The sequence below is a fragment of the Pygocentrus nattereri genome, chromosome 11 (genome assembly GCF_015220715.1).
Source record: "Pygocentrus nattereri isolate fPygNat1 chromosome 11, fPygNat1.pri, whole genome shotgun sequence".
NCBI lineage: Eukaryota > Metazoa > Chordata > Actinopteri > Characiformes > Serrasalmidae > Pygocentrus > Pygocentrus nattereri.
This window is the reverse complement of record NC_051221.1, coordinates 28,932,600-28,993,547: the sequence shown is the minus strand read 5'-3', so window position 1 is coordinate 28,993,547 and position 60,948 is coordinate 28,932,600. Positions and strand designations below refer to the sequence as shown.

The window sequence follows — 60,948 nt, the reverse complement described above, 5'->3', positions numbered from 1 at the left end:
GGAAAGTGTGAAGAGTTCCTGGAGCACTGGGACATGCGTTGTACAATAGAGAGGCTTCCTCACACCCTTATTCACTCTGAAAGGATCCCTGGCGTGGAATTTAGGAAGTCAAGTCGTGAATTTGTGCTGCGGCTTTTCCCTGGCTAACAACACTGGTCGCACAATAAAGAGCCCAGGATTCAGCTGATCTCCGCCAGCGAGCCTGTTAAAAGGGGGGCTGCTTTGTAAGCCGGCAGGAAGGCCAAAACACTGCCAGCAGTGTGCAGCACTTAAAGGAAGAAGTCGAGCAGAAAACCAATATATCACAAGAGCCACTGAGGAAAGAGGGAGAGAAATTGAGGGAAAGACAGATTGCTCAATGAGGGAGTAATTGAGAGAGTGAGAGCATGCTCACTAAATACCTTCAGAATCAGATGGATCCTAAAGGCCTCTGTAGTGCACTTGAAGCTGATAAAACAGTCAACTACAACATGCTATTTAGGCATTGATAAATGTACACTGTAATAACACAATAGCACTTTAACATAGGCAATGAGGCATCTGTTGGCATATGTCATGTTGATTCACATATACAGTCAGTCTGATGTTACTACAAAAACACAAACATGACCCTAAATAAAATGTTCATAGGGAAAAGCATCATACATATGAGTCTCTAGAGCCATTTTTTTAAATCAGCAAACACTTTTTAGCTTGAAAACACTGGCTCCATCTTGTGGTGAGAAAATTCTAACCATTATTTAGTACTACCAACTATCCCTGTATATATTAATGTTAATATGACCAAAAAAAAAAAAAAAGACAAAACACCACATTAACAAAGATATCTCCTACTAAAAGAAGAAACAAATTATTAGTATATTAAAATGTTCAGTGTTTCTCACTGTATATTTTAATGTGCCTGATAGACAAGTGAAAAAGTTAAATAGCTGTTTAATATGTTTACTTCACTTTTTTCTACAAAAAAGGCATCTTACAAAGAAAAAAAAAACACAAACATGGTGTACAGCAGTGGTACTTTCCTCTTAAAGGCATATGAGGTTTAGACAGCTTTAGACACAAAATGATCAGCTATGTATTTAGTGTTAATTGATGAAATACCACTGACTGCTCCTTAAAATGAAGTAATATTTATACAACACCTTGATTTGTTAATGGCCACCAGCTTTCTTTCCCCCTTTTGCTTGGTTGTGATTTTACAGGTTTGGATGACCTTACTGTAATATCAAAGTACTTGGTTTGTATCATCTTAAAGTGAGCAGGTAAATTCTTTGTCAAAGTTTATACAATTTAATATGTGGAGTAATGTCAGCTGAACTGATTGTGGAAAAAGCCCCATATCTGCTGAGCTGCAGCCTGTCCCACAACAGGCTCCAGCTCCTTGACTGAAGCATTGCTGATTTCATAGATGCTGCAGAATTTCTTGAGAAGGGCCATGGCCTTCACTTTACCAACCCCAGGGATCTTCTGCACCAGGTTCAGCACCACTGGGTCCAACAGTCTCGACATACTTTTCTTGCGAAATGGGCTCTCCTTGCTCTCTCCATGTACCTGGAGGAGGCAACATACACAGAGATCAATACATATTTGGATGTTGACAAAGTTATTGTTATTTTCTCAGTCTGCCAAAGTGCATTGAAGTTAAAATTAAATAATGGTTAAGAGTTCAAAGTGCAGACTTACAGCTTTTAGGGTATTCTAAACTGGGTGAACAATGTAGGAATTACAACCATTACATACACAGCAATCCCAGAAGCGAGTACTTAAGTGTGTAGCATGTATAATCGCCTATCTTCTGTTGCATCACTCACTGCGGAGTTCCAAACTACCTCTGGAAGCAAAATTAGCACAAGAACTGTGCCTTGGGAGTTTATGAAATGGGCTTCCATAGCCAAGAAGCTGCACACAAGCCTAAGATCACTGTGAGCTAAGCAAGGAATCAATTGGAGTGGTGTAAAGTACCCTTCCACTGCCAGAGGGCCCTCTATATCAATTCCCATGGTTTTGGAATGATATTTCCAAAAAGCTCATATAGGTGTGATGGTCAGGTGTCCACAAACTTTTGGAAATATAGTGTATCATTAAAACAGTCATGAAGCCACATCATATGATCATCTTATGGTTAATCACAAAATTGAAAGCAGCTGGAAAAAGACACTGGTATTTTCTGAAAACAAGCAGTTATATGACATATGGGTTACTTCACTGTCATGTCATGCCCCAACACCTCAGTAAAGGCCAGTAAAAGTGTACAGCTAGGCTTTCATGCTGACATCAAGGCCCAGTTTCTTAAAAGCATCTCAGTGTTAAGATCATCTTAACAGGTAGAGTGTCTTACTTGTAAATACTCCAAACTATACACATCACTTATAATATAAAACAAAGATATGGAGCACTTTATAAAATCTGAGATCCTTCTGGTCAAAGAATGTTTATATACATAAAATATGTTCACCCAGGAGTCTACTTTATTGGTGTGTGGATGAACTGAGTGGTGTACCACTCTTCTATGAATTAATTAATAGCACTGTCAGTTTTACAGAAAAGGATTAAGCCTAATATAGAACTAGGTTAGAACTAGATCTAGTCCCTGTCTAGGAAAGCGACTCTGAGAATACTCTAGACTGGTGACTTACCATTTGTTCAATGAGCTGAGCAGCTTCAGCAGGACTGGCAACAGGAAGCAAGGTCAAGCCCAGCTCCAACACCACAAACTTCTGCAACCCGCTGAAGTACTGCTCACTGAGACAAGTCTTCTCCACTATAACAATTCCACTGAGTTTGCTGTTGGACTGCAAAAATAGCATATAAAATCAACATATAAATATCAAAATAAACAACATTAATAACATTATTTTTTAGATTATGAAGATTGAAGTGATTAAAATAAAGTGTAAATCAATAACCTTAATAATGTTTAGAAAATAAGAAATCATCAGAACTACATATTCACTGAACACCAGCTTCAGTTTAGTGCAGATACATGGCCAAAACAAGAAGCTTACATTTCGGAATCGGACAATTTTCCTCTTATAGTCATTCCCTGCAACCAAGTCACTCTCTGACACATACAGGACGCAACTTCTGTTACTGAGGTGAAGGTCCACAACACCAAGCTCGTCCTCAAAGATGGTTTTAACTCTCCCTGGAAATAAAAGAAATAGTGAGCAGGAACCAAAATAGGCATCTTATCTAATGCAGAATAGTAGAAAGGCTACAGAGAAAGACTGAAACATAAGCATTAAAGTTATCTCTCCACTAGACTTAGTAAATGTTACCTTTAAAATTCTGCACTAGCGTTGAGCCCCTCCACTTGGCGTTGATGATGACATGTCCATATGGAGGCACAGCATTCATACTGACTGCAGTAGCGGAGGGCTTCAAATCCATCGCAGCTTGAATAGATAACTACCTTTCTCGTCTACCTAATCAGCCAATTCTCATATTTGCACACCTCTGTTACTTTAGTTAGCTAGTATACTCACTTGTTAAGTGCAGGCTATACGGCTAGGCTAAGTTAGCTAACCTAGCTATAACTTCTCATTAACGGTGGATAGTTAGCCAAGAAAAAAACTTAAGAAGCTGATATGCTTTTCCAACTAATGATAAAGGCTTTACAGTAACCTTCAGTTGTTTATTTTTAAATTATAAGCAACACACATAAGGTCGCTGAACTCAGGACGCAGACTTATGATAAACAGCTTACTGACCTGCACGTCCAGCATGGCAACAACAAACCATGTTAAATCTCGCGCCCGCCAACCGAAGTATCGCGAGATTTCCCCTGCTAGTGGTTCATTGGCTGTTGTCTGGCCTTTTAAATAGTTGAACAGTAACAGGGATGTCGCACTGAACGGCGGTTTATTCTAAGGGATTTTATCAAGTTAAAATCACACGGGGTGGCAATTTCAAAGTGAAATTCTGAGTCAGAGTCAACAGCGAGCTTTGCAGCGAAGGACACGTCCGTTTGTAGGACTGCTTTGGTGAGTGCAGTATCTAATTTTGCCTGCTGTGCGTTGCTTTAACGTCTTTAAAACCGATTAAAACGTAAATGTGCTAGACGGAATGTCTCCGTGCGTGTATAAGTGTATAATTGTTTGGATGGTTTCTTAAACGCATTTCAGAGTTTTGAGTTCGCAGACATCTTCACTGATTCCCCTCAGCTGTGAAGCAGTGAGGAGGAGGAGGTCCATGCCCGGACTTGTTGTGGGCAGCAAGACTTCATTGTTACAGTCTAGTTGGCAAGTGTATCAACAAGGATCTCAAGGTGAATTGATTAAATGAAACCCCCAGATTAATCCACAGCATAAATCTAGTCATGTACAGCCAGACCTGTTTATATTTAGAGGATAGTTGTTTTAACTGGCCTTCGGAATGTGAGAGTGAGGCTCGAGTGCGTATTCTCTGTGTGTGTGTGTGCGTCACAGTCTGTGGTCATTTTTCCTAAAATTCTGAAATAATCATTGTCTCTTTATTTCCTTTAGGGCCAAATGTTTCTGAGGCATTTGGTGAGTTTGGTGCCATGGGTGCTGCTGGTGTACGTGTTGGGAAGTCAGTGTGGTATAACTGATGGCTTCTTTGACTGGATGAAAAAAGCAGCCCCTGCCCCAACCCCAGTCCCCCCAGCTGCCCCTCCTGCCTCATTACTTATGCAGGGCGATGCTCCACCTTTTGAAATGAATGTTGCTGATGAGAAGTTTTTGGCTGAGGCGAAACAGATGGATCTCTCCCCTCTTGACAGCTGCAATTTCAGGGTAACCACATGACAAGACCTGTCCTGTGTTTTTACCTGGAACACCAACACAGACACAAACATTCAGCATTACATTAATACTGGGTACATTGTATGGAGTAGGCCATACTTTGCCTGCAGAAAAGCTTTGGTCTTCTTGGAATGCTGCCATACAAGTCATGAGCACTGAAGTGGGGCATTGGATCAGTTTAAGATGAAAACACTTCAGTTCAGTTTTTGTGTTTCTTACTCCAGGTTGTTTGTGACCTTTAGCTGGGTATACCAGTTTGTGTTTGAATGGCTCATCATTCAGTTCAGGTGCTTTTGTGACTAGTGTTGTGGCATTTGTCAGTTTTGTCAGCCCTTTTAAAATCTCAATAATTAGTCGCTGTCTGCTCTCTTCACAGGTTGTCACTCAGCTGAAAGCTACCTGCAATGGCTTATCAGAAGAACAGCTGGCCAAACTGGGTGTAGCTTTGTTTAACTGCCAGGCGGAAGTCGAGGGTCGCAGGACTTACCTTTGCACTGAGGAGATGGTAAAGAGTATTAAGTTTGCTGGAGAGCACTCAAGTAGGATAAGATATGCATTAAAATATGAGTGCTGCTCTTTGATCACTACTGTTGTTACATAGTCATTTACATGAAAAAGTGCTAAACTTTACTCTGGATTTTTTTTTGTCAGTCCATTAGAGAGTGCACAGCAGACATGGATTCAGACACATGGAATGCATATCACATCGTCAGCAACCGAGCCCGTTCAGTGTGTTATGCCACACGCCAGCAGCACTTCCGTCGAAAAGCAGAGCTTACTGTGAATGCCCTGATCTCTACTGCAACAAACCAGCTTGAAGCCATGAAAGACTTGAAGGTCTGCTATCACATGTCATGTTTTGTGTCCTTTTTTTTATTTTTTTATTAATCTTTTGGGCTTGTCTAATCATTGTAAATCATATTTATAGAAAAGAAACTTCTAAATGTAGTAATGTATAAGAAAAATCTCTGCCTTATTCTGAATTTAGTGTAGACATGCCATTATCTGAAACACTGGTTTATTTTGCCTGCCAAAACTGCCTATGCTTACAGGAGGGGCAGCGTGAGCTTCGGGACATGACTGCTGCATCACTAGATAAACTGTTGGAGGGCCACAGTGCCCTACAGCTCCAGCAGGGTGTGCTAAAAGAGGGTCAGGAGCAGTTGGATGCCTCCATCACTGCTAATCTGCAGAGGCTGGCTCAAGAGAAGGCTCTCATCAGTACAGGACAACAGCTGGTGGCACAGCTCATACAGGGAATTACACAGAGAATGGGTTTGTCGTGTTCTATTTGATGATCAGTGGTGATTGGTATCCCAAGAGTCTCTTTGACAAGAAAATATTTTTTTTTCTAAAGTGAATTATTGCAAATGAGTTAATTCATGGTTACATTGCTTATACATTTTTTTTGGGAATGGGCATATGAGGTTCTTTGACAGTATTCATTTGATGCTGTGCCTGTTTTAAATCCATTGCTTGTTTTTCAATTCAAAGCTTGATTGTGATTTCAATAGCCGGTCCTTTTACCTGTTCAGAAAATGTTAGTGAACAGTTGAAGGGTCAAGGTACAGAGGTGCAAGAAGGTCATCAGGCCATTCTCGATGACCTGGCTGAAGTCAGAGGACGTGCACAAGAGATCTACAGTAAAATGGGTAAATCTTCCATGGTGTATGTAACTACACTGTGACTGCTTTCTCTTTAAATTGTTTCTCATTCAGCATTGGTATGATGGACGTATGTTTCTTTTGAAATGGTTCTTTTTTTTAATGAATCCATTGGAATGATTCTGAAGTCCAGTGGAATCAAACTTTTCTGTAGTGTCTTTGGAACGTCTGACGGTGTTGTAGACTGCAGAATTCTAATATAATTCACATAAAGATCTTTTAGTTTTATCGAAAGTAAAGATTATCTACTTCAGATTTCAACTTTAAACCCTGCTGTGTTTTCATGTTACCTTTTAATCTACTGATATTCCGCCACTCTTCTAAATCTTTTTTTAGAGCTTAATTTGAATGGAGTACTGCAGCAGCAGAACACGACTGCTCGTTTCTATGCTGAACTCATGGGGAAGCTGGAGCGCATGAATGGCACTCTGGGATATATGCTGACATACTTGGACAGCATGCAGAACCGACTAGAAGATAGATTGCACATGATCCAAGGCTACTTGGGATGGGCTGGTATACCTCAAATATTTGTGTGCTATAGTCTGAAACATTCACACATGATTTTACATTGTGCACATGGGGCAAAACTGAAGTCAAATTAAATACTACTTTTTAAAATGTTTTTTCCTACCTGTTAGCTACCTTAGTTAGGGTGAAGAGTAGTTTTCTAATATTCCCTGAAGGCAATTGGCAGAGGTTTTTGTTTAATGTTCAAGCAAATTGTGCTTGCAGATTAAAAATTGTGGTTGTTTATTCTTCCTTGCTTCCCCAGGTCTGAGCCTGCGTGCGCTGTGGACGTGTGTGTTGCATGCTGGGTATTTCCTTTTCAGTGCAGTGCTGCTGTCCTTCTTGCAGTGTCCCACTTTCTCCCGTGTCACTCTGCTCATCACTGTGCCAATCAATGCTATTGCTGAGGTCAATCAGCAGTCAGCCCTCGACCTGGTCACACTCTCGCTGCTCCTCTTCACACTCTCACTGAGTTAGTCTTACTGCAAAATGTAATGCTTTTTAAATAACCAAAGTCTTTGTACAAAAGCTGAGGTGCACTGAGCTCTCTTACTGTTTTCCAGGTCGCTGGTTTCTGCTGCAGTTGCTGTGGATGCTGTCCAAACTGAAGGGCCAAAAGAGCACTGCTGCTCCTCTTCTGGCTCTTCCAGTTGAAAGAACTCCTGAAAAAGTCTCCAGACCTGTATGCCACCCAGCAACATCCTCAACTCCTCAAGAGTGAGTCTTCGCATGAGAACGAGTCCCCACCTACTCACCCAAATGTAATTCCTCAGCCAAGACGTGTTTGGTGTCCAAAGTTTAATACTAAAGTTTTGCACTGGAGCTATGAGGTAAATGCAGCTAAAAATATATAATGGTACGTTCCATCAGACCAAAATCATAGAAGTGGTGGAAGTGTGGTGTCTGAATGTGAAACCCACCTTATTGCCTGTGTGCGTGTGTGCGTGCGTGCGTGCGTGCGTGTGTGGTTAGATTTATGCATGATACTAATTATTATTCCTTTACTTTGCTTCAATTACTTACTACTGGCTTTGTGGCTCCAAAGCAGAACTAAAGAAGCAGACAACATGCATATCTTGGCTAGACATTTGGAATAAGGGGAGAATGAATGTGATTATTGGCCTCGCTTTAAGCCCCAGTTAGGTTTGAATCCATCATCACACATCTTTAACTAAAATTGTTTGTCTTTAGAAATGATCTGGACTGTGACTTGGAGTCAGAGGTGCCATGTCTTGGTCAAGACAGCTTTATGACCGGTGTGTTCTCAAACTGACTGACAAACGTGCACATCTCAATGTATGACTATGCTGGTCATTTATTGATCTTATTCTACATGTTGTAGGAGACCCCTGCATGGTGGCTTTGTCTCCGTCTCAAACTTATGGCTGCCCCAGAGCTGGGAATCTCTCCCTAGGCACCCCCAGCCATTCTACGCCCAGGCTCAAGAGTCGCCTTATCAATGGAGGGGTAAGTAAGAAGAAAAGATTCCTTGACATTTATGATTTATTTATTTTAGTTGCCATTTAATTTGGTATTATTGGCATCACTGGTAAAGATGTTCAACAGAGTAACATACAGTACAGAAGTAGTATACTAGTAATATAGTGTTGTGTTTGTGGTGTTGGTGTTTTGTTTTTTTTTTTTTTTGTTTTTTTGTGTGTATGTGTGAAGTAATGTACAAGTAATTATGCATGAGCTTATGCAGCTCTTCTAATGCATGTATGCTAAAACATTGTGGTTAAGTACTTTTTTTTTTTTTTTTTTTTTTAAACTGAAAATATATATATCTTGTATACTAAAATACACAATCATTTACATGCATTACTGTCATCTTACTTAAAAATAAGGTTTTTGAGAGCATCTCTCAGAGGAACTTGGGAGGTGTTTTGGACATGGTGAACCATTCACGGAACTCCAGTTCCAATCGATCAATCGCAAGTAACAGGTAGATCTATTAAATACCTGTACAAGTGGGTTGTGTGGGTGGATGGGGGTGGGGGGGGTGTGGTATGTAAAGGCCTAATTTACTATATTTGCTCAATGCTTTGAGAACTGAGGGGTGTAATGATGCACATTAGGTTGAATCAGATTTTTTGATTCTGAGATGGAGATTGAATTTTCAATATTTAAACACTTCTGTCCAAAATTGTTTCTATTGAATATGGCAACAGTTTTAAATACAAAACCCTGCTTCTTATTAAGCCTAGTATAGTGTGACTAAATTATTAATTTTTTTCCCTTTGATACTGTACATGGGTGACCACTGGAAGTGGGTTGAGGGCCTTATTGATGTTTTTATTTTATTTTATTTATTTATTTTTTTATACTAATGAGAAATTGTCACACCATTTGTGTTTAGGCTGTGTTCATTGTCTGCTTCCTCTCAGTTCATTCTCAGGTCGTCCTCTGTGTAGCGGCACTACTAGGCTGGGACAGCCCTGTAAGAAAAGAGCACTAGCAGGTCAGGACTTCTGTAGGGTCCATGAGGGAGGACACAGCTCCTACAGTCGCTCCTGAAACTGATCAGTCTTCCACTGTGTGTGTGTGTGTGTGTGTGTGTGTGTGTGTGTGTGTGTGTGTGTGTGTGTGTGTGTGTGTGTGTGTGTGTGTGTGTGTGTGTGTGTGTGTGTGTGTGTGTGTGTGTGTGTGTGTGTGTGTGTGTTTTAATCCATGTAATCATGTTGTGTGGTGTTTTTTTTTTTTTTTTTTTTTTTTTGTCTGTTTTCATTTGTCATTATGATCTGTTTTTATTCAACCCGTGTGTCACTGTAAAATTGTATAAAATAATTTTGTTTTTAATAATAAATTACTAAGTGCACTGTCTTGTATTTGTGCTGATTGTCTCTGTTCAGTAGAGATGTGGAAAGGCTTGCTAATTTATTTATTCATTCATTTTCTTTCTTTCCCTTTTTTTTTTTTTTTAACTAATTTCATGTTTTTCTTGGTTAAGTTAACCAAAAACATAAGACTTATGTACTTTAGTTATTAGTTTATCACTGTCTTTGCCAGGCAGTTTCTCAGACATTTTACTCCTTGCAGAGAACAGTTGGCCACTTCTTGATAGATGAAGGAAAAGCAGATTTGGGTGGTTTTCCATAATGCACATCATTCATTTATGCTACATAATGGGATATACACTGTATATTCCAAGAGTGTCCAGTCACTGCTTCTAATTAGTGAATTCAGCTGCTTTAAGGTGCACCTATTGCTGATGCACATGTACCCTTGTGCACACACAGCTTGTATAATCTCTATAGAATAGACATTACAGCATTGACAATAAAATGAGATGTTCTGGAGCAGCAGCACATGATGTAGGAAGGTTTTTAAGTTTGGAGTGCTAATTTTTTACATTCTGAGCAGGAAATTTTACAGTTAAATAATGTATTCGAAGTGAGGGACATCATTCTTTTAAAATTTCTTTTTATAGCAATCTATACAATAAGATACAACTGCAATCTGCATTGTATATCATAAGAGGAAAAGATGACAAAAAGGAAAAATATCAATACAGTGTATATATATATATATATATATATATATATATATATATGAAATGATAAAGGGGGAGCAGGAACATGGATGACTTGAGGACTATGCAAAGTATTGTATACATACTGTATCTCCTTTTACAAGTATCCTGTATTATTTTCTGAATACACATGTGTTTAAAGTTCAAAAGCCAGTATTGTTTGTGCCAGATTTTATAGTGCTCAAACTGGCCATTCTGTATAAGCTTAAACCTTTCTAGCAATATCAGGTCTGTTATTAGTGATTCCCACAGAGCAATTGAAAGGGACTCATCACCAACCCATCTAACAATTATTGTCTTCCAGGCCAACAGCAGAATTGGCTGAACCAGTCCATGTGTTTGTGTAGTGGTACAGGGATAACTCCTAAGATACACATAGGGGGATAGAGTTCTATTGACTCCTTGCAAATCTTTGAAAATGTTTCTCCTTCATCTTCAACTAAATCTCCCATACATATGCACATTTCCATAAGCAATTAGTTGTGTTTCTGTGCTGGTACCAGTACTTACAAAACATTGCTTGGAATAAAAGCTCTTTACATTAACTTATCTGGGAGCACAATTGCAGGAGCTCATTCCTGGAACATGAATTACAATTGGACATCTGAAATATGCATAAAGATGGAAAAAGCAAATTTAAAAACACAAACTGGGGTTTTCCACTTATATCTTACCCTTGATGCCACAGGACAGGCAAGGTCAAATCAACTTTTTAAATTGGGTGATTGACATTTTATATTTGTCTTTCGAAATAGCCTTTTTCTATTCTGTCAAGTTGTAGGTCTTCCAGATCCCTCAGGCACGTCTTTTGAATACCTTGGAGCTTCATATTCAAAGTACATTCACAGGGACACTAACATTAGCTCAATGCTAAACACCTGTAAGCTTGAATGATAGAAGGAAGGATAGACTAATGGTTACTTAAAAGTGATTAGAGGAGAAAAATAAACTGATGTTTAAGAAAGACGGGAAGAGTGTCAGGATTATGATGACTGATTTACACTGTGTCCTAACAGCAAGTGGCTGACATGATGAGCAGCTCAACAGAGTTTAACACATTTGCTTCAAGCCTTCAGTTCATTATTAACCACCAGTTTTTAAATTTAAAGCTCCAGGAACTGGACATGTTTAAAAGTTCAGTGTCTCACAAAAGTGAGTACACCCCTTACATTTCTGCAAATATTTTATTACAGAAATGTGAGGGGTGTACTCACTGTTGTGAGATACTGTATACCTGCCTTTAAAGTAGATTGTTTCCTACCTGTTTAAAGAGGAAAGCAAATGTAAAAACTTCATTGTGCGTGGCTTCCTTCAAATGTGGTACTCTCATTTTTATTTTGCTAAATTAAAAAAAGCCTAAAGTGGGCTTTGTGAAAATGTTAAAACAAATAGATAATGTTACTTTAGTGCATCAAGTCATTACAGGTAAGACATGGACCATAAACATGTTTCGTGCCTGCTTTGGCACGATGCTTTTGCCTGTGATGATTTGCTTTAGGTTTTAAGTTTGCTGTGTTGTTTTTGCTGGCCTTTGTTGGTCTCACCTGTCTGATTTTAACTTAGTTTTGTCATTTCCTCTGGGCAGAAGTTGTGTCTGTGCTGAGCAGGTGCTTACTTTACAGTGAATGCGCTACAGTGTTGGCTGTGTTTGTGTAAATTCAGCTTTCTACGTGATTGTTTTGTATCAGGGTGGGAGTGTTGAAATGTGTAGAGTGATGACTGCACTGCTGTCAGGAGTAGGCGACATACAGCCTGATGTAATGACACTGGCGTGATCTGAAATTGTATATATGAAGTGACAAAATGCCACAGGGTGTAAATACGCTAACGGTACAATATCAAATACGTGATTATGCACAAAGTTTTGGCTTTGGTTTATTGTAGAAAGTCTAATGTGGGCAGGACAGTTCCGTTTCGTCTGCGCGCTGCTCAGAGCTTGTAGGAGGACGGCGAGGAAAGCAGAGCCCGGGGCCGGCGAGCGAGTGAGAGAGAAAGTGAACCCATCGAAAGTTTCAGCGGAGCGGTTGGAGGGTGAACACTGCGACAGGGTTTCAGCGCGAGGCTGGACGGGCGGTTTGACAGATGCTGGGCGAGGCGGTTCAGCGGCGACTTGGGCTCAGCCTGGTTCCTCCCATTTGCACAGAGGCAACTGATGTGACTCCTTCATACCACTGCGCCTTCTCGTTAGTTTGTGAGGTCTCTGTGCTAACTTTGCCTGAATGCCAGGCTGGGTCTTTGTTTTGCTCCTTTGGTTTGAGCCCCTGCTTGTCTTCTGTTTTTTTAAGCATGAATCTGCTCTTGCTTGTCTGTGTAGTGACCTCTGCCTGTTTTATGGACCACGAGTATTGGAATGCGCTTAATAACCGAGATATTTAATTTTGCCTATAATTTTCATAAACATGACCACAAACGTATAACTGACTATATCAATAAACAATAATATTTATGTCAACATCTTTCTCTCTCTCTATAAACACGTACACAAATCACGGGGGCGGACCTCCAGCCAATTAGAGTCCATAGAAAAACGAATCTAGTGCAATAAATGGTGCAGAACACACAGCCTAAAACTAACACACATTTATTGAACATGCTATAGTAAGATCATAGAGATCCAGTTAATTCCAAAGACTAACATTTTTCACAACTCTTTATGTCAACCTGAGCTATGTGCTGCAAAGTTGAGCCGAGTGCTGACCTGAACTATGATTATGTCTCTGTTAAGAGCTGCATAGGTGCCTATTATATTACACGTCTGAAGATTTTTAAGAATGAAAAACTAAGCTTAGCGCCCTCTGTCCTGTTTGTTGGTTTGACTACGAGGGGAATGCACCCTCCAGCTCATGGGTTCTGTTCAGTTCCAGTTCTGGCCCCCAACTGTGGCAGGGTGAGTGAGAGAAGTCCATCTCGCCCCATCATATCATCCTGTCTGGATACAGCGGAGAGAGCTCAACAGCCACCAGTGGTGGAAAGCAACAGTAACTTAAGTACTTAAGCAGCTTATTGAAGGAGCTACACGTTGAGTTCATTACGATTACACTCTAAAATATGAAGCATTGGGTCGACAAAAATAAATTAATGCAACGTTTTGCATTAGTCTTTTTGAATTATGGCAACTGCTGGTAGAATTACATTGATCCAGCACAATATTTTAAGTTTTTCTTTTTTTTCTCATGACACTCCGTTTGGAGTGAGCCTCTGAAAAACCTCCGTTTGGAGATTTGTTAGCCCTAACACTTCACCCTAGCCCTCAGTCTCAACAAAAATTGGGACACGCTTACCCTAGACGTGAACGAGCAGAACGGAGGGCTAAGGGTTAAGTGGTAGGGGCGACTGTGGTGGGCAATTCCAGCTTGTCCATGTGGGCAAGGCGAATTCAAACGATTGAGAACATTAAGTTGTACAATGTATACAGATCATTTAGTAGAAAATGATTTTTTTTCTTTATTATTCAATCAAATATATTAAGTTCGGGTGAGTCATGATAGTGTGCTGAAACAACACTTTTATTTTGTGCGTCACCAGAACTCAATAAAATAACAGCTGCAAATAAAAACTTTGTAATATAATTGTAATATAACTTGATTTATTATCTTGCAACAGTGCATATATTTAAGTACTGGCTAAAGACCATCTGAATTACTTTTTAGAGTGTAGAACGAAATTTAAATCAAGTACATATGCAGACAAATAGATCTTAAGATATGGGCATATTAATGAATCCAAATGTGACTGAGGGCCATATGAGAGAAATAAAAATAGCTATAGACTCAACTACGCCACCTGGTGACTGACACCCTGAGATTTTCATTCACCCTTTGTCCGAAAATCACTTTTAAACCCACACAGGGACATTTGTGAAGGAGTAATAGATGTGGCCTCACTTTAATAAGTTAATTAGTTAATTACACAGTAAAAAAAAACACTAGTAAGTGAGGTTCATCTTACTCACTCATTTATACAGATGAAGAGGAAAAAGGCCAGCTGGTAGGACGTTTCGGATTGTTGACCTCTCTACTAAAATATATATTCTGTAATACAATGGCGTTCTAGTTTTTGTGAAATCCAGAGAAATGTGCAATGTGGTTCTCAGGGGACAGCTTTAATACAGTGTTATGATGGTACTTTACAAAGTTAAAACAAAGATAGCACTTCTAGGTGTGGAAAGAATTAAGTTAATTGCTACATTAATTGACTGTGATGGACTGGCGACCTGTCCAGCGTGTATCCTGCCTTCTGCCCTATGACCGTTGGGATAGGCTCCAGGTGCAGGAAATGCTCTGATGCTTTCCATCTACAGTTCTTGTGCGGTAGTGCGAGAAATAAAAACAAATGCTACATAATGTCATACAATGATTGTCTACCTTATTTTTCACCGAGTTTTCAAAGTTTCTGCATAATTAAGTGGTTGACATGTCAGCAAAATTATTCAGAGTCGTTCCAAGTTTGGCATGGACTGCTTTGTTCTAGAGAAACTTACAGAGTCAGAATTGTTCACAGTGGTGGTGATAGGAACCAGATGTCTGAAGACTTAATGACTCCAAAACCTCCCTCACAGAAGATTACTTCATAAATTGGTATGAATACACCGACATGAGTTTTACATGAGTTTTCTGATGAAGCTTTGGTCTAAAATACATTTTAGTTGATTTATTTGAATACATTTATGGTGGACGTATGCAGGAAGTATGTTGTGAGACAAAACAGTTCTCAAAAAAAAAATGTCAGATTTTCTACTGTTTTATCATCATTGACAACATTACATATATAAATTCGGAATACACATGTAGGGTCACTGGTGGCTTTGGATAGTAGGGCCATATTTGGTTCCTGTCACCTCCACTGTAAAGAAACCTGAATCGGCAAGATTCTTTACAAATAGGCCACTTGACATTTAAAACGCTCTGATTTTGTTTACATCTCAACCACTGAACAATGAGGAACTTTGAAAAATTCCCCTGAAACAAGCCCACAGTCCCTAGATTTAGATTTCCCTATTGTGGGAGGCGGGACTTGTGCGCTCAGCTGGGAGGGATCTGGATTCTGATTGGTCCGTGAGCAGCCAATCCAGCCCGGCAGCAGTTGGGGAAGTGCAGCACTGCCAGACAGAGGGTCGCTGATGTTTTTTCAGGCTGAGTTATTGTCTGCTCGAATAAATGTTCAGTTTACCAGGCAAACCTGATCAGCATAAACCAGGTAAGCTTGCTCAGATATCTTTAGTAACGCGTGTTGTACACTTTGTATTCTCTTTCGCCGGTCCTGTCGTAGCTCTGCACGGAAACTCGCCTGAAAAACAGACAGCTAAGCCAGCTCAGCTAGTCAGCTAGCGAGTTAAGCTAGCCAGCTCGCCTAGCACGAAAACATAAACAAATAAACTCGATATCTGGCGCGTTCACACTGTATTATATTTTGATTTATGGTAGCCTGTAAGATAGACGTCTGCTTTCACATTCAAGCCCTGGCTGGTCATCCACGTCGGATTGTCCGAGAGGCTGGGCGCCTCTTGCGCAGTGTCCGGTGCTAGTGAGATCTCAGCCTGTACCAGCTTGCTTAACTCTGCAGGTGTGTAGCCCAACATCATCAGCTCCCCAGCTCGCCGTGAAGCTGCGAGACTGGACACACTTTCAGCGGAGAGGAATTTCATTAAAGGAGGCTGCTTTTTAAAAGCACCTGCAAATCTGTCTGTGTACGGTTTTTTAGGTAAAGTGACTTGAGATGATGGCACAAACTCTCTCACATAGACTTGTTTCCTGCCACACAACGGATGCGTTCTGTTAACCTGTGCTTGCAAAGTACACTGTGTCAGTAAAGCAGAATTGAAGTAGCTAAAAAGTCTTAATCTGGTGTGCTGCGTAAACGAACCATCATGTAATGCCCTATGGGCGACTCCTGAAGACCCCTGCATTCTAGTGGGCCAAACTATACTCAAAAAAAAGAAGGCATACGACATCTAACTAGACATCTATCATATCAGATGTTTAGAAGCGAAGACACATGACCATATATATCCCTGCACCTGCTGTAAGTGGAATGAAGTGCCTGTTTTCTGAGTAGAGATTAAATCTAACTTACCTTGAAATAATTTAAACTGTACAGGGTAATTACCACTGAAAGGCTTTTCAAACCTAGTAGTAGGACTTGGAGTGAACTAGGCCTGAAGATGATGGGTTTTTTTATAAGCCTTACACCAAGTGACCTAGTTAACATGTAGTCTAATTTCCTAACATTTCATGGCACTGATTAATCACCTGCATCATTTTCTGAGTTGTCTTATCAGACAGAAAAGTTTTTTTTTCTACCTTGTGCTCTGTCTCTTGAGATACTTTAATTATTTCATTTAATAGCAGTTGATAGTTGGTAACTAATATTAAGGATGTCACTTTGATAAATTTGATGTTGAGTATAACGAGACACAGCCAAGTGGAAATGCTGCTGTTTTAAGCTGTGTTGTGTATTCAAGATTACCACATTATCATTTTCTGTTGCTTCTTTTTTGCTGTAATAACTTCATTCATGATGGTTTTTATTTCACTGTGCATACTACCTACCTACAAATAAACATATCTTATTATTATTATTATTATTATTATTTTTATGAAATTAGTTTAAATTAATGGAATCAGTCTATAAGGATTAAGCCTATCAGTGCCCACTGAAGAAGAGCTTTCCTCGCTTGTTGGAACGCTTGTCTTCCAGCATCATAAGTGTGTGATTTTCCCCCAACCCAATCGGTTCTGGCTTAGTGGAACAGATCACATGGTGTAGTTCACATTCCTCAGACTCTCAGCATCCCTCTGATGCACTTTGGGGATGAGGGGAGGCCCCTGTCTTGTGCTAAGGCTTGGGCATTTACCACCCTTGAGGGTTTGTGTGAGTTGCCTTTCGCTATGACCTAGACTGGAATGTCAAGCGCTTTCCCCGATGGCTCTCTCTTTTTTGATCCGTCACATTAGGGGCCTGAAGATGAGATTGTTCTCTGTATCGCAAGCTCTCTTTAATCGCCATAAACCAGTAAGTATGCTAATGAGTACAGTCTCTATTGATGAGGTTTATATGTCCTTAAGAACAGGGGATGTCTCCCGCGTCTCATGCTTTATCCAAAAAGCTGCTGTTGAGACTTCACTGTTACTGCCTGCTTTTGGTTGAAATATTTCTTCTGGGTGGCTGAAGTTTGATTTTCACAGATGTAACTCAAGCCTTGATTTGGACTAAAATGGTGATTATCCATTATAAACCTTTTTAGCTCAGAGCGAGGATTAATCTCTGTTTCATTAAAGCAGCCCTGTGTACAGTAGGAAATATTATTGGCTAAAAAACCGCCTGCTTTCAGCTTACTGTGGTGCAGTGCAAGTTGATCAATCCTGTTGTGCAAAGATTCAGTCTGTCTTTGTCAAGTAATGTGGCAACAAGATGTTACACCAGGTAAGAGTACGTGTATAGTTGTAAAACTTACCTACTGTTTACTGGTGGCCAATATAGTGATATTTATATAACTATTTATTTGTTTCATAACTAAGGGAGCATCAGATGTACTGCTTAATTGGATTTAGTGCAGCGCAGTATGTGAAATATTCACAGATATTTGTTGTGCTTATAGTTTTTCATAATATTATTTACATGTGGCACTACTGGTTTTTTATTGCCTGTTCCACTTCATTATACCTCAAATAACTAGATGTCATAATACATATTCTGTATTGAGAAAATGTCTAAGTATTGAGTTATTTTTGCCCAACTATAATGCTCTAGGAGCTGTTTGTTGTGGTGGTGTTTACCAGACTTCCTAATTAGCCGTTAGCAGAACTTCCATCAGTAGCGGAGTTTTGAAAGTTAATTTCATTTCCCTGGGAGCTCAGCTGAGGAGCAGCTGGCTGGAGAGAGAAGGAGGAACAGAAGACTGATCTCTGTTGTCTGGTGTAGCATGTTGTTAAGATACAGAGAGGCAGAGCGTGTCCTGTCTCTTTAGGGCTTGTTTACCTAGACTGCATTAGCACCCATTAGCCCATTAACCCTGGCTGAAGGCCCAGAGTTCTGAGCGTCAAGGTGGCACCTCAGAAGAGAAACGTTTGTTTAGAGTTAACTTTGAACATGACTTGGTTTATATTGTCATCAAGCCATGTAAGCTATAATTATAATCGTCTGTGATTTCTAATATGAGTCTGACCGCACTACATAACATGTCCAAAAGCATACCTCAGTTGTATCTCTGATCAGCCATCCAGAACTTATTATTGTGAGCTAATTGGACTAATCTGATTTGCCACAAGCTTCTCTCTACAGTTTTTTTCTCTCTTCTTGTCACTGGCCCATTTTTAATTCTTTTAACTTTTTTTGACTGCACTGTTACTCTCTCATGTTCTCCCTCCCTCACTTTTCTTACCTCCCTTTCTCTCTCCTTTGTAGGAGTTAGAGTGTCGGGTCCATATGGCTATGTATGATGAGAACATTCTGAAGAATCCCTTTTACCTGGCATTGGAGAAACAGAGGCCAGATCTGTGCAGCAGAGTGGCAGAACTGCATGGCATTGTAAGCCATTCACATTCTTCTTTCACAGAAATGAAAGGGATCTGGGTTTTAAGATGGCACCCTGCAATGTGTATATGCTGATTTTGGTTGGTGGGATTATTGTCAAACTTGATCAAGTGTCAGAAGTTTGTATTATATATTTGAATTGAACGTTTTGAAAATTGGTGTAGGATTCAAGAAGCTCAGTTTACTCACTCACTGTGTAAAGAACTGATTTTATGACTGACTTTTTTTTTTTTGCCATATGACTCTTGTAGTTGACATACAAAAAAGAAATGTGTAATTTTGGCCCTTAGGCCAAATGGACTAAGAGATGATGATGATGATAACTGGTTCAGTTTTTGCCATGTGACTGCTGCAGTGCCAAACAAAATCAATGGGAGGGTCTGTGTGGAAGGACAGATCCTTCTTTCATACGTCAGAGGATAAAAATCTGTTTTCTAATAATGATTTGTCATTCTTTCAGAGAAGGCTATATACTTTAATATGGAAACATTCATATTAGTGCTGCTGAAAGTCTCTCTGCAATATCTTTGTACATGAAAAATGTTTTTTTTTTGTCTGAGTGTAGAAGTCTGAACATGTAAAGTAGAATGTACTATTAACCATGCTCACGCTTCTCTCTTTGTAAGGAAGCTGATGTGAGACTTTTGTACAGACAGGAAATGGTGTGGGTCACTGGTGCGTTAGGTTGTGACACAGGTGTTGCTGTAAAATTTTGACAACCCATGTTTCTTGTCTGAGTAATTCTCATAAAACTAAAGATGTTTTGTCATTTTTTTTTTTTTTTTTTTTAATTTCAACCTTGAAAAACTAATTGAATTTGACCCTTGTTATTCTGTATGTGTGCTGTAGATCTTGGTTCCATGTCGTGGGAGTTTATCAGCTGGTTCATACACAGGAGCAAAACTTGAGAGCTATATTCTCCTCCCTGCAGAACAGGGCTACCAGACAGCTGATGGGAAGGTTTGTACATACATGCACATCTAATCTAAACAGTCAACGGCAGTGTGTGTCAACGTTCTCTGAAGCAGTGTTCTCTCATGTCTTTCAGGAGGTGTCCATAGAGAATAACCAAGTGCACTTGGGCTCAGGTTTTTTGAACTGTGGCTTTGTGTCAATTTTGTTTGAGGAAACCTTCTACAATGAGAAGGAGCAAGCCTACAGTATCCTGTGCATCTCTCGGCCCGTTGACTGCGAGCCGAGCCCAGGTGAAACTCCCATGTTATACTGTGCATGTCAAGAGTGTTACAAAATCATGCACATTCAAGGCACTATCATTTTTGATATAAATGTATAAAAACAGAACAAAAAGAAAAACAAAGGTGGAAGTGTGCAGTTTAGAGTGAATATCACTCTACAGTAGCATTTTTTTTCTCTTTTTTTCCCCCCCTCTTAATTTAGTGACATCTGGTTCCCTCCACTAGATAGGTCTTCCTTAATCACACAATACTACTAGTGCTTGGAGGTTGACGGGTAGCACATATTCTTTAACAATATAACATTTTAAAGTCACTGGTCAGTCAAATAGGATCATAATCAATATTAAACGCACTATAAAATGGTTGTTTTGATGAGGTAGGCCAGAACAACAACACATCAGTCTAGAATCTCACCTTATACACATAGTACAATGAATCAAGATAAAGTAGGCCGGCATGCAGTACTGTAAGGTAAGATTTTACTGCACTATTACATTTCATCCTAAGTTATTGTAACTCAATTATGTGATTGTTCAATCTATAAACACAAAAAACAGTAAGATCAGGTCAGACTTGATATTAGCTCAGATTGGATCTGGGGCAAAAAAGTAGTCCATACTAATTATATTATACCTGAGGACCTTGCTGAAGTGAGTCATTGTATATATTAAAGCAATTCCAAATAGTTTCTCAACCAAAAATATTCAGCCAACAGCAGTTCTGTGGTCATAAACTGACTGCTGATGGGCTAGAAAATGGCAGAACTGATTAAGTCAAACATGCTTTACTACTTGTCATATGTGCATTTACTTGCATTGTCATGTGGTGACAGTATTATTTTTGCTGTGTAAGGGTCTTAAAAAGCTATTAGAAAGCACTGAATTTTATTTTGAAACTCTGTCCGGCCACCCTGCTAAAACTGTACTCAGAAGGCCTCACAGTAGCGTCGCCAGGCTAAGCGTAAGATTGTTCTAGACAAAGGAGTAGCTCATGGCTTCTGAAGTTCATTCAGGCCTGTTCTTTGTGAAACGCTTGTTTATCAGTGGAGCTGAGCCCTGTCCCTGCTCTCTACTGCCTGAAGAATGTGGAGGAGGCGAAGGAATTTCTGGGCCGCCATGCTGAGAAACTGGATAAGTTCATTGCTGCATTTTGTAACTCTTTCAAAGAGCAGGAAAGGAAGGGTCTCCGCTATCACATAGTGAGAAAACTCTCTTCACCTTGCTACTCTTTCTGCTTTTTTGTATGCTTAGTGTGTAGTTGGAGCAAACATGTGCTGTTGTCTTCTCCAGGATACTGTACATGGACTGTACACAAAGTGTCTTCAGTGTTTGCTTAGAGATTCCCGTCTGGTAAGTAGAGCTCAGTCTGTGCCAAGTGTAAGATTATTCAGTGCAATAAAAGACCTCCTGCTGCTGAGTCTGTGATGGTGTCTAGTGCTGTGAGCTGATTAGGTGAATGTACTGAATTTCAGAAGATGCTGACTAAGCAGGAGCTTCAGATGACTCTTCTCAAACAAGCAGTGGAGGTGAGCTGTGTGCCAGCAGCTTTAAAAAGCTGCATACATTAGGACTGCATGCAGAGAGCAAGATGTAGAGATGATGCCTTGTGTTTTGGTGTATGTTTGAGAATTGAGTGCCAGTTCCTCACACTGTTATTTTCTTTTGGCAGATGTACATACATCATGGTATCCATGATTTTCTCTTTAGTTACGTGGGAACTCTTGAAGCAAGCCAGGTACTGATTTTAGTTTTTTCCCCTTTTTGATGGGAGAGCATTTGCACTCATTTCTTCATTGTGTTATATCTAATGTTGCTGTATTGTTGATGATGTACATGTATTTTTAATGTATTTTTAGGATGCTGCATTCAATAAAACCGCAAGAGGACTGCAGGATCTGCAGCAGAAAGATCTTGGTGTTAAGTCAGAATTCAGGTGACCTTCTTTTTAAGAGTAGCTTTCACTTTTTTTATTTTTTTATTTTACACTGTGAAGTACAGTCCAAAATGACGTTAGGATATTTCACTCTTGCGCTGTCTCACATTTTCTTTTCTTCTCTTGTGCTTTCACATGCTCTCTGTATGTAGTATAAATATTCCTCGTGCAAAGAGGGAATTAAATCAGCTCAACCGCTGCACATCCCCTCAGCAGAAACTGCTGTGCCTCAGGAAGGTCACCCTCACCATTATGCAGTCGCCCAGCCGCACAGGTGTGTTGCTTTCTGTATATAACCAGAAACTGAAGCTTACGTCCTAATTTTCCATATATGGTCACACACTCCTGAAGCCATGATTCATTTGGAATACTCTCAGGCTAAGGGTCCATTTGTCAGCAGATATTTCCCATAGACATTTTAGTCCATTTTATTTCTGACTGGAACTTTTGCCTCTTTTAGGTTGTTTAAACACTGTGTGGATATATTTGAAAACATGCCCTTAGTATAACGGTTATTTAGTTTTACTAAATAGTTTTTTAGAATGTTAGGTATTAGAATGTACTGCACTCAGTTGTACCAACACCCCTTTGAAAACAAGATAAATATATCTTGATGATTCTAAAGATATGTTACTGCATGGTAACGCAAACTGCAGTCATGATTGTTAACACAACAAACAAGCAGAAAAAAACAGTTGTGTTTGCATGCCACTGACACAAGAAAATATCTGCTTCACGCTCTATATTTGGTCAAATTTGAATGCTTTTGTTTTTTTTGAGGCATTTGACATAAAATATTTTTTGGTTGATACACTCATGTAATCGTTCTTGAGTTGTTTGGTGGTGTTCGTGTGGATGACAGTTTTTTAATTTGGAGATAAAAACCATATACATATGTATAGATGAGTTGTAAAATTTCACTTAATGTGATGTTTAAGACATGCTAACGTCACAAAATTTGCTTGTCAATACTAACTAAAAAGGTGTAATTTAGTACTATCTGCACTGGCCTCACACTGGGCCCAATAAACATGGTGCATTTTATTTTCTATTTTACTGCATCTAAGCCCAGAGAAATTCTGCTAGCTGTAAGGTACAAAAAAATTGGGCAGACTCTCACTTGCAAAATGAGGTATTCTGGGTTCCTGTTGCAAGTTTATCATGGCTCTTGGTGGACAGATGTATGCTTGTGAAACTTGTTCACGTTAATTGTACAGGCTTTGTCTGATCTTTCAGGAGCTCTTAAGGAGGTAATTAGGATGGATGCATTATAACTTTGTTCAAAAGCAAAGTCGTTATTGTTTATTCTTTAAGAAGGATGTGTTGCTGCCCTGCACATTTCAGTTTGCGCTGCATGTCAAGGGTCATCTGCAGTATGTGTTCTCATAGACAAAGCTCTCTTCAGCTCTCCGTTCCACCATTTCCCCATGTACAACTCTTGTAACCAGATTAGCTGGCATGCCTACCCACAGAACACTTTGCACACTGTTTAACCTCAAATGGTCCTTATTGAAATACACACTCTGCTGGCAGGGCAACAACACTCCCCTGTATGTGTAAAGTAGAGCAATCCTGTCTTAATGACTGTTTGCCAAACTGCAAATGAACCAATTTAAGACTTATGAAGCACACAGAGACAGACAGTGTGTAGAAAGACAGACAAACTGGACCCTAGTAGGCAGTGTAATGGAGCACATTTGCACAAATTGAGGCCTGAGTATATTTAAGCAGTACAATAGTTTATTATTTTTAGTGTCACAATCAGTTATGTTTGTATAATAATACAATAATACACAGATGATTTTGAAAGTAATTGGATTAAGAGTTTTTAAATAAGACTGATAAAAACGTATAATAACAAAAAACATAACTTCACAATTTAATAAAATACTATAAAACAAATTTTAATTGAAAGTGTGTGCATTTATGTATACATATCTAACTGACAGGTATAACAGTCAGTAAAGCAATGTTTAACTAAAATAAATCTAAAATATAAATAAAAATGTGGAAATGATTGGTAGAAAAAATTCAGCATGTATTGATAACGATATATTTTTTTTATATTTGTTAGGCCATAATAACCACTGACAGTATCAAGAACACAGATTTTAGTCAGTGTCTTTTTTTCTTTTCCCACAATCACAACAGTCCTCATTAGAGTTTTTCTGTTTTATGTAATGTCTCTCTCTCTTGCTCTCTCTCAGTTACCTTGGAGGCAGTATGTGCAGATGATCTTCTTTCAGTTATTCTCTATCTGCTGGTGAAAACAGAGATTCCGAATTGGTGAGTATAGCAGTTAACCAGGCAGTCATTGTTTTTTTTTTTTAGCTGGGCATAAGCAGCAAAGGTTTTTTGTTGCAGAAGCCCGTCAAATGTTCATAATTAATTGATCAATTAATTAATTAATGCAGTGAGACCATGATGGAACTCATTTTGTAAATGTATCTTCACTTTTCTCAGGATGGCAAATCTTAGTTACATAAAACACTTCCATTTCTGCAACTCTGCCAAGGATGACCTGAGTTACTGCCTGACCTCATTTGAAGCTGCTGTGGAGTACATCAGCCAAGGCAACCTCAGTCAAGATCCCACAGTGAGTGAGAGAAGAAAGCACAAGCATTTGGCCCTGACATTAGTTCACTAAAAATAAATCGTAGGCTTCTCATCTAGCTATCAGTGCAGCTGGGCTCTTTCAATACAACTGCTTTCATCCTTGGCTGGGTGAAAAGGTATAGAATACACTATATTGCCAAAAGTATTCACTCACCCATCCAAATCACTGAATTCATGTGTTCCAATCACTTCCATGACCACATGTGTATAAAACCAAGCACCTAGGCATGTAGACTGCTCCTACAAATATTTGTGAAAGAATGGGTCACAATTGTGGAAGTGATTGGGAATGATAGCAACTCAGCCACAAAGTGGTAGGCCATGTAAAATGACAGAGCAGGATCAGTGGATGCTTAGGTGCATAGTGGTCGCCAACTTTCTGCAGAGTCAATCACTACAGACCTCCAAACTTCATGTGGCCTTCAGATTAGCTCAAGAACAGTGTGGGGAGCTTTATGGAATGGATTTCCATGGCCAAGCATCAAATGCAGTGGTCAAATGCAGTGGTGTAAAGCACTGCCACTGGACTCTAGAATAGTGGAGACGTGCTCTCTGGAGTGGCGAATCACGCTTCTCCATCTGGAAATCTGATGGACAAGTCTGGGTTTGGCTGTTGCCAGGAGAACGGTACTTGTCTGACTGCATTGTGCCAAGTGTAAAGTTTGGTGGAGGGGGGATTATGGTGTGGTGTTTTTCAGGAGTTGGGCTCGGCCCTTTAGTTCCAGTGAAAGGAACTCTTAATGCTTCAGCAGACCAAGAGATTTTGGATAATTTCATGCTCTCAACTTTGTGGGAACAGTTTGGGGATGGTCCCCCCTGTTCTAACATGACTGCGCACCAGTGTAAAAAAGCAAGGTCTATAGAGACATGGATGAGCGAGTTTGGTGTGGAAGAACTTGACTGGCCTGCACAGAGTCCTGACCTCCACCCGACAGAACACCTTTGGGGTGAATTAGAGCGAAGACTGCGAACCAGGCCTTCTCGACCAACATCAGTGTCTTACCTCATAAATGCGCTTCTGGAAGAATGGTCAAAAATTCCCATAAACACACTCCTAAACCTTGTGGAAAGCCTTCCCAGAAGAGTTGAAGCTGTTATAGCTGCAAAGGGTGGGCCAACATCATATTAAACCCAGTGGATTAAGAATGGGACATCACTCAAGTTCATATTTTCAATGTAGTGTATGTTGCCCATAGAATTCCAGAACGTTGAGTTGTTCATGATGGCGTCTACACTGAGAGAGTCAATTAGTGTGTTCCACTCTGAAGGCAGCTACTTAACTAGTCACTGCCTTTGAAGGCAGCTCTCTCATTGGGCAGCATTTTAACCGGAAAGGAACCTTAGTAGGCATCGCATTATGGACAGCACTTTAGAGCCATTATACGTCATAATGTTCACTGCCCTGTTCATGTTTTATCTGTTCACTCGCAGTCACTCGTTAATTTACACTCATCTCCGACTAGAGGTGGATCATCTCAATGTAAAACGACGGCTCTGAATCTGCAGCAGCTGTTTTTCTGCACTGGCACTGCTGTGGAAATTTGTATATGAAGAACAGGCTGATTTAAGGAGTCATATCTATTGTTATATACTTGACTCAGCAGCCCAGATAAATACAGATAATCGTGACTATAAGTTTATAAATCATTTCAGTTCATTCCGTCCTCATCCACCTTAGTGAAGCTGCTTTATTTCTAACACACAAAGGATAAACAGTAATGTTACATTTAATTTTGTACAAATTGCACTCAGATAAAGGGATTCCACGTGTGGTGTGAAAGTGTTTGGCCCTTTCCTGATTTCTTCGTCTTTTGCATGTTTGTCACCAGACAATTTTAAATATTTGACAAAGATAACACAAGTAAACACAAAATATAGTTTATAAATGAAGGTCTTTATTATTAAGGGAAAAACAAATCCAAACCTACAGGGACCTGTGTAAAAAAAGTGACTGACTACTCCCGCTTAAAACATAAATTAACTCTGGTTTATCACATCTTGGGAAAGCTGAGTTCAATTTCCCTAGCCACACCCAGGCCTGATTGCTAACACACCTGTTCTCAATCACAAAATCACGTAAATAGGACCTGCCTGACAAAGTGAACTAGACCAAAAGATCCTCAAAAGCTAGACATCATTCTGCGATCCAAAGAAATTCAGGAAAAAACGAGAAACAAAGTAATTGAGATCTATCAGTCTAGAAAAGGTTATAAAGCCATTTCTAAAGCTTTGGGACTCCAGCGAACCACAGTGAGAGCCATTATTCACAAATGGCGAAAACATGGAACAGTGGTGAACCTTCCCAAGAGTGGCCAGCCGACCAAAATTACCCCAAGAGCGCAGTGACCACTCATCCAAGAGGTCACAAAAAACACCAACAACATCCAAAGAACTGCAGGCCTCACTTGCCTCAGTTAAGGTCAGCGTTCAAGACTCCACCATAAGAAAGAGACTGGGCAAAAATGGCTTGCATGGCAGAGTTCCAAGACAAAAACCACTGCTGAGCAAAAATAACAAGGGCTCGTCTCAGTTTTGCCAGAAATCATCTTGATGATCCCCAAGACTTTTGGGAGAATACTCTGGGGACTGAGGAGACAAAAGTTGAGCTTTTTGGAAGATGTATGTCCCATTTACATCTGGCGTAGAAGAAACACAGCATTTCAGAAAAGGAAAATCATACTAATAGTAAAATATGGTGGTGGTAGTATGATGGTCTGGGGCTGTTTTGCTGCTTCAGGACCTGGAAGATTTGCTGTGGTAAACCATGAATTCTGCTGTCTACCAAAAAAAATCCTGAAGGAGAATATCCGGCCATCTGTTTGTGACCTCAAGCTGAAGCGCACTTGGGTTCTGCAGCAGGACAATGATCCAAAGCATACCAGCAAGTCCACCTCTGAATGGCTTAAGAAAAACAAAATTAAGACTTTGGAGTGGCCTAGTCAAAGTCCTGACCTGAATCCGATTGAGATGCTGTGGCATGACCTTAAAAAGGCGGTACTTGCTTGGAAACCAAGCAATGGAAGCGAAGGAACTCTTGGCAGGTGAACAGTATTGTGGACTTGCCTTCACTGACAAGGATACATGCAATTCTTCCTTCAGATTTGGTCAAAGTAAAGCACCTTAGAAAGCAGCTGCCTTCCGAATGGGATGGCACGTGTTTTGGGAGCGTGCAAATGCTTTGCAACGCACTAAATATTTGTTATGGTTTAATTTTGTTGTTATTATGATATAATATTTGACACAATATGTGAAACACGTGCTAACTTCATAGTCATGAGAGAATGTAGTCATTGTATTTTCACACAATTCTGTATTAGATGGCATCTTGCTGTTTTTTTCTTTTTGCTAGGAATGAGAGGCCATCATATTTCCCACTTAACCTGAAGTCATGATTATCTTGTAGATTTATGTATTTTTTTCTCTCTCTTTTGCCTGTTGTGCCTTTTGTTCATGTCTTAAGTGTTGATGTGTAATATGAAATGTATTCTGCTGTGTAGGGATCAGGGGAGCTAAAAGACAAGCTGTTCTTCAGGCAGAAAATGAACCTTCTTTCTCAGAATTCTTCTACGCCCATAGACTGTTTATTTGAGGTGAGAATCACTGCAGTTCCTTGTTCTCTTTGAAATAGAACAGAAAGAAATGAATTATATAGTTGGTAAAAATGATGGTATTATGCTATAAAAACTTGATTAAACACATGGCCCAATAAGAATTTGGACAAATCAATTTTTTTTCTTATCAGGAAGGCGTAGTCACACAGAGCCAGAAGTACCCAGTCATTCTAGTCATAAATAGAATGTTGTACGACAGCCATGAGATTTAGGGCTAAATGTGGGTGGGAGTGTAGACTTATTTGGGTGGGGACAGACTTAGCATTAGAAGGTTCTAAACAAATCAATGCTATAGAAGTGGGCATGAAACCTCTCTCGAGAACTATTTAATGCTTTACAGCACCACGTCACCCAACAGCTACAGCTTTAGCTGGCTATAAGAAGTAGCTCAGTATTCTCGGCATGGGCGTGGCAGAGGCCGAAGGAAGCAAGGAAGAGTAAAGGGCAGAGTGGCCCAGGAAGAGATGGAACGGAAGTAAATCTTGGCTGGCTTTTCTTGTTGGTAAGAGCTAAAAGAGATAAAAGGATGCAAGATAGTCTCATGGCTAGCAAGAAAGCAACTAAAATCTGACAGCACTGATCGTCCCTGCCCGTGTTATTTATGAAAGACATTAGGCTTGAGGTTGAATAATGGAGAATAGTGCATTTTGGAAAAAGAGGAAGTGTCTGTGTTGGTCAGTTGGTCTGCATGCCATGTCATACCACTTCATCTCTGAAACATTGAGGGGTGGAATCTGGGAGTAGAGCATGCATTCTTACCACTGGAACTATTTCACTTGGGTGATTTATGTGGCTGCACATAGTTGGAACTTAATGAGTCTTGTATTAACAAATTCCTTCAAACTCTGTAGACATGTCTAAAGCAAAGAGTGTACGTCACATCGTGAAATGAAACTGAAGATCCATGGTACTGAAGTGCATGTTTAAGTTGAGCAAAGGACAGGCAAACAATTATACCTGACTTACTTACTAATATTCCTTACTGTTAGCACTGTAAGAATGATTGATTGGTTTATTTAAATCCAGTCAGTGCCTTAGAAAGGTGTGGCTGTTTATAAAACAGGCTACAATCATTTAAATTGTTTATCTAAAGTGACTTTAACCCCAGAAGCCAATGTGCAGTTTTGAATCCGAAGGACTGGAACACAGATGTGTGCATATTCCTTTACAGTATCATTTTATTTTGTGTATTTGTGTGTGTATGGCATGTGAATGCAGCACATAGCGAATGGCAATGAGGCAGAGGTGCAGCGCTTGCTGAGTGAAGGTGAGAGTGAAGAAGACAGAAAGAAAATGTGCCACCCACTCTGCTCCTGTGATGCATGTGACCTTCGTGTGTCTGGGTCAGTTGCTCTGTCTCTCACACGTGCACACACACACAAACTTATGCAGTAAGCACATAATCATAGTTAAAAACTTTCACATTTTGCACTAATTACAAGTATTTTCTCTTTCAATGTTACTTGTAAACCTGCAAGAAGTATTTTTATTGCAACTTTTGACTATTAACTACTAACTAAAGGTACTGCATAATATGAAGATATATGAAGATGTACAATATATATGCAGGGCATTTACATGTTAAAGGTTTCATTCCAAAATTAATTCTAGACAACTTTAAAAAAAAAATTCTGTAAGGTGTTGGGAATGGGCTTAACACTTGCAAGAAATATTAATGCTGTTTTACGATTAATATCACCTTTAATTAAGAAATAACAATGTCATACAAATTGTTTTATGTGCAAGATTATTACAAATGGATATTTTGGAATGAAAGTCTGTGTACAGATGGGTAACAAAGTAGGAACCAATGTAAAGCGTTTTAGAAAGTGATGGTCCACCACAAGCTGTCAAAATTGCTTCAGTATGCTTTAGGTTGAATACTACATGTCAGTGGAGCTGTACTGGAGAGATTGAACACCAATTTTATTGTATTTGTATTGTATATTCTCTACTTGGTGTATTAATGATGGTGGTAGAGAGTGCTGTCTAACATGTTGGCCTAAAATATAACAGATGTTCAGTTGGACTAAGATCTGGTTAAGGCCGTAGTATAATACTTGGATCAGGGGTCATCAAACTGATTTGATCTCAGGCCAATTTCTTGCAGAGAACTTTAGCTCATTGGCAGGCCCCAATCTTATCCCCCCGACACATTACCTCATACATATTTTTAACTCAAATAACGGTTTGCAGGATGGGTTTTGTGCCAGAAAACACTTTCTCTTTGGCAGAATCGGACCCATGGGCCACTATTTGATTATGCTGGATTTCCATAATTTTCATATTTTTAAAAAATGATGTATCTTAACTGTACTGTTCTCTTGACATACACCCCGCAAGCACTCACGCACATGGTAAAGGATGACTTATCTGATTAACTTTTCTCCACATTTCTGTAGACCATCTGTATAGACTGTACCATTTTTTTTTTCCTGTTTTATTCAAAATTGAGGACAGCTGGGCTTGCATTTGTATACATATTACAGAGCATGGTAGGTTAATTTAATTGCTTAATTGTATCATGCAGTATAGCTGTAGTATTTGCACTTATTTTTCTCAATTTGTATTAGTATGCGATGAATCTTGATTGCAGGATGCTTATTCTAGGGTAGGGATGTGTTTGTTCTTTAACCCATGCATTTATTTATTATTTTCTTCATTCTGCTGCTCATCCAGGAGACTCAATGACCCTTCCATAGTCACTCCGTATTCCCGGGATGACCGTGGCTACACTCCTCTTCATGTTGCTGCTATATGTGGTTAGCTAAAACTCGATATTCTTCATTCCTACTTATACACTGTTTGTAGTGACATTCTTTATATTTCATTCTGTCTTGTCTCTTCCTATAGAAAATAGATAAAAGTGAATGATTGATTCAGTTGATCCCTTGTTTCAGTCAGTCCTTAATGTTTTAAGCATCATAGCTGTTTACTCCCAGCATCAGGGACTAGGATGATTAATATGTAAATTATGTGTTTGTCATCTTAGGTCAGTCTATGTTGATTGACCTCTTGGTGTCAAAGGGAGCTCCAGTGAATGCCACAGACTACCACGGCCTCACACCCCTGCATCTCTCCTGCCAGAAGGGCTACCAGGGAGTCACAGTGGGTATTCTGTTTTAGTATACCTTTGATGCACCTCCATGCCATTTTTAGAAATTCTGTCATTGCTACCTAAAATGGCTGTAGAAAGCGGTCTCTTTCATTATCCATCCCCTCTCTTGTCCCTGTAGCTGCTGCTGTTGCACTATAAGGCGAACACAGAAGCTCAGGACAACAATGGAAACACTCCTTTGCACCTGGCCTGCATGTATGGCCACGAGGATGTGAGTGACTTGGATAGTAAATCACAAGAGGCCTACATCTTATAGCTCAGTTCTAGTGCTCATCTTTAAAGCTGCGATTAGGAATTGTGGCAACTGATAAACCAAATTTGCGCCTACATTTCAGTGGAAGTGATGCTCTCAGCAATTCCTGATTGGGGTTTTAAAACCAGATCATCATTACCATAAGACATCAACCATTCAAAGCCATACAGAAAAGCTTTGAGGGACCCTTTTGTTAACATGCATGTATGTATTTTTGTTTCTCAGTGTGTGAAGGCGCTCGTTTACTATGACTTGCACATGTGCCGACTGAACGTGCAGAATGATAAGGGTGACACAGCCCTGCACATTGCAGCACGCTGGGGTTACGAGGGTATCATAGAATCTCTGCTGGAGAACGGTGCCTCCACTCTCATACACAACAAGGCCAATCAGACACCTCTGCACTGCGCACTCAACTCTAAGGTCAGGCTTCACACAGTTAAGCCTCATAGTGAGAACCTTTGCAGCTGTTTATAATTGCCATGGACACAAATCTGATTAAAAGAAAAGAATTTAAAGAAAAATTTTACTTCCAACTTCAACGTCCTTCAAATTTATTTGAACAGGCTGTTTTTGATGGTATCACATCCAGTTAGAGAGAACACATTTTTAAAACACTTATTTATAGACCTGATGATCATAATTAAGAATAATTAAGATTACTTGTCTGTCTTCGTTTATTTAATGAAACTAGGACGTTTGTGCCTAAAGTGGCCAGATTGACTGATTAGCTGTCTTACAAGGCAAGGTTATTCATCAGTAGCTCCTAAGTGAAAACAGACACAGCTCAAGCTCAAATAAACCAACTTTACACTGCCCCCAAAAAATGTTAACATGTCAATTAAACAATAATTACTCACCACTGCCCTCTAAAGGTGTTGTAGCACTAGTCAGAACTTTCATTGCTGTGACTTAATAAGTATTTTCTGTCTAATGTTTTCTGTTTTAATTTACATTTGCCTCATGGCGACTTAAAAATGCACCCAATTCACATTCTTCAATGTAAAAATATAATTGGGAAAGTTAACAGCTGTAGAGAATAATTGTACTCAACTTAAATGATTGCAATCAAGCGATCATGCAATAATTGTGATAGGCCAGTTCTTTGAAATATTTTCTGTGAGTACTATGTGTTGTAGCCAACTCTTGTTTAGCTGTTTCTTTTTCCATAATGTAGTGTGCATCGTTGATCAGGTAGTGTGGTAGTAATCTTTTTCTTTTTCTTGATGTAGATTCTGTCCTTACTGGAGCGCACACACAATGGGTATAGTAAAAAGGAGAACAGTTTTGAGGTAAAGCAAGGTGTAAAACTGAAATAATATAGTACAGTTTTAGTTTTGATGCAACACCAAGTTTATCAGATTACATAATTTTGCTTAAAAGTATTTTACTTTATTTAAGTTGTTCTCTTTTTCTTTAGTCTCCCAGCCATTCCCCACAGCCCTCTGATTGCAGCAGTCGACGATCCTCTGTATCCAGTACTTGCTCTTTTCTCTCTGTGGAGACCCGTCCAGAAAGTGACAATGCCCGCCACAAGGAGGTAAGAGCAACACCCCTCTTGGACCGTAGGATGAATTTACGTTGTGATCTGCGTGTCTCTCTTTACTCTAATATCCTGTTCTTCTAATGGCAGGTGGAGAAGCTACTGCGGGCAGTGGCAGACAGAGATGTTGAAATGGTGAGCTGTTATTTCACATGCATTACTTGCATACATATAATTCTGGGACGTCAAACAAATGTAATGTCTAACACATTGTCTTTTTTGATGTAAGGATCTTTTAGCCTTACCCACATTCTTAAAAAAACAACCCCAATTCCAATGAGGTTGGGACGTTGTTTAAAACATAGATAAAAACAACACGATGATTTGCAAATCCTTTTCAACCTATATTCAATTGAATACACTACAAAGACAAGATATTTAATGTTCAACAGATAAACTTTATTGTTTTATGCAAATATTCACTCATTTTGAATTTGATGCCTGCAACATGCTCCAAAGAAGTTGGGACAGGGCCATGTTTACCACTGTGTTGCATCACCTTTCCTTTTAACAACACTCAATAAGCGTTTGGGAACTGAGGACACTAATTGTTGCAGCTTTGTTGGTGGAATTCTTTCCCATTCTTACTTGATGTACAACTTCAGTTGCTCAGTAGTCCGGGGTCTCCATTTACACTTCATAATGCGCCACACATTTTCAATGGCAGACAGGTCTGGACTGCAGGCAGGCCAGTCTAGTACCCGCGCTCTTTTACTACGAAGCCATGCTGTTGTAACACGTGCAGAATGTGGCTTGGCGTTGTCTTGCTGAAATAAGCAGGGACGTCCCTGAAAAAGACATTGCTTGGATGGCAGCATATGTTACTCCAAAACCTGTATGTACCTTTCAGCATTAATGGTGCCTTCACAGATGTGCCACTTACCCATGCAATGGGCACTAACATACCCCCATACCATCAGAGATGCTGGCTTTTCAACTTTGCGCTGATAACAATCTGAACAGTCCTTTTCCTCTTTGGCCCTGAGGACACGGCATCCATGATTTCCAAAAACAGTTGTGGACTCACTCACTCAGACCACAGGACACTTTTCCACTTTGTCAGTCCATCTCAGATGAGCTCGGGCCCAGAGAAGCCGGTGGCGTTTCTGGGTGTTGTTGATCTATGGCTTTCGCTTTGCATGGCAGAGCTTTAACTTGCACTTGTAGATGGAGCGATGAACTGTGTTCACTGACAGTGGTTTTCTGAAGTGTTCCTGAGCCCATGTGGCAAAATCCGTTACAGAATGATGTTGGTTTTAATGCAGTGCCACCTGAGGGATCGAAGGTCACAGGCATTCAGTGTTGGTTTTCTGCCTTGCTGCTTACTTGCAGAGATTTCTCCAGATTCTCTGAATTTTTTGATGATATTATGGACTGTAGATGATGAAATCCCTAAATTCCTTGCAGTTGAATGTTGAGAAATGTTCTTAAACTGTTGGACTATTTGTTCACGCAGTTGTTCACAAAGTGGTGAACCTCACCCCATCCTTGCTTGTGAACGACTGAGCCTTTCAGGGATGCGCCCTTTATACCCAATCATGACACTCACCTGTTTCCAATTAACCTGTTCACCTGTGGAATGTTCCAAACAGGTGTTTTTTGAGTATTCCTCAACTTTCCCAGTCTTTTGTTGCCCCGTCCCAACTTCTTTGGAACGTGTTGCAGGCATCAAGTTCAAAATAAAGTTTATCCATTTGAACATTAAATATCTTGTCTTTGTAGTGTACTCAATTGAATATAGGTTCAAAAGGATTTGCAAATCATCGTATTCTGTATTTATTTATGTTTTATACAACGTCCCAACTTAATTGGAATAGGGGTTGTGTTCTCATTGATGTTTGTGTGGACATACTGCCTGTGTTGCTCTTTCAGGTGCGCTACCTGTTGGAGTGGGCAGATGAGGAGCCAGAGGAAGATGAGAAAGCTGAGATACCTGATAAGACAGAATTGTGCCACCCTTTGTGCCAGTGTCCAAACTGCGAACCTACGCAAAAGGTGTGAACATGAGCAGATATTCATATCATTAGTTTTTATTACTTGCTATTCATGTAACTGTATCTAGATTTAATATCCAGTCTTATAACACAGTTTGTATGCATGTCTCCAGAAATTATCTGCTCTCCAACCGGATGGGCTGGGTGTGAACAGTAGCAGCGTGGATGGTTTTACTCCACTGCATGTGGCAGCACTGCACGGACACACAGCGTTAGTCTCTTTGCTTATTCGCCATGGAGCAAACATTAATGCCCGTAACGGCCAGAGTGCCACCCCCCTCCACCTGGCCTGCCAGAACAGCCACATACAGGTAACTATGTACAGCCCAGGGCGTTTTCTAACCACAAACTCTGCTTTATGCAATCAGGCTATTCATTTGGACAGTTAGTTACATCTTTTTCAGTAATTTTTTAGTCCACATTTAAATACTTAAAAAAAAAAAAAAATCAGCAACCTAAAGCTCTGGTTCTATGTTGACCGGTGGCTAAAATGCAGAAAAAGTCATCTGAGCTGTAACTGATGTAGGACATGAATTTGTGAAGAACTCTGGGGCTTAGGGTTGATTTACAGCATTAGTACTAATACCAGTACCTTTTAAATCCTCTGTGTAGGTGGTGACCTCTCTTGTGGAATGCAATGCCAAGCTTAATAAAAGAGATCAGTTTGGGAACACTCCTCTGATCCAAGCCTGTCTAAAGGGACATGTGCAGACAGTGGCAGTCCTCATTGAGGTATTCTCATAGTTTCACTACATGCACAAACTTTATTCTGTAGTATGTCAGGAGGTTGATTCAAATCTTTTTCTCCTATTGTTCATTGTTTTGGCTTTCTTCTAGAGTGGTGCTTCAGTAAACCTGGCTAATAACCAGGGCAACACAGCCATTCATGAAGCTGTGAGGGGGGGGCACCAGGCTCTGGTGGAGCTCTTGCTGCAGGCCGGGGCCTTTACGCACCTCAGAAACAAGAGGCAAAGGACCCCCCTCGACTGTGCTCAGGAGATTGCCAGCAAGGTACCTTTTGAAATCCCCTCACCTGGCTCACTTTTCCAGTAGAGATGCACTGAAATGAAAATCCTTGGTGGAAATTCAGGACATGCTCCACTAAAATCTGAAACCAAAAGCTGAAATAAAGTTTAAAATAATTGTAGTAGTTTACATAAAATTAAGAAAATAATAACAGTATTTAGGTTATAGTATGTGCTACAAAATCTAGTGTTCTTGTCAGCAGAAAATGGTCAGTGATCCAAGGCAGTGAATTCCATTACTTTTAGTTGTACTTTGCACTTTGGCACTGTTGTTTTAGAATGTTTTCATTTCTAAAACAGTGGTGTTGATGTGCTAGCCAGGACTTGTTTTTGCCTCTGTTGTTTTGGTGTATTCCATGTATTAAGGGAAATCTCATGCTGTAAGTGGTATCAAGCCTATAATGGAGATGTTCTTTGGCATTTGATACTCAGCATAAAGAGTGATTACAAATTGCCTGTCTAATGTCCCTCACAGAAATAATAAATTAGTCCCACTTAAACAGTTTGAACAGTGCAGGAGAGCAAAGGAACCAGAAACAGTTATAATCACTATTTCTCATAATCATTGCCATTTAAAATTATTTGACAGGCTTATTTTCCTACTTTATTTTTAAATCTGTCAAAATCACTTTTGGCTGAACAATATAATTTTTTGAAAATTTGGAATATCCCTAATTTAGAGTTGTATTCTTTTGTTGACGCAGCAATAGAAATACTAGTTGCTGCATGCTTTGTTTTCTAATTGGCTGTATGATCAGCTAATGTCATTAATGCTAGTTTGATTGAAATGTAATTAAAGAAGCAGTGTTGTAGTAACAGTGCCTGAAAATAAATGATACTTCAGGGTAACAATTCTAAATGTGAAAAATAATGCTTTGTTTTCAGAACACTGGGATTTTGAAGATTCTACAGAAAGCTTGTGTCCCCACTCCTGAAGCTGATCTAGTTAAACAGCTCTGCATGCCAGGCAAAAGTAAGAACTCAACACCTGTTTACACCCACTTGTGTATAGAGATGGCAAAATACTCTACATGCATTGTTAATGTGTTTATGCACATTTGTCTTTATGTAGCACCCTTACTTGTCCAGAGGATGAAGCCACACAAGGCCCCTGACAGGCGACGGCGCGAGAGAGACCCGTTTTCACACAGGTAGGTTTTGAGCTGTTTGTGGCACAGCATAAGGATGTATGGGTTTTAAATTTTAAAAATTACTGTCCTAACTTGTCTGATGAGTTGGATTGTGCAGAATGGCAAAATATCCTTGTGAAAGCAGGTTTATTGCAGAGTGACAAAATATGCAAACAGTGGAAGGCAAACTATAAGAAAGCATGCAGAAAATCTGCAAGGATTTCTGATCTAATAGTCAAGAACCCTACTATGCAATATTATTTGATGGTCAAATCAGTTAAAACCTGCTGCAGAAGATTAACTTGTGCTTTTCAGTTGTTTTGAATTCTGACATGTTATGTATTTTATACAGGAAACAACAGATGAAGAAATCATTTCCACAAGATGAAACATTTGCCTCCACAGACTTTCCAAGCAAGGTACTTGTTTTTCCATTAAGTTAGCAATTAACCACTCATGTTATCCAGTTATTTATCACACTGTGGCCATACGTTTGTATCTGAGGTAGTTTGTTTTCTCTTGTGTGTGGATCACAGGCTTCAGATGGTCAGAGTGATAGGAGGCGTCTACAGAGAGGAGAGACAGTCGACGGTTGTGGCCCATTCACCCATTCTCCTGAACAGGCCTACACATCCTGCCAGCAGGGCCCACAAAACCAGGCCAAAAGCCTTACCCGCTGCCACACCATCCATCAGGATCTGGCCCACAGCACGCCGCATGTGCTGGAGCACACAGACTGCACCTCCTCTACAGGCAAGATTGTTGATGGTGGTGTTAATGGTCCTGGAGACCCCTCTGGCTTTAGTGTGCCCTCTCCTATCTCCTCACCTGAACTTGAGCAGGTTAATGGGGAGTCTGTGGAGATCGGGCTGGCGTGCACAGAGGAAGAAGAGGAGCTGCAGCACATCAGGAAGAACTCGGATACTGCTTTCACAGAGATGGATAGTGTTGTGCTCTGAGGACCCTCTGAGACTTCTCTTCAGAATGGACACACCTGATGTTACATCAAGATCACATGAGACCTTTGCATTCAGCTGTGCTTTTGGAACACCTAACTTCAGCATGGGTTTGCTTTAGTCAGTGTTATTTAAACTCATCCCAACAGCCTTCTGCTGACTGCAACAGCTGTTTTAGCTCAGACTTTATAAAAGCTGAACTGTCTTCTAAAAGCTCGCGATTTAAGGTCATTCAGTTCAGGTGAATGTGAAATGGAGCCAACAACAGACTGTTGGAGGTTTAGGGGAATGGATGTAGGAACTCTTGATTCTGCTGGCTTAGTATTTTTGTCACATAAAGGGAGATTGGAAGCCTAGCTATTGTGACTTGTATAGCTAATTTGGATTGAATGTGGACTCAAAATCAAAAGTGTAGCATGAAATAAAACATACTGAAGGAAGACTGTACGTTGCAATGATACTGAAATAGCTTTTTAGAATTTATTTAACCTGCAATTTCATTTTACCAGCACTTTTATCTTTTGGAAAATCATATCAGAGCATCATAAAAAAGGGATGGTTAGGCATAACCTCTACTGTTTTTTTTTGTCATTTAATTTTAGTCAAAGCTCACATGTTCTAGTTTATTATTCCATTGTTTGATAGTAAATTATCAAACCACTTGTATTTAAGTTTAAACAGCTTAGGTAAAACTTGTAGAAGCTTGAAACTGACCTTGTGTGGTTGTGAGTCACTGAAAATGACTTTGTTACTCGTTTCCCACAGATCTAGTAACTTAATTTCTTTTAGCCATTCCTTAGATTTCAGCTTTTTCCCAACTCTGACTTCTAATTGGATTTTCCTTACAACATAGTTATTTTGAATGACTGTGGAATGTAGAATTAAAAAAAATTATTGAAGGTGTAGATTCCATGAGCTTTCTTTATTCTTCATGGTCTTGATTGAGTTAAATGTTGAAATGATGACCCTCATTTATGCATCTAGACACAATACATACAAAATGTACAGGAAACTGTTCTGGACCACTGTTGTATTTTAGACATGCACTTTAACTATGACAAAGCTTACTATGTTCACCTAGTCTTAAAAGGTAATTATAAAATAGTTCACCCATAAGATTTTGGTGTAGTTTTATGCTTCCTTCTGATGCACAGTAATCCTGACCCTGGACGTAAGAATGGTTACAAGTGTTTCTCAGATTAAGGTCTGATGTGGATTACAGAAACAGGCTCTTGTGGTTTAAAGCAGTAGATGTCAAGAATTCATTTGCCACAGAATGTAACTCAAATTTGGTTTCTTGGGTTGTTTCTAATTAAATTGCTGCATAACCAGTCCGAAAAAATAGTAATTATTTTTGTATGTCAGTTAAAATTTTATTTTATGTAAAAATGCAGTGAATGTGCCTTATTTGTGTCAAAATAACCTATAATAAACCCATAAATCAAATGGATGTGAACAATGACTGATGCCCAGAGTGTCATTGTCTTTGTTTTCCAAAAAATGCCTTATGATTAAGACTATATTTCAGGTAATTTTTTTTCAGCTACCCTGTTCACAATGCTCTTGATTGGAAATGCATATATAAGCCTGCAGCAAGGATTTCATACGATTTTCACAATATGTCATTTCTAAAACGTGCCGTTATTTACATATAACATGACAAATTCAACAAGAGACAAGGAGAAATGGTAACTGCTAATACTACACTGTTAACTAAAACTTAAGAGTACAAAGTCTAAACCATAAGTGCTTTCAACTCTTCTATGTGACAAAATCAATGTTTAGGATCGTGGGAAATATTAACTTTTTTTGAGGTTTGCCAACTTTCACAGTGAAATGTGCTGCTAGTCAAGCACTAGCGATTGATGGATGTGTTGAGCAGGCGAGGAATCTTATGGCCCTTCTGATTTAATGAAGGAGATGTAGGGAAATGTAGTCATTACCATTATTAAGCGCCAGGGCAGTTTCACAGCCAACCATGCATCACACCGATAGAAAAAGATTAAACCACTTAGTCTAAACGGGCAAAAAAGGAGCACTTTCATAAAAGTGCATTAAATGATTGAAACAGCATTTTTGAAATATGCCTCGCCTTGAGACTAGAGCCCGGTCTGGGCGAGCACTCTTGCTTGAGATAGTGCTAAAGTGCAAATCTCCTGTGGATTAATTTGAATATGGAGAGGTCATCAATTAACACATTAAGCAAATATCAGAATGAAATGTAGCATTCACAGTCTCTCAGAACAGGAAGAGGAAAGTCCCTGTGTCAGCTCTTCTGCAGCATGATCTAAAGACCAGAGAGCATCATCGATCTGATCCCTTTCAACCTGTGAAATACAAGAAATCAGTTTTCTCTTCTGTTAGCTCACAGTCTCAATTTGTGATGATTGCTTTGGGAGACCATTTCTACTGAGGGATGTGGACCATCTGTAATTTTCCACAATGGGCCTAGTGCCCTGTTACTGTGAAAATATCTTTATTGAGGTGTGCTACAGACGGCAGTCTTCAACTGAACCAAATGTATCTTACTGCTATTTCGAAATGTTTTGGGTTTGTTCTGTAGGCCTTTTCCATTCCTCGTAGACTGCTTTCAGCACTGTTCAGATGCTTAATATTCAAAACATCTTTTCTACAGTCCAGGCCAAGCGTGATCCTCTGTGCACTGAATTAACACAGGTGTTATTTCAGTCTTCACTCTTTGGCACCCAGACTTAAGCAGCAATACACCTTTCAATATGTGGTAATGGGGAATATGACCTGATTATCTATCAGGGTGCTTTAGCTGCTCTGCGTGTGTCAAAGCTTTCTACAGTCAGATTCCTGCATTTCATTACACTACCTAATTAAACATTTCAGCCGTCTCCAAACGACTACAAGGCCAGCGGCCACCAGACCCCTGAACTCTCCCTCTGTAGAACAAAAGACCTAATTAGATGACGGCCAATAATGGGAAAACCTTTTATCTTTGCATATAATTAAAGCTCAAACAAAAGAACGTCTCAATCAATTATTTGGAATGACAAGTTCGTAAATAAATTAGTCTTGCCAATAAATGGTGAGAGAAGATCAATAAGCAATGTTAACCAAATATCAGGGGATTGTTCTTTAAGCAACATACTGTCAATATATGTCACCTGCATTTCTCTTTTCTCTGGGTGGTAGTGGGTAGGTTCATTCACAATCTGACAAGACCGATCTCACTTCTACACATAGATCAGCTATGAGTCGTTGTGACCTTTTATGTTATTTACATATATATGCGCACACACACACACACACATCTTCTAAGCCGCTTCTCTTTCTGGGTCACAGGGAGTGCTGGAGCCTATCCCAGCGGTCACTGGGCAGAAGGCAGGATACACCTTGGACAGGTCAAAAAAAAAATATATATATATAAATATAAAATGGAGGTTTCATCATGATAAAATGTTCCTCTAAAAGAACAAGGAATGAATGCAGAGCATATTCTTGTCCATGCTGCAGTTGTTTTGCCTCAGTGTTATACTGGAGGGAATGTCCCACAAGACACAAAAGCAGATTAAATAAGAGAAGACAGCTATTTGAATAGTGGTTCTGATAGTAAAGATGGTGTCAAAGATTGGCTTTTGAGAAACTGAGCTGAAAAGCAGTGAGTGTGAAAAAACATTAGAGGGCAGTGTTGTCCTAGAATTTCTCTGCTGAGCTTGCTAACATGTCTGTTCCCTCACTTTAATACCAGCGCAAAAATAGGCCTTTAATTACACTGTATAGAAAGTAGATGTTGCTTCATTCTCAGGCTAGTAGCTCCACTGGTGATTTGAAGTAGGCCGGCACCATCTCACATGTCTACAGTGTCAGTAAACACACAGGCTTGACAAGATCTCACCACTTTCTGTGTTTTTGGCCGTTATGGATTTTAGAGTGGAATTTTAATAGTAATGGATTCAGGAGACTCACCAAGAAAGAGGAAACAATTACTTGACAATGATCTGCTTCATGTAGGAGAATGAGGAGAGCATGTCAACATGTGCGCATATTGACAAAATCTCAGAGCAGAGACAGGACTCACCATCACATGACCACGATATTGACAACTTGTCCATTGTCGAGGTATGTCTCTCCCATGTTTACTTCTGCAAACAGGAGAGGCGTGTAGACACACTGATCACAGCTATGTGGGAAACTCTTGCATGGTGATTTTGCATGGTGTGGTTGAAAGTGTGCTTGCAAAGAGTGCTTCTTTATTGTAGGAGAAGAGTTGATCACCTTTCACTTACTGAAAGATAAGGTCAAATGATGTGTTTTTCTAGCAAATCACCATTTTTTATTTATTAATTTAATGTTTTTTTTATCCAAGTGTCTAGGTAAAAAATGATAAACACTAATTTCTATTTTGTGTAAGTCAGTAGGCCATGGTATAGATTTTTATTACTTCAACTTAAAGTGACTGTAAACCCCTGAACAGACTGCCATCTGAAGGAGTGTCCAAGGCCGGAGTCTGTCATGTTGTAGGGCTAGCCTGGTTTATCTAGGCGGCTACGTGAGGTTAGGCTTATCAGCCCTATTCTTCCTGACTGACAAAGGGCTCTCCAGTTAGCTCTCCATCACAGGACACTCTCTGTTCTGTTGGGTGAGCTTAGACATTCACCACATCTCAGTGAGCAAACTGCTGCTCAAGGTCATGCTCAAATAAGACCCTCGGAAACATACAGTACGCATATTAAATTAAGCTTGTTTTGGGAATGTTAAAAATGACAAGTTACAATTTATTTAGCTCTTTCAAATGAGCTCGTTGTACTCTGAAGGGAACTTTTAGCCCAAGAAGGCTAAAGCATCTGGGCTAAGTCCTCCAGACACATCTGTTCAGTCTGACTGCTGAACAGATCTGCTTGATGGACTTCTTAACTTTCAGACACTGGACTCACACATGGTCACTTTTACCCAAAAGAGAGAGAGACATTACGTTACTATTCAATTTACATCCACAGAACTAATTATGAACACCTGTACTTTGAACATTGCTGCCTGCTGCTAGGACTACTGTATTACTGTATTAGTATGTGTCTAGTATAATACATACATATATAAATTCATTGCTACTGAGGATAGCCCTCCCTACTGAAAATGATTTTGAAAGCCACTTTATCTTCTTCCACCCTATGGCCCACTGTTTACTGTTTAGTCTCTAGTGTCCTGTACTCAGGATATATTTAGTCCATTTTACAGCACTGGTATGGTTTATCGTATGTATTTACTGTCTGTTTGTACTGTCAGCTGCTCTATTCTCTGTTCACCCTACTATTATATTTGGGGTCGATTTGACGCTGTTCAATGTTGAATGTCTCCAAATAAATGATTGTCATCTTTTTGCTTCATATTTAATGACTTCCCCAATTTAATGGGGACACCTGTATAAATATAAAATTAACATAGTGATATGTTTTCAGTGTCATGTACACATTTTGTACACATCCTCAGGGTCAGTTTGACCCCAGACTGTTTCAGCTATATGAACCACAAGATTTTCAACATTTTACACATTTGCTTTGGTTGTTTTGGATGATATTGAGGTCACTCCAGTGAGCAATTTTAATATCTTTAGAAAATGTGCCTCTGCTTTAGAGCCCTAACCTAACATAACCAATACCTGTAGCAGTGCGAGAACCACTGATAGTTCACACCTTATTGGGGCGATAAAACTTAATTTCCACAAGTTTGATATTTCCCATGACAGCTGACTTTGGCTGTGTGCAAAACTGCACACTACCACACTAACAGTACACCACCAACAGCAGGCCATTCATTAGTATAGTATGTTTCGGTCGCAGCTTTCGACTTTAAAAGCAAGTTTAAATTTTTGGGGTTAAATCTCTTTGAATGTCGTGATCAGTGACTAAGCAGTTGAGCATTATTTCTGTCGTAGCTTTAAGCAAAATAGCTTTTAGCTTTTTAGTAATCAAACAACGATCCAGAAAACCTAAGTCGTCTTCTCGAACCTTCCACAGTTCAGAGTTCTCCCGCTACCTGATTGGCCCGCTCTCAAAGCCGTTGCCACGGGGCGGGGCTTTGCGTCACCGCCGCCGTTACTACGGCAACGCGAACAGCTTCGACAACAACGAAGACGACGAAGTGACGGACTGACGAAAGTTTGGCGGACAAAGGAGAAACTTGGTGTGACAGCAAAGTGACAGCTGTGAACGCGGCTGTCCGGCGTGTGGGCCGCGTCTCCGGAGAGAGGGAGCGGAGGAGAGGGTCCCTAATCACTAATTTAGTGGCAGCCATGGCACTCTGCCCGGGGGGCACATACACACACGAATGCGAGGGTTGTGTCCACACTGATAGGGACGGACAGGCCAGGACAGGGCGGTGCTCCGCTCCTGCAGTGGAGCCTGGCTGAGCCATACAGCGTGTGGGCAGAAACGCAGTTTACAACTGCAGCTGGACCGCTCCTCACCCCACAGATGAGAGATTCAGCTACTGCTGAAGGACCCATCTACCTCTGCTGATTAACTGGCTGTGTTAGGAAATCATATTAGCAAAAATAGAAATGTTATCCTACAAACTGTGAATGGAACCAAAAATATTACTCTGCGCATTTTGCACTAGTAACCACCACTAGTGCACAGTGTGCAGGGTAATGATGCTCAAGAGTAGCTATGGCATGTATGAGAGTTGTCGACAAGAGTGTTTGGGAATTTATAGACACATTATATTTCACATGAATTAAAGAATCTGGAATGATCCCAGCGATCAGATTTATAGCTAAATGGCTACTTAAAGATCTTTGACAGGGCAAACACACACACACACACACACACACACACACACACACACACACACACACACACACACACACACACACACACACACACTCCATTGTACCACATAACAAAAGCCACTATGCTCAGGTTCTACTACAGCACAGTAGCTGGGTTTTAATTAACATGTTCATTTTTCTATTCTCTTAATGCTTGAACAGCCATACATTGTTTTGTGTTATTTAATGCGTCTCAAGCTCTTTTTGGACTCTCCATCTCTTCAGTGGGATTGCTGTGTATATCACCAGCTCAGCTTATCTAATTTCATTAATGTGATCTCCTGTCCATTGGCTGACAGCTTAATGGCCATTATTTGTGGTTCCCTTCAAATAAAGCTCAGACAGTAAATTGCAGTCTGTGGCAATTGGGATCTAAGCGCCACCCTGCATTACTATATAATATCTATTCCTTTAATTAACTGAAAGCAATGCTGACATTTATTGGATTGCAAGTTACTTGTTAATGGCAATAAATTGCGGAGAGGGAAAAATATCATTGCTTATTTTACATCAATAATTTGTGGACCTTTTGCTAATGATTATTCATTATTCCCTCCCCATGGCTATTCTGTTTGTTAAAGTATACAGAGATATATCCCAAAAAGTAAGCTTTAAAGAAGACATTGAGCTGGAAAAAGCTAGAAAATGCGTTTATATATGCGTGTTATATCAGACCCTTATGCAGTGGGTTGGCCTGCACACTGCACGCTTGGTGTACATGTTTGTACAAAATATATGCCTTACCAGTGAGGAGTCCTGACAGAGCACAAGGTTAAATTAAGCTACCTTATGAGCCAATATATTATATATATCAAATATTTTATAAGTCCTAAAAAAGACTAGCAGATATTTTAGCTGCTTGTTATGTTACATTATGTCATGGTTATAATATATGCAAGAATGTGAAGTGGCATCTTACAGTAATGGGTAGGAAATACAATTTAGACATGAACTTGTTATACATGCATCATTTATCACTATGCCTTTTATTTTTTGCTCTCTTACAGTACTGTGTAAAAGTCAGAGACCAACCTTCATTTATGTAATTTCCATTCAAAATTAATTTTATGCAAAAGTAACTGATTTTTCTAGGAGATATTGTTAAGATGATTAGATACATGATAAACCACTAGCGTAAGGAAGGAGAAAGTTTTCAAAACTGGAGTAAAAAAAAATTGGTTAAAAGTTACAGAGAATATAGGACTCCTAACAACCGTGCAAGAGCTGGTAGACCACCCATACTGTCTCCATCAGATAAAGAGCAATTAAAGCTTTCATCTTTAAGAGAGAGGAGAAAATCAAGCTTCACATCTAAAAAACAATATCCAAACAACAAAAGTAGAAAATATACTGTACATATAACAGAAATTATACAGAAACCTGAACAACTGAACATGCAAATTATTACAGTGTCCACTCTTGAGGGGACTTGCTTTAAAAATTTCAAAGAAATTTGATTATTATTCAAGTTCAGTCTTTGAAGTTGGTTGCATTTTCTGCATCTCATGATCCGACTATTCCCAAACTCTTTCAATCATGTTGAGGTCTGGACTCTGGGGTGAACAGTCCACTGTTCTGTGAATACCAGCAGCTTTATTGCTTAGTTTGCAATTTTTCTGTGTCTACTGCCTTTGACTTCAGTAAGGCTTCTTAACAACTACACATCCTTTCAGACTTACAGTGTTAACTTCTCACAGTGGAAGGGTGGACAGAATCAGCTGTGCATGTTTTTTTAATCTAAAGCAAGAGTGAAGATATTTTTTTCCCTCTCTCTCAAACATGAAAGCTTTGTGTCCTATTTTATCTGATGACGACGGTGTTGGTGGTCTACCAGGTCTTGCATGGTTGTTAGGAGTCCCATCTTCTTTCTAATTATTAATAATTTTTTGAAATCCACGTTTGGAAACTACTTTTCATCACTTACTTTAATTTTATGTTAGCCTTCCCTGTGCAAGTGTGTCCAAAGAAAGATCTCCTGAAAAATAAACAATTTGTGCTTGTGGCTGCTGTGAATAAATGAAGGGTGGTCTCAGACGTTTGTACAGAACTACATAGGTAAAAGTATTTCTATTATTCCATATATCATAAAATGATCATACAGTGTAGAGGACAGCTGACCTTTTCAAATGTTGTAAAGAGAATAAATCGTTACATGGGGAGTCTTATTACAGTCACAATATATTCCTGACGGTTGGTTTTGCAGGCACTCAGTTCATGGCACAATTCAATAGATGCAGCAGACTGAGATGGTGGCTGCACAATCGCAAACCCATCGCTTGTACTGTGGCTGTGATGAGCAGCTGTATTTTCATGTTTTGGTCCACCGTCATGCCCCTTTGCCCCGTGCCTGACCGATTGCCTGACTGCCTTGCTGATTTCTTTACATGCTGCCACTTGAAGTCACTCAGTTGCCACCAGCTTGCCAATTGTGCGAACATATTCCCTGTCAGTGTGGGTCAGGCCTCAGCTGCTGTCTCTTTGGCTGCTGCGGCGCTGATCACACTGCTGGGCCCTCCGTGATCTGACAGGCCTGCCACTCTGATGACTGGCTCAGCTCAGAGGCCAGCCGCCGTTGTGAAAGGCCCGCTCGGGCCGCACCAAAGTCAAAAAGAACAGTCAGGCCATCTCACCCGCTGTCCCGTTCAATCGCAGAGGCTGAAGGGTTTGAGGGAGAGAACATCAGGCAGACGGAAGAGCAGCACCAGAATCAGGCATGATGGGAAATGAGCGGCGGGACCTGCCGGGGTCCTGGCCCTGATAAGCCTCAGCAGTGGGCCCCCACCCCCTCCAGGGCAGAGAGCCCGCTGAAGTGCGTCAACCTCGCTCCTGTCATCTCCACTCACAGAAATTTCTCTCTCCGTCTACCGCCGTCGTAGAGAGAGGAGTTTGAGAGAATGCTCAGTGACAGAAGACTCTGTCCTGAAGTGAGCAGTCTCCCTCTCCCTCCCTCTGCCCATCAAAACGCTCTCAAGTCACATTCCCTCATGGCCTTCACAGACCTGCAAGTGAGCAGCCATGACAGGAAAATATCCAAAAAAGTCGCCATTATTTTGCAAGACAATCAAAAAAGGCAAAAAGAGGCAGAAAGCTGAAATGACACATTTAAGAATTGACCCCTTTGTTTCCAACAAAAACCCAACAATGAAATACAAATACAGTACTTGATGAGTTTAAATAGAACATACACAATGATTCTGGTAAATAAAGATGATAAGTAATAATGTAAATTTATAATAATAAAAAACTAAAAATTATTATTTTTTATTTCACAGAAAGGCACAGTTGGCAGTGACATTAAAAATGAGGTCAGTGGTCAGCCTTGAATGTTGATGATCATGTACAGTGTTTCAGATTGCTGGGTGCAATTCTAATATTGTTTTTACATAAATACAAAAACTGAGATTTTAAAGCGCCAAAAGTGGCCACAAAAAGTCTGGTTTCTTTATGCAACTGTAACTGTCCACATGAAGCAGACTAATCTACACAAAATCTGTCTAGTTAAATCCAGCTCACTAAACTCAATTGACTGTGTTTCTCCATTTGCTGAGATGGAATGTGAGGTCAAAGGTCAGCCTCATGTGTAAGTGAATGCTTATTTTGTAGAGTTTCTGATTGCTGGGTGCCACAGCGATCTCAGTTTCCTGTAGGGATTGGCATGTCGTCGTCAGGCAGAGCCGGCCCATGTCGCAGTGGCCCTAATGGGGCCACATATTGTGCTAATTGTCAGCTGCAGTTGGAATGAGAACAGTGTGAGGCTTAATTAGAACTAGCAGTCCTCCAGTGTGAAGTCTGTCAGGAGCAGTGCTTCCCACAGTGCATATTTTAAAACCAGACTGACTTCATACTTCACCTAATGAAGTGGTATTTTTCAGTGCAGAGATACAAAATAGAAGAAAAAAATGAAACAAACAGTAATTTTGCTGTTTTATTGCAGGGCTAAAGGGTATATTATTATTAATGTGTTTTCAAAGCAGTTAAATTGTTCCAGTCTTTTTTAAAGTTATACAACAACATAAGAATGTCAAGATGATTCAGTCAGTCACTCAGTCACTTCAGTTCACCCAGTTTTCATAATTTCTGTTTCTAAAGTCAAATCAGATCAATCTGGCTGAAGATCAGTGGAAAAAAAGGTCCAGTGAAACTGTACTTTGGTGAAAGTGTGGGTACTGCGTCAAACTCTTATTCAATTAAGAGTGCAAATGTGCAGCCAAAACATTAGTGAAAGTCAAAAAGCCACATCCAGAGATAGATAGATAGTTTATATTTATATTAAATTATATTTATATATTTATGGGCTTGGCCCCCTAGCCAGGTGACCACGGTCCATTCTGTGTGGTGTTCTCCCTGTGCCTGCGTGGGTTTCCTCCCACAGTCCGAAGACATGCAGTCAGGCCAATTGGACATGCTAAAGTGTCCCGAGGTGTTTATGTATATTTCTGCGTCTGCCCTGCAATACGACCTGTCCAGGATGTTTCCTGCCTTCTGCCCAGTGAACGCTGGGATAGACTCCAGCACCCCCGGGAACTCAGAAAATATATATGTATATATGTATGTATTTAAGTAATGCTGGTTGTGAGCTGATCTATCCCAGCCTACCAAGCCTGATTTGTCTTAACCCTTCTGAACAAAATCAGTGTGTGGTGCAGCAACTGGGGCTGTTGGTTAGTTATGGGCAGTTTCAGTTATCAGACATACGACACTGAAGTATATCAATTTAATTTAAGAGAAAAAAAAATCTCCTAGCTTTTGACACTAAAGGTCTAAATATAACTGTTAGTAGTGTAATGTATGCTTTGTCTCTTGAAAATGTTATTGAGCCAGAGTACAAATTCAGTTGTGTTGCAATGTAAATCTATATCAAAGCATAAAGTGTAAATCTTTTTAAAAAATGGTTGTGTATAATAATGTAGTAGAATCACTCAAGTATTTTCCATCCCTGCTCCACAGCAAACGGACATGTGAGAGTACTCATTAGAGAAGAGGAGCTGCTTGTTCCACATGGGGAAAAGGAATGGACTATATGAAGTTTAGATAATAAACAGATTTACCTTCGGGTAAAGATCAGTCTTGTGTGAAAATCAGCTTTTGTGGGAGCTGAGTGTGATGCTAGATAATCCTGACTTATCCCTTACTTTAAGACAATATTTGCCTTGAATGTTTCGTCACAGCAGAGGTAGATCTTATTAGCCGATAAATCTTATTACAGGATCAGTTTTTACACCACAGTCAGTTCTGAGAGGATATTAGATGAGAGCTTTATGTATTTGACAAATAGATAATTGGCCTTACTTAACCCCGACCTTAAAACGGCACTTTGTGAGAGTATAATCTTCTTAGAATTATTGAAGCATTCAATTAAACAGATTAAATGACACAGCCTAGAAACATGTAACAAATGAAGAATGGCATTTCTCTCTCTCTCTCTCTCTCGCTCTCTCTCTCTCTGTCTCTCTCTCTCTCTCTCTCTCTGTCTCTCACTAATTATCAGATGGCATTTGTTGTGAAGGTGTTTAATGAGCAACTGTTGTATTGTGTGAACAAACCTGTGTGTACTGCACCACAGTCTGGCAGAACAGTCTATGAGTGTACGCATATGTGCTGTGAGTTTACGAGCTGAAGATGAGCCTCTCAGAGAGCGGGTATTAAGCAGGCTGTCGGAGCCTAATGAAGTGTCCTGGTGAGCCATATCAAAAGGGCTTTCCCCATCACACTCCACTCCCACACACACACACACACACGCAAGTAGGTATCATGCTGACAAGTGGTGATGTGGCTGGGATAAGTCAGAGGATGATGTGATTTGACAGATGGGCTGTTGGGGTAGGGGTGGGGGGGTGGGGGTGCATGGAGAGCCCCCCACTAATCGATTAGTTTTAGTTAAGTGCACTCTGAGCTGATTGTGTTGTGCCTTTATCATTCCCCTCTATAACACTGACAACCTTTCATGCCTCTCATCCAACAAGAGCCTCCTCCGGTCTGCCTGGCAAATCTATTATGTGTTTTGATCAAATCTCACTGCTGCTTCTTTCTCGCCTCTACAGTGTATGACTTTCACTTAAATCACGCCACACACACTCCGCTAGATTGTGTGGTTTTGAGCACAGCACTTTTTTTTAAGACTGTAAAAAATGCCGTTTGTCAGAGAAAGAGAAAAGAGACTGGGTTATGACTTACATTCTATCTCTCTCTCTCTTTCTCTCTCTTTCTCTGCCTCTCTCTCTCACTCCAGGTTCCCTGGGGCAGTTATTATGGCCAGCACCTGTGGGCATGGTTCATGGCTCAGACGGGCTCTCTCTCCAGGGCTCATTATTACCGTATTACTGTACACCCAGCAGCCCCTGGAGGAGCGCTGACCTCTCCAACTGTCTATCCTTTCTCTCTCTCTCTCTCTCTCTCTCTGGCTCCCTATGGCATCAGCTATTGTGCACTCAAACTCCAAGACTGCAGAGACACATGCAGTAATTGCATGGTCATTCACGCCAATCCTGAGGTTTTTCAATACTGACCAAAAACAAAACATGTTGTTTACAGGAGAGTCTGCTGCTGGTGACAGCCTCTACTCCATATGTTTGAATTATTTGGCTGACAGAAAAGTTTTATCACAACAAAACTGAGCCGCAACCCACCCTGACTCATTAGCCCTAAATAACACTGTGTTAGCTGCTAAACGCGTTTTTGACAGTGCGAGGGAAGATGGCAGATATATATATATATATATCTGCCATCTTCCCCAACAGTGTATTGATCCCATGTTGTCTTATATATATATATATTATATATATATATATATATATATATATATATATATATATATAAAACAACATGGGATCAATACACTGTTGGGTCAGGCCTCACTGTGAATGCTCTCAACATCTGATTTAGAAAAGCTGGATTCACCAGATAAAACATTGCTGAATAGGCCACATTTTACATTTGCCATGTAGTTTATCTTGTGTGTGTGATCTGTGTGAGTTTATGTACCAAATACAGTCATAATTCGTATTTTCCAAACTCTCTTTGTTCTTTAGAATTAAACAGACTGTGCCTTGTATGTATGTTCAAAAGTATTCTTTATGTTAAGATTGCTGTAAGATTATTATAAGATTATTTACCTTTTTTCTAGACATTTTAATGTGTTTTGACTAATTTTATTGAGTAAACATGTATCACTACTATGGCAGATACTGTTGCTAATTTTAAGAAATGTGCCTGAAACAAGCAAAATTATCTGCCAGTATAGTGAGATGACGAGTTAAAAACATCTAGATATAAGTAGAATAATCTTAGAATATTCATACAACCACTTCAAAATGAGAAAAATTAGATATTTAGACTACATTTAAGATGATTTCTTTTGTTAAGATACCATTTTTACAGTTCAGTCCAGGCTGAAACACTCCTTAAAACTTTAGTGTGAATGGGCAGGATGAAACTGCTCCAGGTTGAATATTTGGATGTATATAAAAAAACATTTGTGACAACACAAAAACAATGATTTTAAAATGGGACACTTTTCCAGCATAACTCCCATAAATAGCCTGCATTAAATAGAGAGAGTAAATGGTTTCGAAACTCACAGTGATTATGTTCTACATCAAACTCTTTCAAAAAACCATTTTCCAAGATAAAAGCCCTTTAGCACTGATTGTGTCTGAGAATAACACATTAAGCACTGACAGAGCCTATTACTTCACGTTTCCTGTTTTCACCTCCATACTTGAGTGAGAGATGTATCCCAGAGAGATATCAGCTTGCATACTTACCTTGCACTGTGTATTTTCTTTTCAACCTAGTTCTGTTTTTAATTTTGGTCTAAGTGTTTTGAGACCTGCTGGCCAGTTGTGTGATGGTAGCAGGAGATAATGAGTCAAGTTGCTGTTTATTTTAGGATGGCCCATTAATGGAATCACTGAGGGCTTTCCTCTTGGGGGAAATCCATTAGAAATGAGCAAAACCAGGTGCTAAACTTCTCCAGCTTTAATTATTATCCCTTAATTCCAGTGCTTGAACTGCAGGCTGTAATTCACAGGCTTGGTTTGGAGAGTGGGTGTGAGGGGGGGAGGCGTCTGGAAGCTTCTCTCTCTCATTCTGAGCTACGCCCCTCCCACTGACGTGCACTAATTTTGATATATATGACCGGATGAATCTCTAATTATGTTTTGGCAGGGACTCCACAGTTACTTAACGCTGCACTTAATTATTTTTATACTGCAGGGTTTAATGGTAAAGGCATGCAGTGCAATTTAGGGGAGTCTACTGTTGTCTTTTTCTTGAATCAGGTTCTGAGTATGTTCATTGATAAAAAAAAAAAAAAAAAATTAAACACTGTCTGTGAATGTATTCATGTTTTATTCTTTTGAGTTGTTTTTCAGATCAAGTAGAGAGAGATAATGTCTGAGTGGCAGATCCTACATATCCTATTTTGTGTTTTCTCTGAGGTCCACATATAACATTTGTATAATTTTGTGCATTAAAAACAGATGTATTTCATTTTATCATGACCCTTTTCAGGTCTATTGGGGGGGGGGGGGGTCCATTAGAATTAAACAAGCTGCATTGGTTACTGTGCCTTTATGACTTGTGTGTGTAAATGATATCTTGTCAGATTGGCTGCCCTTTATTGTGCCTCAGTGAGTGCTAAAACACTCCTGACAACTTCAGTGTGAATGAGCAGGGCTAAACTGCTGTAGACTGAATAGGTGTCTATATTCAATGACATGACATCACAAAAATAGTGCATCCAAAACCAGCTTTTATTACAGATCAGTTTTCATATATGCAACTGTATGGCTAGGAGTCAAAAGCACATTTTGAAATGTTAACAGGCTTGCATACTACATCAAGCTCAATATTTGCAAAAATTGGGACAAAATTAATTCAGTATTCTGTGAAATTGGCCCTTTAAACATTATAAAACTATTTGTAATTTAGTATTGCATTTTACATGTGATTATAAAGTGCTTACAAGAAAGTACAATCTATTACTAACAAACCTTCCTAATTTAAACCACATGGAGCCAACTTTCTGCTAGAAAGATACACAATACAGAAGTTATGGGGTAGTTTATTGTGTTACAGGAGACTGATATAGCTTTTATGGCTGTTAAAGGGCCCATAATGAAGCCTAGAGAGCAGAGCTGATTGGTTCCTCATGTAACGAATGTCCCCTGATAGGTCAGCGGGGCGCAGATGTCTTTCTGATTCCTCTCTGATTGACCTCATAGGGTGCTGAGCCCCTCTCGTCTCATATTAGCACACGCACATGCACACGCAGTTACATGTGCGCAGGGTATTCAGTTCATAGCTCATCTGAGATGCAATTTTGGTAGTTTCTAATTAAAGTTGTACATTAATTGTCTTTAATTAAACATGTGCACTGTTCATTAGGGTTCCCCACAACAAAAGTGCTTCATTTAGTGCATAATTGTCATGCAAATAAACGCATGTTGCTGAAAAGAGTGCCCCCTTCTTCCCACAGTGATGCAGTTAGTGAAATGTACACATGTGGTAGATGTTGTTTTCTTTTTCTTTTATTTCACCTCCACCTCAGACCTGCTTTGTGAATTCCCAATTGCTGAATAATGGTATGCATATGATAAAATATTATTATAAATATTAAACAAGTTAATCAGTCTACATTCATCCTGATAATAAAGGGTCAATAAAGCATCTTTTCCTTTAAATCAGGAAATTAATTCCCTAATCGTATTAAGTAGTTTTGCTGTGGATGATAGATATAATAAACTTACTGAGATATTCCGTAATGATGTAGGACTCCCACATATTCTTAGGTATAAGTGGAAACCAGTTATTTGACTTCACAGCAAAAGTCAGTTTATGTATATGAAATGAATGAATTGCACAAATGAGATCTTTAAATATACAGTGATCTCACAACTGAACTTAAAATCCTAGGAAACTAGCACAAGCCCAAGACAAAACAGTGGGACAATCAAAAGAAATTGGTGAAATCATAAATATAGTTTAAATATTTTTAAGCCAGCACAGCACCAGTGAAAAATAATATAATTTTGTTGGACGTCTTACAGCGAAAGCTGTAAAGAGCAGCAACACAATGGAAATTCCTTACTGCTGTCGTATGGAAAATCACACACAAAGAAAGAGTAGATTCTCTGAAGAATTAACACTTAATTACAGCTTAATTAGCATAATTATGCATGTTAATTGCATCTCAAATGGATTGCAGTTGTCAGGAGGATTGAACCATCTGTAATGGTAGAGAATTAATACATTATTTTACATTTCCAAAATCTCCCTGTTCTTGAAGAGCCTCTCACTAATCAATTCCACTTCTGTTGCATTAAAAAGATTTTACTTTTCTCCCCTGCATTTTTTTATTACAGATGATTAAGAGGGTCCCCAGGCAGCGTGTGAGTTGAGTGCTGGTTTCAGTGGTTATGTTCAAACTGATGAGAGGTGAGAGAGTCGTTGCCCGAGCTGGAGTGAGGGATGAGTGAGGCAGGGTCTGAAGCACGGTGTGAGGCAGGGTGTACAAGAGGCTGAATGTAGAGTTCCACGGTGATGAAGCTAGTGATGGCAGAGCGGCAGCAACACATGAAAGAGCTGCAGTGATGGTAACCAGGGAAAATACATGAGCTGAAGACATGCATTATCTGTGTTCTTCCCGTGTTTGCTAGATGAGGAAAACAGCTTTTTTCTTAACAAGTGCAAAATAACGATATTTACAGAATGAATGAAACCAAGGAATAAACAATTAATTGTCACTGAAGGCCTGTTATTGTAGTCAAAGGGGAATTTCACAAATGTTTCTGAATTTCAGCATAAAGTCAATCAGGGTGGTTTAATGTTTAAAGTGCTAGTCAGAAATTGTTATTACAGCTGTGTTAGGAACCAGGTGACTGAAGCAGTTAATGCTACTTCACAGAAAGCTTTCATGCAAAATAGTTAGAAATATTTACCTGGTGCCTGAGACATTGTTTTACAGTACTTTAACTGTAAGAGTTGTAAGAATTTGGATTTTTTAGATTTGCTACCATTTTACTATCATCAACATTATACATAACATCAGAATAGATATTTAGAGTCACTGGTGGTTTTGGGCAGTAAATAAAATGGTGATTTATGCTGTTGACATTGCGATCTCTGGTTCCTCTCAGCACTTTAGAGAAATCTGAGTTGATGAGTTTCTCTACCATTAACCATTTCCCATCAAATTACTCAAAATTTAATTCTGAGGAAATTTTGAAAAATCACTGGAATTACCTTCCAGTGTGATTACAGACAAATGCATATGTGCTTTAAAACAGACTCCATTCAATTTTTTTGTCAATGAGTTAAGGGCCCAGATCACGTAAAAAACACAAAATGAAATGTAGACATTAATGAGTAATACACAAACATTAAACATAAAAACCATAAAAGCAATCTATTTAGCTTTTATGGTTAAAATGAAGTTGAAAAATTGTCATGTGAAAATTAATTTAATTTTTTTGGTATATAAATCAACACCAATATAAATGGACCTGAAGAGTGAAAATAAAACACAATAAAATGTGAGATATGGGCTTTGGTTTTATTCAAATCAAGCACATTCTTTGATTAAAATGAAGCAAGGTAAGAGTTTGAATTAACAAAAGCAATGTTCTTCAATTTTCTTTGGATGAACCTCTGACAGGTCACTGTTATGTAATAAACTACTGGGTGTACCTGTGGTGTATGTCACTTATTGCTCTAACACATAAGGGTAACGATGAGATGAACATGAAGATATTTGGGTGGTTTCTGAGTATTGACTGAGCTTGTGTATTAATTTCAGCTGTAAATTAGAATGCTGCCTTTTAAGATTGTTGCTGACTGTGTTGTTCATGGCAAGAGTTGTGTGGTTTGTTTGCTGTTTGATATGCCACATAGATCGATAAGGCTTAATGAAGGGCGTGGGCTGGCTAACACATGAACTGGTGATGATGTAGGAGGATGGGGCCTGATCAATGAGGAGTTTAGAACTTCGGAAATGCTTTTCATGTTTGTTAATAAACTGTAAGCTATTCGAGGGCTGTGGGTGTGACTGATGAAGTTACTCACCTGAAAAGTATTAGAGGCTAGTTTACCTGATGTTACTCTACATCATCTGAATCTGATGTGAGGGAGCAGACGACTTGAATTTCAAAATCTCTCTTTAAAACTTCCTACCCGTCTTTCTCTTCTTTGTTGACTCTGTCTGGACTTGTGTCTACCTAATGGCTCATTTGCATTATCGATGAGCTCACCCTGTCACCTCCAACATAGACTCTTAAAAGAGAATAATTTTATGCAAATTAGATATTGATGCCTTAATGATTAATTGGCTCCTGAGTGTCGTTAATATGCGGTAGCTGTCTTGTTATATGCATTTCTAATGACTTTGTATCACTCTGTTCAAACAAGTGGGGGGCTTTGATCTCTGGAGTACTCAAAAGCTTTTTAGCATGTTTGAGAGGGAATAGAGGAGCAGAGCGAGCCACTAGCTCTACTGACGAACTTTTCAACAACCCTCACACACTTTGTTAAAGGTTGGGCCTTACTTTTAAAAAAGTTAAAGGTCCCAATTCTACATATAACTTGTATTGTATTTTTTCACTGATTACTGTTTTCTAAACTCTCTTTACCTCTTCAGAATTAAACTGGCTGTGTTTGTTACCGTGCTTTTCTTTGACACATATGTAAATGTCTTCTCTTCTGATTGGCTGTCCTGCACTGTGCCTCATTTGAAAAACAGCCCAGGCTAAAACATTCCTTATAATTTCAGTGAGTGGTGTAGTCTGAATCGGTGAATTCATTGTTTTTGTGACACCACAAATTAAATCAAAATGGGCTGTTTTTGCAGCCTCATGTATATACAGAAACCGTTCCAGCACAGAAGTGCATGGTCTGTTTTGAACCTAACAGTGTTTGCATACTATACCTAATTCTTTTATTCCCAGAAGGTGATGGACATTCACCTTAATATAATTTGCATAATTTAGGCCCTTTAAAATGTACCAGAATATTTGAGAATATGTTTGTTTCAACTGGATTACTTATTAACCACTTTAATACAATCAAAAATGAAATGAGTGATGAGCCATCATTTTCATATCAGTCTAAACTCTAATCCCCCATCTCCTTTTCTTACTCTCTCTCTGTCTCTCACACACACACACACACACACACACACACACACACACACACACACACACACACACACACACACACACACAAACACACACACACACAAACTGCACACACAGTGTGGAGGACTGGCAGGCTGCTCATCCATCTTGTGGTAAGACAGCCCGAAGTGGCCGGTTTTGCCCTTTTGATTCACAGATGGGCTGAGTGTGGCAGCCGTTTTAATTTTAAATGAAGTGGAGCCATAAAGTCTCTTGCAGCGCCTCTACTCCATCATCCCTCTGCCGCCCATCAGCACCTATCAGTGCAGCCTAAAGAGCCGCCACTGGCCCCTACATGACTTAACACTTATTCAATAAAAGCACCCAAATTCACCCAGATTGATCACAGGAAATAAAATTGCCCTCTCCTCACTTTCAACCCCAGAACGTAATTCAGCCGCAAAAGCGTAACATTGGAAACTACAATAGCACTGTTAAATATTCCGGGTGCCAGGCCAATGGAATAATATATAATCATATAAAAGTGTCTCCTTCTTCAGCAGCAGAAGCTTGAACCAGCTATATGGCAGATATTGAGAGGCCCTTTTTTCATTCCGCTCCATCATTCTATACTCCAGAGCCACATTGATCGACGACCTTTGCGCAGTTTTGAAGATTTGCCCTGACATTTTTTCCTAGGTGAAAAAGTGAGGAAACAGCCGTCGTTTCAGCTGTACTAACATGAGCAACACAAAGGATTCGCAGAAGATACACTGCCTGCTGGAGTGGCTTGAGATTTCGCGCTTGCTCAGTGCCACCCACAGGACAAAAAATGTTCCGGATTCAGTCAACTACACCTGTGGTGGTGAGTGGCTAGCCTTTAGGATGTCCCCTGTGTGTGTTTTGGGAAGCAGTAGAGTCTGTATACTGCATTAATGAAACCTTGTATCTAGTCGTCTAGATCACTATTGCTCACTCTCATATCTACATATGTTATACAGTGGTTTCATAATTCTTATTGAGGAATTTATAGCAGTTATTTTATAATATGACTAGAGTCTAAGACTCAGTTCAAGCATAGTCCTGGACTGTATTGTTCTTTCTGTAGAGAATCTCTATTCAGAATGCTTTGTTGTAGCTTTAGAATTAGCTTCCTTAGTAGTCTACCATAGGGTGCTCTTTAGAAAGTAGTAATCTTAAAAATGCTAATGGACACTTAAACATACGTGTATAGTTTACATTCTGGTAAAATTGATGGTGATATAATAGTGCTTGGTGACTTATCTTCACTTGGAAGATTTGCTAAATTGTTGTTGGCTTCAGCTGCAAGTGAACCAAAGATAGAGGAGAATACCCTCCCAGATAGCGGACATACATTGGTCTGCTGGCTTGATAAGGTCAGCACCCCACTGACTGTTTGCCACTGCTGGACCACCCTTGGACCACCCAGATCGTTGTCCTCCATACAAGCTCTAACTTTAATCTTAAATTTGCGCAACCTTTTATTTCAGAAAATAAACTAAGACAAATAATGGAAAAAGGAAAAAATAATGACTAGGCCTGATATAAATGATTTTACAGAATAAAGTGTTGATGACACTGTACTAGATTAAAATAAATCACTAAATTAATTTACCAAATGTAACTAAAGAAAGGAAAGAAGGAAAATAGTGAAATCAGACTGTAAGTGGAAAATGAGCAATGATAAGTGGAGTTTTGTCTAATACTGCCTGGAAAACACTGAGCAAAACACCAGCCGCCAGCACTGCCATAAGTGGGCCAACAGTGGCCACTATCCTCTTGCCACTAATGGCTCAAGTATCATTAAGTTCTTTCCTTTGGTACTACAATGGAAAAAGCACAGCTCCAGTTTACTGGTGCAAAAGGTTCTGGTATTTTGCTAAGTGGGAAAATGTGGTTAAAAACCTTGAAAATTCACTTTTGAAAATTTTTACAGGTCCATTTGCAATTGGAATTATCACTCAACAATATAAAGACAGTTGATTTTTTCAAATGGTTTAAAAGAATAAAAAGCATGTTTTTTCTTTTTAAACCTTGGAGACAATTGCTCTCACACTCCCTTTAGCCCCTGTCTCCAGGATGGCCGTAGTGTGACTGGTCCAGGTGAAGGATAGAGCAGGAGCGACACAATGAGTGCTGTCCCATCTGATTGGCCTGACACTCTCACTCATTCTGAGATACAGCGAGCTGTCCGTCTGTCACTCACCAACGAGGGTTAGAGAGAGGGAGACAGAGGGAGAGAGAGGGACAGCAGACAGAGAGACTGACAGCACTATGGCAGCACCTGTCACCCATGACACTGACACTGCTCTGACACCACAGCTAGCACAGACCTTGCCGTGTGTGTGTGTGTGTGTGTCAGGGTGCTATAATCTGCACTTGTGGCCTCTTGTCCAGTACATCGGTGGCATTATTTCCACCATTTAGCCCTGTCATCTCGTCACCACATATTGATTTATGACATATAACTAAACACATTCAATTGGAGGTTAGTGAGGTCTCAAGTTCTAACCTGAGAAATGGCATGTGTGCGTGTTTATGTAAGGCAGAGTTACAGCAGAGCGCAGACAGTGATGGAGCAGAGCATGGCAGATGCTGTCAGTTCGTGTAGATGACTGTTTCCTCCTTTCTCCTGCTCTACGCACAA

General features: G+C 39.7%; 3 protein-coding genes across 4 annotated transcripts; 2 read left to right on the top strand and 1 right to left on the bottom strand.

Moving 5' to 3' along the window:
• Positions 1–504: 504 nt before the first annotated feature.
• Positions 505–3,736, bottom strand: faap24 (FA core complex associated protein 24). The gene is made up of 4 exons (XM_017699431.2): positions 3,279–3,736; positions 3,006–3,145; positions 2,637–2,792; positions 505–1,551 (listed from the first exon to the last, which is right to left on the bottom strand). The coding sequence occupies exons 1-4, from the start codon at positions 3,388–3,390 to the stop codon at positions 1,309–1,311; spliced, it is 651 nt and encodes a 216-aa protein (XP_017554920.1). The 5' UTR covers positions 3,391–3,736; the 3' UTR covers positions 505–1,308.
• Positions 3,737–3,812: 76 nt separating this feature from the next.
• On the top strand, positions 3,813–9,535 carry bmb (brambleberry). Its single transcript, XM_017699430.2, has 14 exons — positions 3,813–3,983; positions 4,125–4,267; positions 4,485–4,754; positions 5,140–5,268; positions 5,415–5,600; positions 5,816–6,038; positions 6,299–6,415; positions 6,764–6,943; positions 7,203–7,409; positions 7,501–7,654; positions 8,129–8,193; positions 8,280–8,404; positions 8,785–8,882; positions 9,325–9,535. Exons 3-14 carry the CDS (start codon positions 4,491–4,493, stop codon positions 9,452–9,454), a joined length of 1,878 nt encoding a protein of 625 aa, XP_017554919.1. The 5' UTR covers positions 3,813–3,983; positions 4,125–4,267; positions 4,485–4,490; the 3' UTR covers positions 9,455–9,535.
• A 6,005-nt stretch (positions 9,536–15,540) lies between these two features.
• Positions 15,541–39,837, top strand: ankrd27 (ankyrin repeat domain 27 (VPS9 domain)). 2 transcript variants are annotated; one of them, XM_017699434.2, is made up of 29 exons: positions 15,541–15,665; positions 18,873–18,995; positions 19,851–19,961; positions 20,050–20,206; positions 21,241–21,395; positions 21,487–21,546; positions 21,672–21,722; positions 21,866–21,931; positions 22,053–22,129; positions 22,282–22,403; positions 24,337–24,415; positions 24,593–24,725; positions 28,243–28,335; positions 29,575–29,699; positions 31,036–31,118; positions 31,349–31,464; positions 31,593–31,685; positions 31,953–32,150; positions 32,960–33,019; positions 33,148–33,267; positions 33,361–33,405; positions 35,143–35,265; positions 35,378–35,575; positions 35,877–35,996; positions 36,102–36,275; positions 37,175–37,262; positions 37,362–37,440; positions 37,772–37,838; positions 37,956–39,837. In XM_017699434.2, exons 2-29 carry the CDS (start codon positions 18,894–18,896, stop codon positions 38,376–38,378), a joined length of 3,318 nt encoding a protein of 1,105 aa, XP_017554923.2. In that variant the 5' UTR covers positions 15,541–15,665; positions 18,873–18,893; the 3' UTR covers positions 38,379–39,837. The 2 variants fall into 2 exon arrangements, with proteins under 2 accessions (XP_017554923.2, XP_017554922.2); XM_017699433.2 differs by having other exon boundaries at positions 21,669–21,722.
• The last annotated feature ends 21,111 nt before the right edge of the window (positions 39,838–60,948 follow it).

Excerpts from the sequence above, each read along its gene's own strand:
- faap24 (XM_017699431.2), bottom strand. The coding sequence starts at position 3,390 with ATGGATTTGAAGCCCTCCGCTACTGCAGTCAGTATGAATGCTGTGCCT. Across the intron at positions 2,793-3,005 it reads AAATTGTCCGATTCCGAAAT|TCCAACAGCAAACTCAGTGG; the intron begins GTAAGCTTCTTG and ends CTATTTTTGCAG. Across the intron at positions 1,552-2,636 it reads CTCAGCTCATTGAACAAATG|GTACATGGAGAGAGCAAGGA; the intron begins GTAAGTCACCAG and ends TGCCTCCTCCAG.
- bmb (XM_017699430.2), top strand. The coding sequence starts at position 4,491 with ATGTTTCTGAGGCATTTGGTGAGTTTGGTGCCATGGGTGCTGCTGGTG. Across the intron at positions 5,601-5,815 it reads AAGCCATGAAAGACTTGAAG|GAGGGGCAGCGTGAGCTTCG; the intron begins GTCTGCTATCAC and ends CTATGCTTACAG. Across the intron at positions 8,883-9,324 it reads CGATCAATCGCAAGTAACAG|TTCATTCTCAGGTCGTCCTC; the intron begins GTAGATCTATTA and ends GCTTCCTCTCAG.
- ankrd27 (XM_017699433.2), top strand. The coding sequence starts at position 18,894 with ATGGCTATGTATGATGAGAACATTCTGAAGAATCCCTTTTACCTGGCA. Across the intron at positions 21,396-21,486 it reads AGGGTCTCCGCTATCACATA|GATACTGTACATGGACTGTA; the intron begins GTGAGAAAACTC and ends TGTCTTCTCCAG. Across the intron at positions 31,465-31,592 it reads AGGGCTACCAGGGAGTCACA|CTGCTGCTGTTGCACTATAA; the intron begins GTGGGTATTCTG and ends TTGTCCCTGTAG.